At 44.0% G+C, this 72,089-nt stretch overlaps 3 protein-coding genes across 4 annotated transcripts; all 3 read left to right on the top strand.

Moving 5' to 3' along the window:
• The first annotated feature begins 27,542 nt into the window (after window positions 1–27,542).
• LOC125515218 (bifunctional nuclease-like) lies at window positions 27,543–30,573 on the top strand. 2 transcript variants are annotated; one of them, XM_048680657.1, is made up of 11 exons: window positions 27,543–27,703; window positions 27,818–28,133; window positions 28,241–28,411; window positions 28,518–28,567; window positions 28,687–28,743; window positions 29,053–29,118; window positions 29,196–29,270; window positions 29,782–29,897; window positions 30,007–30,098; window positions 30,248–30,306; window positions 30,405–30,573. In XM_048680657.1, exons 2-10 carry the CDS (start codon window positions 27,821–27,823, stop codon window positions 30,301–30,303), a joined length of 996 nt encoding a protein of 331 aa, XP_048536614.1. In that variant the 5' UTR covers window positions 27,543–27,703; window positions 27,818–27,820; the 3' UTR covers window positions 30,304–30,306; window positions 30,405–30,573. The 2 variants fall into 2 exon arrangements, with proteins under 2 accessions (XP_048536614.1, XP_048536613.1); XM_048680656.1 differs by having other exon boundaries at window positions 27,547–27,703; window positions 27,797–28,133.
• Window positions 30,574–52,520: 21,947 nt separating this feature from the next.
• Window positions 52,521–57,396, top strand: LOC125515219 (P-loop guanosine triphosphatase YjiA-like). The gene is made up of 10 exons (XM_048680659.1): window positions 52,521–52,925; window positions 53,392–53,457; window positions 53,680–53,860; window positions 54,325–54,521; window positions 54,644–54,694; window positions 54,768–54,859; window positions 55,634–55,773; window positions 55,868–55,950; window positions 56,088–56,192; window positions 56,953–57,396. The coding sequence occupies exons 1-10, from the start codon at window positions 52,536–52,538 to the stop codon at window positions 57,091–57,093; spliced, it is 1,446 nt and encodes a 481-aa protein (XP_048536616.1). The 5' UTR covers window positions 52,521–52,535; the 3' UTR covers window positions 57,094–57,396.
• A 5,849-nt stretch (window positions 57,397–63,245) lies between these two features.
• Window positions 63,246–66,443, top strand: LOC125515221 (cyclin-B1-2-like). The gene is made up of 4 exons (XM_048680661.1): window positions 63,246–63,451; window positions 63,531–63,631; window positions 65,417–65,514; window positions 66,201–66,443. Exons 1-4 carry the CDS (start codon window positions 63,320–63,322, stop codon window positions 66,299–66,301), a joined length of 432 nt encoding a protein of 143 aa, XP_048536618.1. The 5' UTR covers window positions 63,246–63,319; the 3' UTR covers window positions 66,302–66,443.
• The last annotated feature ends 5,646 nt before the right edge of the window (window positions 66,444–72,089 follow it).

Raw genomic sequence — 72,089 nt, forward strand, 5'->3', positions numbered from 1 at the left:
TAACAGGATTTATGTGGTTACTGCATGCGGAGCTAGCGAGGTAACCGTAAAAACACCTCAGATTACTTAATGTAGATGCACCAATGTAAATATTACAAAAATCAATATATGTGCGGCTTGTCTACCCCTCCAAGGGCCACTCTCTAGAACGTACTACTTCTACTGTCTCATGGGTCATGACCCAAGCTGTAATTTAAATCCTTGGACAGACTAGACTTCTTTGTACTTCTCGTCAGTCGCTGGTCGATCAGCGTTTACACCCCGTAAAACTCCAGTAAGTAATCGCATGCAGTACGGCCGGTGTCTCTGAGCGATCCAGAACCTTCCACGGATTAAGCAAAATCCAAAGAATGGAGAGATAAACAATCAGATCGAGCGAGTTGGTGCCGGCCGGAGAATTTGAACGTAGGTTTCACTCCGTCGCAGTCCATTTTATTGGGTAGATAGATTCATTACCCTAGATGTCCAGCCCAGATGTTATTGATGATCCAGCTGCTCTGGAAAATCTCGCCAATGTCGACCTATATTAATTTTTGCAGGAATTAAGTGCATTTCTAATGATCCCTTATCCGACGTTAGTGGAGGATAAATTGGATTTTACTCCCTTATGCCACACCTAACCGATCCTCTAAAACGTATAAGAGAGAATAAATTTTACTCCGACCCACACGGAAGGAGTAAATATACTCCATCGAAACGGGCTTGAGTATATTTTCTGCTGCTCCGTCGCCCACGCCCACCTCTGGCCCCATCTTCCCCGTCCGTCCCCCCCCCCCACCCCACTGCCCCACCTATCCACCCACCCCCTCTGGGAATGTATCCGGTGCACCCGCACTTGTGGTGCTACCGATGCACCGGATGCCATAGAATGTTTTTAAATTCCTGAAAAAAAAATCTAGCACGTTGACACAAAATCAATGTATGATTTCACAAAATTTCGTATAAAACTTTGAAATATTTTTTGAGATACAAAAATGACAAATTAGACTTCAATGTGATAATGGGCCAAATCTAAAGCCCAAGTTATGTTATGTACTATTCTGTTTTGAATTTGTCATTTTTGTTTCTCGAGTTATGTCTTCAATTTTGACTTGAAATTTTGTGACAAGTTACATTGATGTTGTGTGAGTGTGCTAAATTTTTTTGAGAATTTTTTGAACATTTTAAAAGCATAATATAAACTCGGTGCACCGGTAGCACCAGAAGCTCAGGTGCACCAGATATCCCCCCCCCCCCCCCCCCCCCCCCCCCCCCCCCCCCCCCCCCCGCCCCCTCCCCAGACCCCCCGCCCACGCCCCATTTTGTTATTGGGCCCAATAACTTTCCACCACTTGTCCTTTATATTAGTTCGTTGGCCTGTTGATATTATATTAATTATAAAAGCTTACCAATCAATATTAGAACCTTTTATTATTAATTTAACATCTACGGAAACATTTTCCACCTATATATCAATTCTTGGTATTATCCGGTAAACCCCGAAACTCTTCCGTTAACTCAGAAACGCTTCCGGTTTCTCTCGAAATATTTCATAAATATTTTCCCATAACTGTCACTCCACTAACACTCAACTGATCATGATTCCCTTAAGCATGTGACCATGTAAATTCGGTAAAACATAGACATGAAGAAAACCCACTTCGTTCAATGACCAATAGCGGAACATTGATCCCTATGAATGCACGAATGACATTCGAGTGAACCTTTGGTTATCATGTGCTATTCCCTCTGTTTTGGGATACTTTACAAAATCCGAGGTGAGATTTATTGGTATCCTCTTGAGTCATTCTCATGCTCACTATCCCGATCTCCTTGTTATCAGTATTGTTCTTCTTTCTCGTTGACATGTTCCGCCATCCCTGTGACCTAGTCACCTGTGTCTGGCCAGACGATGATGGATGTTGTCACACTGAGAGGACCCTAAGAATAACTCTCCATCATCGAAGGAGCAAATCCCACTCTTGAGCTATCTAGTTCCTTGTCAAACTTTCTGATGAACATGTAAGTTGTCGTTATGATCCCCGTGTTAGAGATGACATTTAAGCAACCCCAAAGTCCATCGTATGGTAACAAGTGACTACGATACTCCCATGATCTAAGGAACTAAATCAAACATTAACTCTTTGCGTTATAATGATATACTACGGTAGTATCTCAAAATATAACAAACAAGTTGGGTCAATTCAATCTGATCGTTCTTCTAAATCATATTCTCTAAGTTGTTTTGGGACTACCGTTACACTTAATTATATTCCAAGATCTAGAAAATATGATCACAAACAACACTTGAGCTAGTCCTATAGGCAAGACTAGAAATCAGGTTTTACCGTTTATCGTTCCACTGAATTGCATATTCCAGGATCATAGCATTTATAGCATAGAATATAAACTCTTAATTATAAGCATGGAAATAAATAATACAATATTATTGCCCATAGGCCATATTTCCAACACCCCTTGGGAGGAGGAATACAGTGACGGGTCGGACAGCTCCGGCAATGAGCAGATCTTTCTCGATCCAATTTGCATCGGCAACCCAACTAGCCACTTCAGCCCGTGGCCACGATCCCTATTTGGCGCAGGGGCACAAATTTACTTTTCTTGGAGGCATGGATTTGCTTCCACGAGGGGCATAGCCGAGACTCTCGGAAATAGAAAAAACATGTTTTCTTTTTTTCCTTACGCGAGTTTACTTCTCGTAAAGACACGGATTTGCTTCCGCGAAAGTCACAGTCTTGCCTCTTGGAAAGGGGCAAAAGTGATTTTTTTTTGTTTCATGTGAGACATAGATTGACTTCTCATGGAGGCACGAATTTGCTTCCCCGAGAGGCACAATCGTGCCTCTCGAAAAGGGAAAGAACATGCATTTCTTTTTTTTTCTTCCAGGAAAGGCACTGATTTACCTCTTGTGGAGGCACAGCTTTGCTTCTGCGAGTCTTGCCTCTTCGAAAAAGAGAAAAAAACGTGCTTTCGATTCGAGTTTTTTTCTTTTGACTTTTTTTGTTAAAAAATAGCTCGTCAAAACCTATCAACATGAGATCTAATTTTGAAGATCTCAAAGCATGAATCCAACGGTGAAAATGATTTGAGATATGAACGCATGATTTAAGAGATAAAACATTTTAAAGAAACAAATCTACAAAAAAAAGGAAAACTCACGGGTTGCGACAGGTGGCACACATGCAGTGTGCCACTTGTCGCGATCTAGGGATGTTGGAGTGACTTTTGCAAACAATGCTTCTTAGTTACTGATTTCAAAAATAATGTGTGCGGGGTTAAAACATTCGACCTGCTAGTTTCTTAGTGTTGCTTGTAGCCACTAAGACACGGCGAAATATTTGAAGGAATTACGCCGGGTTTCACCGGCTTTCCAGTTTAAAAAGAGCGTGGAATATTAAAAAAATGCTTGATTAACATGTTTTTCTTCCTCTTTTCCTATGTTTCTTTTCTTATTTCTTCTCCGGTTTTTTATTTTCATTTTCATTGTTTTTTGCTTTTTTTTTCTTTGGTTTCATTTTCCGGTTTCTTTTTTCTTCTTTTTTTTGGTCTCCATTGATTCTTTGGGTTTTCATTCTACATTTTGTGCATATACGAACAACATTTCTCTTATACACGTTTAACATTTTTCCAATATAAATATTTTTTTAATATATGTTCAACATTTTTACCATTTTGAAATGCTTGATTAACATTATTCATTTACAAAAAAACATTCTTTTAATTCACGGTCAACATATTTTCTATACATTTCTAAAAATGATTGATTAGCAATTTTCAAATCAAAATATTAGCATTATTCAAACACTTGATAAGCATAATTCAAACACTTGTTCAAATAAAAAGATTAGAATTATTGAAATACTTGATTAACATTTTTTATTATATTGCGAACATTTTTTCTATACACGTTTAAAACTTTCCAAATCCTTGATTAGCATTATTCAAATACTGATTCAGCATTTCTTGAAGGCGTAACATTTTTATGTACATGATTAAATTTTTTTCATCATTTTCTAATACACGGTCAACATTTTTTTATACACATTTGACATTTTCCAAATGCTTGATTAAGATTTTTTAAATACTTGTTCAACATGTTTTTCAAATGCTTGATTAAATTTTTTATGTATATGATAAAAAATGCAATATTTTTAATACATGATCAATAATTTTCTATACATGTTCAATATTTTCCGAATGCTTGATTAATATTTTTGAAATATTTTTCAACATTTTTCAAATATTTTTGTAGAGTTGTTTTTCCAATATATATATTTATAATATTTTAAAGTATAAATAAAAGTATAAAAGGAGAGCAAAAAACGAAAACAAAAACGTACAAAAAAAGTGGAAAAGAAAGAGACTATGGCCTCCTGCGCCCGAAGTTGGACTCGCTGATGGCGAGATATATTAGCGCCCACGGCAGTGTCCGCCTACTGTGGACCCTACCACGGCTCTCCTAGAGGCTAGGGATTGGGTTGCTCAGTAACCACTGCTCGCCTGCTAGTGTCATTTTTTTTTCTTGTTATTGATATTTTAGTTTTTGGATTTTTTTTTGCTTTTCTTATATTTCGAAATATTCGACATATGTATATAATGAAAACAAATTACATTAAATTTTAAAAAAATGTATTCTTGCATTTGAAAGTGTTAAATGCATGTAAAAATGCTTTTAATGCACACGAAATCTGTATAATTTGAAACAAAAAAGTAAAGATTTTATTCATATGTACGAAAAATATTAGTCATGTGTACGAAAAAAATGTTTATACAGTGTAAAAATAATGTTTGTTTAATTCAAAAAATGATTCATGTCTGTGAAAAACGTAAATCATGTGTATGATAAATGTTTTTTATGCACACAAAAATGTAAAAAATTAAAACAAAGAAAAGTAGAACATGCTTATCATTTTTACGAACATATTAATCGTGTGTATGCAATTTTTTATACATTGTAAAAAAATCTTCAAGTAATTAAAAAAATTTTTATGTCTGCAAAATAATGTTAATCATGTGTACGGAAAAAAATGTTTCATGCCTGTAAGAAAAGTGTTCTTCATGCACACAAAAAATGTAAAAAAAAGTCAAACAAAGAAAAGTAGACAATGTTAATCATTTGTACGGAAAATGTTAATCATGTGTACAAAAAAATGTTTATACATTGTAAACAAAATGTTTCTCTAAATAAGAAAAATGCTAATCATGTTCAAAAATATTTGTATGGAAAATTATTCATGTGCGCGAAAAATGTTAATCATGCGTACCAAAAGTGTTTTTCAGGCGCACAAAAAATGTGGAAAAGTAAAACAAAGAAAAGTAGAACATGTTAATCATTTGTACGGAAAAATGTTAATCATGTTAAAGACTATAAAAATATATTTGGACAAATGTTACTACGTATTTGTAAAACACTTTTTTGATTGAAAATTTTCTAATGTGTATCAGAAAAAAGGTTTCATATGTGCTTTATAAATGCACATTGTATACCGAGGAAAAGTACACACGAGTTCCAAAAAAACTGAATTCAACCACAAAGAAAACCTAAAAAAATCGAAGAAAACCATGGAAACTAGGAAAAAAAGCAAAAACAGAAACCCGAAAAGAAACAAGAAAAAGGGCGAAGAAACATATTCCTGATTGACAAGTGTTGAAAAAAAAAGTAACAAAGAAACAAAAATAAAACCAAGTCTCTCTACAAAGAAACAAAAAAGAAGCAAAAGGTAAAGCAAAGAGAACCAAGAAGAAACAAAGAAACCAAAAGTATAACCAAAAAAGGGAAAAGTCGACGAAAACCAGTGAAAAACAAATAAAAGCAAAATTACAATGAAGAAAAAAAGGAAAAATCAAAGAAAAACGGTGAAAAATCGGAAGAAAGACAAAAGGATCCAACAATAAGTTGATAAGAAAACAAAGAAAGCAAATTAGACATGTGTTCAAAAGAAAGAAAACTGATAGGAAGCCAACAAAGATATAAAAGGAAAACAAAAAAATGAACAAGGAAAACCAAAAGTAAAAAAACGAAGTAAGAAAACGAAAAAAACTGATGAGAAAAACAAAGTAAACCAAAGTAAAAACAAAGAAAAAGCAAAAATAGAAGAAAACCAAAGGAAAAATATAAGAAAACAACAAGAATTTTGTTGAAGAAAATTGTCGGCCGAACCGGTCGAGCCATAGATCATCATCGTGCTCAACTACTCAACTATTCAGAGCATCTCTAGCAGACCCTGTATAAAGCCGCGACCCGCAAAATAACCGCTAAAATACAGGTCGGCGTGCAAAATGCTGCCCGACCAGACCCCGCAAACACGTCCGACCCGTAAATATGTGAAACGCCCTCGATGCGGCTATATCTCCCACGTGTCGAAGCAGGACTTAGAGGCATAACCGCATTGAAAGCAATGTCGCAAGTGAGGTAATCTTCACAAACAACCCATGTAATACAATAAGGGAAAAGATACATAGTTGGCTTACAATCGCCACTTCACACAATTACATGAATAAAGCATTACATCATCCAAATACACTCAAGGTCCGACTACGGAACCAAAATAAAAGAAGACTACCCCAAAAGCTACACAGATCCCCGATCGACCCGACTGGGCTCCACTACTGATCAACTAGATCGAAACAAAACAAAGGACAAGATCTTCATCGAGCTCCTCCTTGAGCTTGGTTGCGTCATCTGCACGGACTCATCGGCACCTGCAAGCTGGTTGTGGAAGTATCTGTGAGTCACGGGGACTCAGCAATCTCACACCCTCGCAATCAAGACTATTTAAGCTTATGGGTAAGGTAAAGGTATGAGGTGGAGCTGCAGCAAGCGACTAGCATATATGGTGGCTAACATACGCAAAAGAGAGCGAGAAGAGAAGGCAAAGCACGATCGAGAAACTATGATCAAGAAGTGATCCTAGAACAACCTACGTCAAGCATAATTCCAACACCGTGTTCACTTCCCGGACTCCGCCGGAAAGAGACCATCACGGTTACACACGCGGTTGATTCATTTTAATTAAGGTCAACTTCAGGTTTTCTACAACCGGACATTAACAAATTCCCATCTGCCCATAACCGCGGGCACGGCTTTCGAAAGTTCAAATCCCTGCAAGGGTGTCCCAACTTAGCCCATCACAAGCTCTCACGGTCAACGAAGGAATAGACCTCCTCCCGAGACGTTCCGACCAGACTCGGTATCCCGGTTCTATAAGACACTTCGATAAGTTAAAACAAATCCGGAAACACCGCCCGAATGTGCCGACAAATCCCGATAGGAGCTGCACATATCTCTTTCTCAGGGCACACTCAGATGAGACTAGCTACGAGCAAAACCAACCCTCAAGTTTCCCCGAGGTGGCCCCGCAGGCAGCTCAGTTTGGACCAACACTCAGAGAAGCACTGGCCCGGGGGGGTTAGAATAAAGATGACCCTTGAGTCTGCAGAACCCAAGGGAAGGTGGTAGGTTGTTAGTGCAAATGGTAAAACCAATGTTGGGCATTGCTGGAGGAGTTTTATTCAAGGCGAACTGTCAAGGGGTTCCCATTATTACCCAACCGCGTAAGGAACACAAAATCCAGGAACATAACACCGATATGACGGAAACTAGGGCGACAAGAGTGGAACAAAACACCAGGCATAAGGCCGAGCCTTCCACCCTTTACCAAGTATATAGATGCATTAATTAAACAAGATATATTGTGATATCCCAACAAGTAAACATGTTCCAAACAAGGAACAACATCTCCATGTTCCAATAAGGAACAAACTTCAAACTTCACCTGCAACTAACAACGCTATAAGAGGGGCTGAGCAAAGCGGTAACATAGCCAAACAACGGTTTGCTAGGACAAGGTGGGTTAGAGGCTTGGTTCACAATATGGGAGGCATGATAAGCAAGTGGTAGGCATCGTTGTTGGGGAATGTAGTAATTTCAAAAAAAATCCTACGCACACGCAAGATCATGGTGATGCATAGCAACGAGAGGGGAGAGTGTGATCTACATACCCTTGTAGACCGACAGCAGAAGCGTTGTGACAATGCGGTTGATGTAGTGTACGTCTTCACGATCCGACCGATCCAAGCACCGTTACTCCGGCACCTCCGAGTTCTTGGCACACGTTCAGCTCGATGACGATCCCCGGACTCCGATCCAGCAAAGCGTCGGGGAGGAGTTCCATCAGCACGACGGCGTGGTGACGATCTTGATGTTCTACCGTCGCAGGGCTTCGCCTAAGCACCGCTACAATATGACCGAGGTGGAATATGGTGGAGGGGGGCACCGCACACGGCTAAGGAACGATCACGAAGATCAACTTGTGTCTATGGGGTGCCCCTTGCCTCAGTATATAAAGGATGGAGGAGGAGGAGGCCGGCCAAGGCAATTGGTGCGGCCAGGATGTGGAGTCCTACTAGGACTCCAAGTCCTAGTAGGAGTCCACCAAGAGGGAAGGAAGGGAGAAGGAAGTGGAGGAGAAGGAAAGGTGGCCGGCCCCCTTTTCCCTAGTCCAATTCGGACCAGAGGGGAGGGGGGCGCAGCAGCCCCTTGGACCTTTCTCCTCTTCCCACTAAAGCCCATCAAGGCCCATTGCTTCTCCCGTAACTACCCGGTACTCCGAAAAATACCCGAATCACTCGGAACCTTTCCGATGTCCGAATATAGTCGTCCAATATATCGATCTTTACGTCTCGACCATTTTGAGACTCCTCGTCATGTCCCTGATCTCATCCAGGACTCCGAACTCCTTCGGTACATCAAAACTCATAAACTCATAATATAACTGTCATCGAAACCTTAAGCGTGCGGACCCTACGGTTCGAGAACAATGTAGACATGACCGAGACATGTCTCCGGTCAATAACCAATAGCGGGACATGGATGCCCATATTGGCTCCTACATATTATACGAAGATCTTTATCGGTCAGACCGCATAAGAACATACGTTTGTTCCCTTTGTCATCGGTATGTTACTTGCCCGAGATTCGATCGTCGGTATCTCAATACCTAGTTCAATCTCGTTACCGGCAAGTCTCTTTACTTGTTCCGTAATACATCATCTCACAACTAACTCATTAGTTGCAATGCTTGCAAGGCTTATGTGATGTGCATTACCGAGAGGGCCCAGAGATACCTCTCCGACAATCGGAGTGACAAATCCTAATCTCGAAATACGCCAACCCAATATGTACCTTTGGAGACACCTGTAGAGCTCCTTTATAATCACCCAGTGACGTTGTGACGTTTGGTAGAACACAAAGTGTTCCTCCGGCAAACGGGAGTTGCATAATCTCATAGTCATAGGAACATGTATAAGTCATGAAGAAAGCAATAGCAACATACTAAACGATCGGGTGCTAAGCTAATGGAATGGGTCATGTCAATCAGATCATTCAACTAATGATGTGATCCCGTTCATCAAATAACAACTCTTTGTCCATGGTTAGGAAACATAACCATCTTTGATTAACGAGCTAGTCAAGTAGAGGCATACTAGTGACACTCTGTTTGTCTATGTATTCACACATGTGTTATGTTTTCGGTTAATACAATTCTAGCATGAATAATAAACATTTATCATGAAATAAGGAAATAAATAATAACTTTATTATTGCCTCTAGGGCATATTTCCTTCAGTCTCCCACTTGCACTAGATTCAATAATCTAGTTCACATCGCCATGTGATTTAATAGCAATAGTTCACATCACCATGTGATTAACACCCGTAGTCCACATCGATATGTGACCAACACCCAAAGGGTTTACTAGAGTCAGTAATCTAGTTCACATCGCTATGTGATTAACACCCAAAGAGTACTAAGGTGTGATCATGTTTTGCTTGTGAGATAATTTTAGTCACCGGGTCTGTTATATTCAGATCCGTAAGTATTTTGCAAATATTTATGTCAACAATGCTCTGCACGGAGCTACTCTAGCTAATTGCTCCCACTTTCAATATGTATCTAGATTGATACTTAGATTCATCTAGATTAGTGTCAAAACTTGCATCGGGGTAACCCTTTACGACGAACCTTTTTTCACTTCCATAATCGAGAAACACATCCACTAAGGATAATTTTGACCCCTGTCCAGTGATCTACTCCTAGATCACTATTGTACTCCCTTGCCAAACTCAGTGGTAGGGTATACAATAGATCTGGTACACAGCATGGCATACTTTATAGAACCTATGACCAAGGCATAGGGAATGACATTCATTCTCTTTCTATCTTCTGCCGTGGTCGGGCTTTGAGTCTTACTCAATTTCACACCTTGTAACACAGACAAGAACTCTTTCTTTGACTGTTCTATTTTGAACTACTTCAAAATCTTGTCAAGGTATGTACTCATTGAAAAAAAACTTATCAAGCGTCTTGATCTATCTCTATAGATCTTGATGTTCAATATGTCAGCAGCTTCATCGAGGTCTTTCTTTGGAAAATTCCTTTCAAACACTCCTTTATGCTTTGCAGAATAATTCTACATTATTTCCGATCAACAATATGTCATTCACATATACTTATCAGAAATGTTGTAGTGCTCCCACTCACTTTCTTGTAAATACAGGCTTCATCGCAAGTCTGTATAAAACTATATGCTTTGATCAACTTATCAAAGCGTATGTTCCAACTCCGAGATGCTTGTACCAGTCCATAGATGGATCGCTGGAGCTTGCATATTTTGTTAGCACCTTTAGGATTGACAAAACCTTCTGGTTGTATCATATACAACTCTTCTTTAATAAATCTATTAAGGAATGTAGTTTTGTTTATCCATTTGCCAGATTTCATAAAATGCGGCAATTGCTAACATGATTCGGACAGACTTAAGCATAGATACGACTGAGAAACTCTCATCGTAGTCAACACCTTGAACTTGTCGAAAACCTTTTGCGACAATTCTAGCTTTGTAGATAGTAACACTACTATCAGCGTCTGTCTTCCTCTTGAAGATCCATTTATTCTCAATTGCTTGCTGATCATCGGGCAAGTCAACCAAAGTCCATACTTTGTTCTCATACATGGATCCCATCTCAGATTTCATGGCCTCAAGCCATTTTGCGGAATCTGGGCTCACCATCGCTTCTTCATAGTCCGTAGGTTCATCATGGTCAAGTAGCATGACCTCCAGAACAGGATTACCGTACCACTCTGGTGCGGATCTCACTCTGGTTTACCTACGACATTCGGTAGTAACTTGATCTGAAGTTACATGATCATCATCATTAGCTTCCTCACTAATTGGTGTAGTAGTCACAGGAACAGATTTCTGTGATGAACTACTTTCCAATAAGGGAGAAGGTATAATTACCTTATCAAGTTCTACTTTCCTCCCACTCACTTCTTTCAAGAGAACCTCCTTCTCTAGAAAGGATCCATTCTTAGCAACGAATGTCTTGTCTTTGGATCTGTGATAGAAGGTGTACCCAACAGTAACTTTTTGGGTATCCTATGAAGACACACTTTTCCGATTTGGGTTTGAGCTTATCAGGATGAAACTTTTTCACATAAGCATTGCAACCTCAAACTTTAAGAAACGACAACTTTGGTTTCTTGCCAAACCACAGTTCATACGGTGTCGTCTCAACAGATTTAGATGGTGCCCTTTTAACGTGAATGCAGCTGTCTCTAATGCATAACCCCAAAACGATAGTGGTAGATTGGTAAGAGACATCATAGATTGCACTATATCCAATAAAGTACGGTTATGACGTTCGGACACACCATTATGCTGAGGTGTTCCATGTGGCATGAGTTTGTGAAACTATTCCACATTGTTTTAATTGAAGACCAAACTCGTAACTCAAATATTTGTCTCCGCGATCAGATCGTAGAAACTTTATTTTCTTGTCACGATGATTTTCCACTTCACTCTGAAATTCTTTGAACTTTTCAAATGTTTCAGACTTATGTCTCATCAAGTAGATATACCCATATCTGCTCAAATCATCTGTGAAGTTCAGAAAATAATGATACTTGCCGTGAGCTTTAACACTCATCGGACCGCATACATCAGTATGTATTATTTCCAATGAGTCAGTTGCTCGCTCCGGAGAACAGAGTCTCAGTCATCTTGCCCATGAGGCATGGTTCGCAAGCATCAGGTGATTCATAATCAAGTGATTCCAAAACCCCAAAAGCTACACAGATCCCTGATCGACCCGACTGGGCTCCACTACTGATCAACTAGATCGAAACAAAACAAAGGACAAGAAATTCATCGAGCTCCTCCTTGAGCTTGGTTGCGTCATCTGCACGGACTCATTGGCACCTGCAAGCTGGTTGTGGAAGTATCTGTGAGTCACGGGGACTCAGCAATCTCACACCCTCGCAATCAACACTATTTAAGCTTATGGGTAAGGTAAAGGTATGAGGTGGAGCTGCAGCAAGCAACTAGCATATATGGTGGCTAACATACGCAAAAGAGAGCGAGAATAGAAGGCAAAGCACGATCGAGAAACTATGATCAAGAAGTGATCCTAGAACAACCTACGTCAAGCATAATTCCAACACCGTGTTCACTTCCCGGACTCCGCCGGAAAGAGACCATCACGGTTACACACGCGGTTGATTCATTTTAATTAAGGTCAACTTCAAGTTTTCTACAACCGGACATTAACAAATTCCCATCTGCCCATAACCGCGGGCACGGCTTTCGAAAGTTCAAATCCCTGCAGGGGTGTCCCAACTTAGCCCATCACAAGCTCTCACGGTCAACGAAGGAATAGACCTCCTCCCGAGACGTTCCGATCAGACTCGGTATCCCGGTTCTACAAGACACTTCGACAAGTTAAAACAAATCCAGCAACATCGCCCGAATGTGCCGACAAATCCCGATAGGAGCTGCACATATCTCTTTCTCAGGGCACACTCAGATGAGACTAGCTACGAGTAAAACCAACCCTCAAGTTTCCCCGAGGTGGCCCCGCAGGCAGCTCAGTTCGGACCAACACTCAGAGAAGCACTGGCCCGGGGGGGTTAGAATAAAGATGACCCTTGAGTCTGCAGAACCCAAGGGAAGGTGGTAGGTTGTTAGTGCAAATGGTAAAACCAATGTTGGGCATTGCTGGAGGAGTTTTATTCAAGGCGAACTGTCAAGGGGTTCCCATTATTACCCAACCGCGTAAGGAACACAAAATCCAGGAACATAACACCGATATGACGGAAACTAGGGCGACAAGAGTGGAACAAAACACCAGGCATAAGGCCGAGCCTTCCACCCTTTACCAAGTATATAGATGCATTAATTAAACAAGATATATTGTGATATCCCAACAAGTAAACATGTTCCAAACAAGGAACAACATCTCCATGTTCCAATAAGGAACAAACTTCAAACTTCACCTGCAACTAACAACGCTATAAGAGGGGCTGAGCAAAGCGGTAACATAGCCAAACAACGGTTTGCTAGGACAAGGTGGGTTAGAGGCTTGGTTCACAATATGGGAGGCATGATAAGCAAGTGGTAGGCATCCATAGCATAGGCATAGCAAAAGAGCGAGCATCTAGCAAAGCAAAGATAGTAGTGATTTCGAGGGTATGATCATCTTGCCTGAAATCCCGCAAGGAAGAAGAACGAGTCCATGAAGAAGACAAACGAACGTGGTCGAACGGATCCTCACAAACGCAATGTTATCGGAACCAACCCGAAGAAGCAACACAGAAAGAAAGCAAACAATATAGTAAAACAACCATCACATAATCATGGCACGATGCGCAATCAAGTATGATGCATGTCGGTTTAAAGAGGCATGGCATGGCAAAGTGCACAAGCAATCCTACAAATTAAGTGGAGCACAATATGCAACGGGTTGCATATTGACGGAACACCACATCAATTATTTAGTTCCCTCTCGGTTATGTACTCACAATTTAAATGTTGATTAACATGGCAAGAGGTGAAACATAATGAAACTATCTAACTAGGCAAGTTTAAATGAGGCCGGAACCACAAAACAACAAGTCCGGAAACTCCTCATGTGCATATATTAGGTTTGGTCCTGTTCTGCCCTAAACCATATTTTATAGTTATTAAACATGCAAGATGATGCCACCATGTTAAACTAGGCAAAATTCTACCCCATTTACATATAAAGTTTGTTAAAAACGGGGCTACAGTTATTTAGTTATGAATTAAACCATTTTAGCATGGCATAGGAGAAAATTTAACCAAACATCATTTAAAACATTTTAAACATGGATGAAAGTTGCATATTATTAAACTAGATGAAAATCTAATCAGGTTACATATATAAATTGTTTAGATCCGATGCACGGTTGTGAAGTTATTAAATGAATGATCATGAAGGGGTTTTCTGCAAAACAACCGTTTCAGGAATATTAGCTAAATTTGTCTCGAGGGGAAAAAAATGCTACATGGGCCGAATCTTGTTGGCCCAACAGGGAGAGGGGATTTGGAGGGCGGCTCACATCGGCCTTGAGGCCGAATCCGGCTGGCGCTGTGGAACTGGGCCGGGGCGAACTGGCCTTGGTGGTGGAGGCCCATGGCGAAGACGAGACAGGGGAGCGTTGGCGCGGTCGTCGTCCTCCCAACGATGCACGACGAGTCGGCGGTGTGGTTCTCCGACGAGGCAGCATGGGATGAAGCGGAGGTCGGGGATCGGAGCGGGAGGCGGATCCGGGGCGGGGGACGCCAGATCCGGCGAATCCGGACGACGCCGGAAGCTGGGCGGCAGCGAGGAACTCCGAGCGGCGGCGCTGTGTATGACCATAGAGAGAGAGCAAGCTATAAGGGAAGGAGGAATAGAAACGGAGGAAGGGAGGAGCTGGCGGCCGGGAACGCGACCTGGGCGACGTCGCGGAGTAAGGGTCGCCAGCGATGCGGTGGGCTCCGGTGGCCGGCGGGCCTTGCGGGAGCATCGAGCGGCGGCCTCCCTCCTGATCCAGATCGGATCGAGGAGGTGCAGCGGGAGCGAGTAGGCGCTGACTCGGGATCGGGCGCAGATGAGCTTCCAGGGCCCCGATCTGGGTCCTGGTGGGCCCGCGGTCTTCGCGGCGGCGCAGAGAGACCAGGGCGACGTGGAGGCGCGGGAGCGGTCCTGAGCGGCGGCGCAGGTGGCGGCCGGCCCTGTTGGGCGGCGCCAAGTGGCGAGGAGGGGCTTCTTAAATAGGCAGGGGTCTAGGGTTAGGGGTTTTCATCCGTTTTCGGACCCTCGGATCGCGATCGGACGGCTCCAGTCACGAGGAGGAGTAGGCTGGGCCTAGGTGGCTGTGGAGAGCGGGTTGGGCTGAGACGAGAGGAGAGGAGTGCAGTCCGGCAACTATTTCCGGAGACCAAAAACGTCCAACGTTAGACCGGCTATATTGCCGCTATAGTTATCCGTTGGGGCGTCAAACGGACTCCGAACGCGATGAAACTTGGCAGGCGGTCTACTAACAACAAAACAACACCGCACACCGACTTTCATCCCATTCCGAGAACATTTTCCAGCCACTTATAAAATAATATTTCGGACGTGCCTCGGGCGCGTGCAAGTGTGTCTGGACTCGGAACGGACAAAGGACGGAACTGGGAGACCCGGACTAATGCAAGTTTTGAAAAACATGATGATGCAATGCACATGATGACATGACAAGATGCGACACGCAAGCAAATGACAAAGCAACAACAACGAAAAAGTGGAGGACAACTGGCACATCGGTCTCAGGGTGTCACAACACTCCACCACTACGAGAGGATCTCGTCCCGAGATCTAGAATGGCACCGGAGGAAAAAACGAAAGAGAAAGAGAAGAGGTAAAACTAAGTTGCTTCTTTGACAAACGAGTGAGACCAAAGAACCTTGCAAAGGTTAAGCCATCTCGAGAAAAAAAATACAACAGAGATGACGAAGTTGAAAACACTCCGTTATCAAAGAGGAACAAGGAAGAACAACTTTGAGCAGCACTCCGAATGAAAAGAGAAGGAATTGATTAAGAACTTGGCAAGATGAGAAGATACTTGATGAAATCACAACACACTGCCTCCGGAACTATTGAATGAATGGAACGAGGGGTAAGAAGGATCTCAGACAGCACCTCGATTTAAAAGAGATGAAAAACTTGATAAAATGAAAGAGCTTGAGAAAAGGGACACAATACTCCGGTTAAAAGGATAAGCACGATCAAAACATGGTGCTGACAATCCGAGAAGATGGGTTGAGGAGAGCAACATCACAATGCCTTCGGAACGGAGGAATAGAAGATAGATAATTGCCATAGGAGAATGGAGAAGAAAATGCCAACTTCTGCCACAAAAAAGCTTGAAAAGGCATCCTTAGGGGAAGGGTCAAACGGGATTGTTGGAAAACCAACAACGAAAAGAATAAGCTTGAAATGGTCTTATGGAATACATCTCAAATTATGAGGTGACAACCTGCCACTCACGGGAAAAAGAATTGGATTGATATGAACAAGGAGACGAGAAAATATTTCACCGGGAGGGTAAAAGAAGAACTTGGGTCACTTATGAGCACCATAGATAGAAACAAACCTTAGGGAAGGCTTTAGGTGAAATATAATCCAAGGTAACCCCAATGACGAGATTGGTGGATTTAAATACCTCATCTTGATAACTTGTGAAACACGAAGCACGAAGGGAAATTATCAAGAATGACATAACACCACCTCAAAAGATATGCGTGAAAGAATTGCACTCCAGATTACAAGATGAAGAACACTTAAGCTTCTGTGAAAAGAATCTTGATGAACGCTTCGCGAAGGGAAAAAAATCCTTGATGAACCATCATGTAGAGTCTCCATGAAGAACTCCGGTAAACAAAAGGATAAAAAGAAAGAGAAATTGAAAACACAAGGTGAATCCTTGCAATGATTTAGATGGATATCCGTGATAATTAGAGCTTGGAACTCCGGGAAAGAAAAGACAAGGCATCTCGAACTGAGAATATGATATGATGAACCACTCCGGAAAAAAAAAGGAATTATCACTTGGATGGAACAGGAATAAGAATTATGTTATGTGTATCCTTCAACAATTTAATTGTTGACAAGCAACGGATTTGGCATACTACTTATCCTGGTAGAAAGATTAAGAGAGATATAGCGCAAACTTGAGAAGTTCTTCATCGAACCACCGGTAGAATTTGAAAAGCACGAATGCATAGATATGATACACGAAGGAAGAAAACTCTTGAACGAACCACCGTAAGAATTGAGAAAGAACGAATAAAACATAAAGAAACACCGGGAAGAATTAGCAAATACACGAAGATGCTTGAGAGGATTTAGATACATGAGAACGAAAAGATCACGAGTCGATTAAAGATCGCTTGAACGAAGCACCGGTAAAATTTTGAGAATGATAGCTGAAAGCTGAGAATGAATAAATCTTAGATGATGGGCTCCGGATGAACAAACTGAAAAGACTCTTGAATTGCTCCGGATAGGTGAAAAGAATTCTCACAAACGAAAATAATTATGAGAGAATGGCATAAAGCTAGAAACACGAATCTTGAAGAGAAAAGAGCAAGATTGAGAGAAAAATTCTTCTTTGGTCTTCAGAATCCGAGAATGACGACGAGAACACCACCATGTATTGTTGAGATACTCCGGAAGAATCAAAAGCGAAGAGGTTGAGCCAACGATGAAAAGAATTTGACAGATCTTGAAGAAGACATTTGACTGATGATAAATCATACTTATGTCAAACTTCGAAAGGAATTTGAGAATACCTCCGGGAAAATAAGAAGAGTCAGGTAAGATCCTGGGAAAAGACCTGTGGGTTAGGGCCCACTCAAAAGAAACACCGTTGAATGATTTGAAAGAGAGGTTGCACCGGTTGAATTAAATGACTTGAATGAGATAACAACCTCGAAAGATCTTGAATGAATGCAGAGTGGAAAACACGAATCTTCGAGATATCTTGAGCACTCCGGAACAATTAAATAGCGAGAAGTGAACGAATATGAGGTGCACCGGCATGAGAAGGTATTTGAAACGAGGAAAAAAAGGATATGATCAAAAACAAAGCTTGATTTGCATCCACTGCAGAAGAAAAGAATGAAAAATGATGAACTAGAAGCTCCGTTAGAATCTTCATGAGAATCACTGGATAAGAATATTGAAAGAAAAGAAAGAAGAGACTTCACACGTATAAAATGGATATTTGATTAAGAAAAAAAATCTTAGTCCTCGAAGAAAAAGGGTGGGAGGGTGGGAAAACAAAGGCAACTTGGGATGGATGAAACAAACACCGTTGAGAGAGCTTGAGTTGATCTTGCGGATGTTGAAATGATCGGATCCACTTGAAGAGAAACACACCAGTTGAACAAGATTGGCATAACAATCTCGATTATCAAGGAGGATTAGTATTCGCATAGGAGTATGAAAACACCATTTGGGGAAAGGTATGAAATCAACACTTGACTTTGAAGCAACTCGAATACCACAACTCAAAACAAAAAGAAAGGATTGGCTTGCGGAATAAGCCGAAACAAACATATGATAGAGATTTCGTCCGAAGTTTTCGTGGTGGGGCCTACACGGGCTCGATCGTACAGCACCATCATGTACAAGGCAGTGCACATGACATACGAAGCATCCCCGAGTCGGCATAGCCAAGGACTCTTTAAGACACAACGAGACCACTGTAAAACCAACCATGAATAGGTGGACCACTAGACGTCGAACCCCAATTTCATATCATACATCCGTCGGAAAGAAATCCTAAGAGCTACTTGAATTCCCACTTATAAACTCCCAAAATTTCCAAGTTATGCAATCAGGTGTTGGGGATACAGGGGAAGCATAATATCTCACCCAAACTAGCAAATCCTACATCCAGCTGTATCCATCCTTCAACACATAACCAAGAAACCTTCGGAAATCGTCTACCTCAACCTTCGAAAAGCATCCGTTATACAAGTTATGGCAATACTCCCGAACTCCCGCCCCAGTACTGGGTGGCGTCGAGGTTATCTCACCAACAACTGCATAAAAGAGATTTTCGATGTCGGCGAACTAAACTCAGGTATTCCAGAACTGCAACGATAAAATTGTGACGACAACACCTCGGAGCTCAACTCCCCGGGACACTGCTACAAAACCCCTGACAGGAGGCACCAAGACAATGTTCTCGTCACAAAACCATCGGAACGATTCAAAGATACCCGCATGATCCTAAAAAAAATTTGTGAAAATTTGAGAAGAGAAGAGTCAAAACTCTACGTCAGGATGCCTTACCAGAATGATGAAGGGACTGGGGAGTAAAAAGAATTCCTAAACTCTCCGATATATAATTCCTAAATGACTCAAAATATTTTTCTAGACTCAACTCGTTCGCTAATTCGATCAAGCAGTGGGGGCTCCTAAGGTCGGGGAAGGCTCTGATACCAACTTGAAACGCCCTCGATGTGGCTATATCTCCCACGTGTCGAAGCACGACTTAGAGGCATAACCGCATTGAAAGCAATGTCGCAAGTGAGGTAATCTTCGCAAACAACCCATGTAATACAATAAGGGAAAAGATACATAGTTGGCTTACAATCGCCACTTCACACAATTACATGAATAAAGCATTACATCATCCAAATACACTCAAGGTCCGACTACGGAACCAAAATAAAAGAAGACTACCCCAAAAGCTACACAGATCCCCGATCGACCCCCCGACTGGGCTCCACTACTGATCAACTAGAATGAACAAAACAAAGGACAAGATCTTCATCGAGCTCCTCCTTGAGCTTGGTTGCGTCATCTGCATGTACTCATCGGCACCTGCAAGCTGGTTTTGGAAGTATCTGTGAGTCACGGGGACTCAGCAATCTCGCACCCTCGCGATCAAGACTATTTAAGCTTATGGGTAAGGTAAAGGTATGAGGTGGAGCTGCAGCAAGCGACTAGCATATATGGTGGCTAACATACGCAAATGAGAGCGAGAAGAGAAGGCAAAGCACGATCGAGAAACTATGATCAAGAAGTGATCCTAGAACAACCTACGTCAAGCATAACTCCAACACCGTGTTCACTTCCCGGACTCCGCCGGAAAGAGACCATCACGGTTACACACGCGGTTGATGCATTTTAATTAAGGTCAACTTCAGGTTTTCTACAACCGGACATTAACAAATTCCCATCTGCCCATAACCGCGGGCACGGCTTTCGAAAGTTCAAATCCCTGCAGGGGTGTCCCAACTTAGCCCATGACAAGCTCTCACGGTCAACGAAGGAATAGACCTCCTCCCAAGACATTCTGATCAGACTCGGTATCCCGGTTCTTCAAGACATTTCGACAGGTTAAAACAAATCCAGCAACACCGCCCGAATGTGCCGACAAATCCCGATAGGAGCTGCACATATCTCTTTCTCAGGGCACACTCAGATGAGACTAGCTACGAGTAAAACCAACCCTCAAGTTTCCCTGAGGTGGCCCCGCAGGCAGCTCAGTTCGGACCAACACTCAGAGGAGCACTGGCCCGGGGTTAGAATAAAGATGACCCTTGAGTCTGCAGAACCCAAGGGAAGGTGGTAGGTTGTTAGCAAATGGTAAAACCAAGTGGGCATTGCTGGAGGAGTTTTATTTTTTATTCAAGGCGAACTGTCAAGGGGTTCCCATTATTACCCAACCGCGTAAGGAATGCAAAATCCAGGAACATAACACCGATATGACGGAAACTAGGGCGGGAAGAGTGGAACAAAACACCAGGCATAAGGCCGAGCCTTCCAACCTTTACCAAGTATATAGATGCATTAATTAAACAAGATATATTGTGATATCCCAACAAGTAAACATGTTCCAAACAAGGAACAACATCTCCATGTTCCAACAAGGAACAAACTTCAAACTTCACCTGCAACTAACAACGCTATAAGAGGGGCTGAGCAAAGCGGTAACATAGCCAAACAATGGTTTGCTAGGACAAGGTGGGTTAGAGGCTTGGTTCACAATATGGGAGGCATGATAAGCAAGTGGTAGGCATCGTTGTTGGGGAACGTAGTAATTTCAATAAAAATTCCTACGCACACGCAAGATCATGGTGATGCATAGCAACGAGAGGGGAGAGTGTGATCTACGTACCCTTGTAGACCGACAGCGGAAGCGTTGTGACAACGCGGTTGATGTAGTCGTACGTCTTCATGATCCGACCGATCCAAGCACCGTTACTCCGGCACCTCCGAGTTCTTGGCACACGTTCAGCTCGATGACGATCCCCGGGCTCCGATCCAGCAAAGCGTCGGGGAGGAGTTCCGTCAGCACAACGGCGTGGTGACGATCTTGATGTTCTACCATCGCAGGGCTTCGCCTAAGCACCGCTACAATATGACCGAGGTGGAATATGGTGGAGGGGGGCACCGCACACGGCTAAGGAACGATCACGAAGATCAACTTGTGTCTATGGGGTGCCCCTTGCCTCAGTATATAAAGGATGGAGGAGGAGGAGGCCGGCCAAGGCAATTGGTGCGGCCAGGATGTGGAGTCCTACTAGGACTCCAAGTCCTAGTAGGAGTCCACCAAGAGGGGAGGAAGGGATAAGGAAGTGGAGGAGAAGGAAAGGTGGCCGGCCCCCTTTTCCCTAGTCCAATTCGGACCAGAGGGGAGGGGGGCGCAGCAGCCCCTTGGCCCTTTCTCCTCTTCCCACTAAAGCCCATCAAGGCCCATTGCTTCTCCCGTAACTACCCGGTACTCCGAAAAATACCCGAATCACTCGGAACCTTTCCGATGTCCGAATATAGTCATCCAATATATCGATATTTACGTCTCGACCATTTTGAGACTCCTCGTCATGTCCCCGAACTCATCCGGGACTCCAAACTCCTTCGGTACGTCAAAACTCATAAACTCATAATATAACTGTCATCGAAACCTTAAGCGTGCGGACCCTACGATTCGAGAACAATGTAGACATGACCGAGACATGTCTCCGGTCAATAACCAATAGCGGGACCTGGATGCCCATATTGGCTCCAACATATTCTACGAAGATCTTTATCGGTCAGACCGCATAACAACATACGTTTGTTCCCTTTGTCATCGGTATGTTACTTGCCCGAGATTCGATCGTCGGTATCTCAATACCTAGTTCAATCTCGTTATCGGCAAGTCTCTTTACTCGCTCCGTAATACATCATCTCACAACTAACTCATTAGTTGCAATGCTTGCAAGGCTTATGTGATGTGCATTACCGAGAGGGCCCAGAGATACCTCTCCGACAATCGGAGTGACAAATCCTAATCTCGAAATACACCAACCCAACATGTACCTTTGGAGACACCTATAGAGCTCCTTTATAATCATCCAGTTACGTTGTGACGTTTGGTAGCACACAAAGTGTTCCTTCGGCAAACGGGAGTTGCATAATCTCATAGTCATAGGAACATGTATAAGTCATGAAGAAAGCAATAGCAACATACTAAACGATCGGGTGCTAAGCTAATGGAATGGGTCATGTCAATCAGATCATTCAACTAATGATGTGATCCCATTAATCAAATAACAACTCTTTGTCCATGGTTAGGAAACATAACCATCTTTGATTAACGAGCTAGTCAAGTAGAGGCATACTAGTGACACTCTGTTTGTCTATGTATTCACACATGTGTTATGTTTCCGGTTAATACAATTCTAGCATGAATAATAAACACTTATCATGAAATAAGGAAATAAATAATAACTTTATTATTGCCTCTAGGGCATATTTCCTTCAATCGTAGCATAGAGCATAGCAAAAGAGCGAGCAACTAGCAAGCAAAGATAGAATTGATTTCGAGGGTATGATCATCTTGCCTGAAATCCCGCAAGGAAGAAGAACGAGTCCATGAAGAAGACAAACGAACGTGGTCGAACGGATCCTCACAAACGCAATGTTATCGGAACCAACCCGAAGAAGCAACACTAGAAAGAAAGCAAACAATATAGTAAAACAACCATCACATAATCATGGCACGATGCGCAATCAAGTATGATGCATGTCTGGTTTAAAAGGCATGGCATGGCAAAGTGCACAAGCAATCCTACAAATTAAGTGGAGCACAATATGCAACGGGTTGCATATTGACGGAACACCACATCAATTATTTAGTTCCCTCTCGGTTATGTACTCACTAATTTTAAATGTTGATTAACATGGCAAGAGGTGAAACATAATGAAACTATCTAACTAGGCAAGTTTAAATGAGGTCGGAACCACAAAACAACAAGTCCGGAAACTCCTCATGTGCATATATTAGGTTTGGTCCTATTCTGCCCTAAACCATATTTTATAGTTATTAAACATGCAAGATGATGCCACCATGTTAAACTAGGCAAAATTCTACCCCATTTACATATAAAGTTTGTTAAAAACGGGGCTACAGTTATTTAGTTATGAATTAAACCATTTTAGCATGGCATAGGAGAAAATTTAACCAAACATCATTTAAAACATTTTAAACATGGATGAAAGTTGCATATTATTAAACTAGATGAAAATCTAATCAGGTTACATATATAAATTGTTTAGATCCGATGCACGGTTGTGAAGTTATTAAATGAATGATCATGAAGGGGTTTTCTGCAAAACAACCGTTTCAGGAATATTAGCTAAATTTGTCTCGAGGGGAAAAAAATGCTACATGGGCCGAATCTTGTTGGCCCAACAGGGAGAGGGGATTTGGAGGGCGGCTCACATCGGCCTTGAGGCCGAATCCGGCTGGCGCTGTGGAACTGGGCCGGGGCGAACTGGCCTTGGTGGTGGAGGCCCATGGCGAAGACGAGACAGGGGAGCGTTGGCGCGGTCGTCGTCCTCCCAACGATGCACGACGAGTCGGCGGTGTGGTTCTCTGACGAGGCAGCATGGGATGAAGCGGAGGCCGGGGATCGGAGCGGGAGGCGGATCCGGGGCGGGGGACGCCAGATCCGGCGAATCCGGACGACGCCGGAAGCTGGGCGACAGCGAGGAACTCCGAGTGGCGGCGCTGTGTATGACCAGAGAGAGAGAGCAAGCTATAAGGGAAGGAGGAATAGAAACGGAGGAAGGGAGGAGCTGGCGGCCGGGAACACGACCTGGGCGACGTCGCGGAGTAAGGATCGCCGGCGATGCGGTGGGCTCCGGTGGCCGGCGGGCCTTGCGGGAGCATCGAGCGGCGGCCTCCCTCCCGATCCAGATCGGATCGAGGAGGTGTAGCGGGAGCGAGTAGGCGCTGACTCAGGATCGGGCGCAGATGGGCTTCCAGGGCCCCGATCTGGGTCCTGGTGGGCCCGCGGGCTTCGCGGCGGCGCAGAGAGACCAGGGCGACGTGGAGGCGCGGGAGCGGTCCTGAGCGGCGGCGCAGTGGCAGCCGGCCCTGTTGGGCGGCGCCAAATGGCGAGGAGGGGCTGGAGCGGCGCGGAAATTGATGGGGGAGGGGGCTAGAGGTAGGTGGAAGGCTAGGGATGCCCAAAAATGGCAAGGGGGCTTCTTAAATAGGCAGGGGTCTAGGGTTAGGGGTTTTCATCCGTTTTCGGACCCTCGAATCGCGATCGGACGGCTCCAGTCACGAGGAGGAGTAGGCTGGGCCTAGGTGGCTGTGGAGAGCGGGTTGGGCTGAGACGAGAGGAGAGGAGTGCAGTCTGGCAACTGTTTCCGGAGACCGAAAACGTCCGACGTTAGACCGGCTATATTGCCGCTATAGTTATCCGTTGGGGCGTCAAACGGACTCCGAACGCGATGAAACTTGGCAGGCGGTCTACTAACAACAAAACAACACCGCACGTCGACTTTCATCCCATTCCGAGAACATTTTCCGGCCGCTTATAAAATAATATTTCGGACGTGCCTCGGGCGCGTGCAAGTGTGTCTGGACTCGGAACGGACAAAGGACGGAACTGGGAGACCCGGACTAATGCAAGTTTTGAAAAACATGATGATGCAATGCACATGATGACATGACAAGATGCGACACGCAAGCAAATGACAAAGCAACAACAACGAAAAATTGGAGGACAACTGGCACATCGGTCTCGGGGCGTCACAATATGTTTGAGAGGCGCGGCAAAATCTCATCCCCAACCCGCAAATACGCAGGTTTCCGCCTCGCCCCTGCGGTGCCTCGTAACCCAGGAAATCGGTTGGCGGGAGGGACATTTCAGCCCGCGCCCTTTTCCCACCTCCTCCCCCCCATTGGTTCCGCCCGTCCGCTGCCTTCAATTCCGGCCAAATCTGCGGGCGGAATCGTGCTGTGGGGGCGCCCCTACCCTCTTCCACCGAGCCGTTGCACCCCCTCGGATTCGCCGATCCGAGCCGTCCCTAGTCGCCGTCCGAGATCGACCGCCCCCGAGCCGCCCCTAGTCACCATCGTCGTCTGGGATCGACCGCCCCTAGTCGCCATCACCGCTCGGGATCGACCGCCCCCGAGCCGCGGGAGAGCCACCACCCCCGAGCCCCCGGAGAGTTTTTACTTTTGCTTGTGCCGAGCGGTATGCACAGTTGGTTTAACGCAGCGTGCGTTTTTGTGAATTTAGATGGAATTGAGCCCGGGCGAGAAGTTTTTGCTCCACGATTCGTCTGGTTCAGACGACTCGGATGTTGAGACGCTACTTGTCAACTATTGCCAACACATGTTGGTGATGGCCCTTTCCGTGAAGGAGCATGAAGATGAGAACCGAAAGAGGCGGCGAGGATCAATCGTCGGCCGTCTTTGCATTTCTCGGAATCGCCATCTCGGGAACGAGATGTTGATGCAAGACTATTTCGCAAATAATCCAACTTATCCAACACACCTCTTCCGGAGAAGGTACCAAATGCGCCGATCTCTTTTTGTGAAAATTGTTCAAACTTGCGAGGCCAATTGTCGGAATTTTTACTCAAAGAAGAAATGTCGCAGGCTTGAAGGGATTTAGTGCATATAAAAAAAACTCAGCAGCTATGCGTGTAATTGCATACGACATTCCGGCTGACTATGGCGATGAGTACCTTCGCATTGGTGAAGATACCACAATTGAGTCAGTGCGTAGGTTTGCCAAAGTGATCATCCGTATCTTTGGTCCTGAATATCTTCGGGACCCAACGAAGAAGACAAAAAAAATTGATGGCATCTAATGAGACAAGAGGTTGGCCTGGCATGCTAGGTAGCATTGACTGTATGCATTGGACTTGGAAAATTGCCCGAAGGCATGGCAGGGAATGTATTGTGGCAAGTCTCATGATGCAACAATTATACTAGAGGCCGTAGCATCCGAGGATTTATGGATTTGGCATTGCTTTTTTGGTATGCCGGGTACTCTCAATGATATCAATGTGTTGCAACGGTCTCATTTGTTTGCTAGGCTTGCTAATGGTGATGCTCCTTCTTGCAACTACACTATCAATGGGCATGAATACTCAAAGAGATACTATCTTGCAGATGGTATATACCCTCCTTGGTGCACATTTGTCGAGAGCATCAAGGAACCCACAACTAGGAAACAATGTGAATTTGCAAGGGTGCGAGAGGCGGCCCGAAAAGATATTGAAAGAGCATTCGGGGTTTTGCAATGTAGGTTTGCCATTGTTAGTGGTCCTGCTCATTTTTGGGACAAGCGGACCATGAAAAATATCATGACATGTTGTGTTATTCTTCACAATATGATTCTTGAAGATGAGAGAGGCATGAACTTGGAGTTATTCTACGACAATGTAGGTAGCCGTGTCAAACCAGTTAGAGACCCTAACCACATTAGAGCTTTTCTTCAGACCTACAAAGAGATTGAAAATGCAAACACCCATTTTCAATTTCAGGAGGATCTCATTAAGTACCATTGACAAAGGGCTGGGCAGTAACAAAATTCATTGTTCTATTTATTTTCATTTAATTCATGTGTGATTTGTATTCGGGACAAGTTTTATATTGAATTATTTAGTTTGCTTCGGTGATTTGAATAATTATTTTTAATGTGAATGATTGTTGTATTGTGGTATTGATATTTTTCTGAATATGTGCGAATGTGTCAAATTCAGCTCAAACCGCATCTGATTTGCGGGCCGACGCGAGCGACGGCCGAGCAGACCCTGCATAACGGAACTGAATTGCACCGGCCCGCAAAACCGTTTTTCCGCGAACAGTAAACGAGTTTTGCGGGTCGGCAATATACGGGGTCTGCTAGAGATGCTCTCATGGCCCCGCTCCGCTCAAGCATTCCTGGTCAGCTGTCGCCTACCCGTGACCCGCGCGGCCGCATCTTTGGCCTGCTGCCACAATGCGTGCGCGCGGTGTTGCCCGCCTCTCATCCCCTCACCCCCTATCTTGGCTATCGTCTTCCGCCACATCGCTGGCACGGAGTCGCTGCCTGCCTTCGCAGACGATCACTTTTTTCGGGTACCCGGAAGAACTGAATGATTTTTTCGGTCTATATAGCTTCTGTCATCTATCTAGGCAAAGGCATATTCGGTTCTCATTTTTGTAAACCCGACCCATAGACCGAATTAACCGAAACGAAAAATCCCAAAACCCGAATGCCCAGGCTGTTCTGAGGATTTGCCTGCCTCGGTTTTCAATAAAATGGGACGGGGGAAAGTCCCTTTCAGTCAAAAAAAAAATATCTGACGAACAGGTCATACGGGCGATAGTGTCAACTTCACGGCGACGGCATCCAACCGCTTCTCGGCCATAAAACCGGAGAGCTTAGGCTTAGCGATAAGGATCTCACTAACAACTGGCTGAAAAAATTCGAGCCGGTTCTCCCAGCAAATCCGCCAAAAAAGATCACCATTTCTTCGGCGCGGATCACCCCATCCATTCTCCATCCGGCAGCTAGCGCCGGTAAGCTCCGCTGATCGACCCCTCTTCTTCCGTTCATCATTTCGCGGTGATCGGATATTCTGATCTCGGTGGTGAATCCTAACGTTGTTTCAGCGTCACTCTTGAAAATCCAAGGGGATGGAGGTCATCCGCGGGCCGATTCTGCCGCGCTGCGCTGCGCCTGCTCTCACCTCCGGCTCTCGGATCGGCGGCCAGCTGCTGAGGCGCGTGCGCATGCGGAGGAGGGCTTGCGGTGGTGTCTCGCCAGGTGACGGCTACGACGGCGTGTCGCGCAGGTTCTTCGGTGCCCCGACCCAGCAGCACATGCACAGCACAAGCGCCTGGCCTGTTCGCTGCAGCTACGGCTCGTCATCTGACGGGGACGGCGCCCCGCCGGCGAATTTCGACGCCAGCGGCGAGGAGTTCGTCGACTCCAGCGTCATGGAGGCTGGTAGGTTGCTTGTGCTATTACAACGATGATTAACTATCTGAGTAATTTGGCTTCTGGTTAGTTCGCTTCTTCGGCGATTCAGTGATTGCTTGCATCTGTTTTCACAGTTGAGCTCAGATGCGTGTCAGATGGTTTTGTGATAAGAATGCGCGACGGAAGAAACCTTAGATGTGTCCAGAATAATCCCCGCGTGCTAAGACTGCGCGATTCTACGCCTCACCATGCTATCGTGCTCAAGATGGAAGATGGAAGCGATCTTCTGCTCCCCATTATTGTCAGTATGTACCCTGTTCTTGCCTTGCCTGGACACATTTTGCAATTCTACAGATGCTTTTCTGAATGCGCAGTTAGTATTACTGATATGTGCCCACACTAATCTTCCAGTGGAGACACCAAGTATTATGCTACTGGCCGCCCTTCGGAACATTCGAATTGTAAGGGTTTGGTTTAGCTAAAATATTCTCCAGATACTAATTAGCGCCCACATATTTACAGTTCTAACCGGCCTTTTTTTCCTGTTTTTGAACTGCGTTGCATTGCGGGGACTTTCTAGCCAAGGCCAACAATTTATAATGTGGTAAAGGAGATGACCGAAATGATGGGATATACGGTGAGTTTAATACGAAATAGTCGGAACTACCTTTCCAAACTTATCTTTGACTGCATTGCACCAAGTATCTTTGTACTTTATTGATGTGCACTGATGCTGTTGTGTAATTACATTAAAGGGTGCATGATCTTTTTTATTGTGGGGGAATGGATGCCTGATCTGGTAATCATACAATGAATAACATGCACCTATTTGTCTAAATAATAACCTATTGAGAAATTGCATATTTTCTGGTATATATGTATTCGTTTGATAATAATAATATCTACTTCCATCTATCACTTTGATTATATAATACTTGTGTTCCAGGTACGTTTGGTGCGGATTACAGAAATGGTGCATGATGCTTACTATTCTAGATTGTATCTTGCAAAGGTAACACCACTTGAAAATACACTGTCATTTTAATAAGAATTATGATTATCTCTCAAGTACAACATCATGGTATCCAGATTGGAAATGAAGAAGAGACTATTAGTTTTGATCTCAAGCCATCAGATGCCATCAACATTGCTTTCCGGTGCAAGGTATGCATTTATCTATGTTACTGAGTAACTGCTGATAATATTTTGGTTTTCACCTATAGGTATTGCTTGCATCTGAAGGTGTTGTCTTAACCTCTTTGGCCTGGTGGGATTTGTTATGCTATCTATTTTGTATTTTTGGTGATCTCGTTTTGCAACCTTGCCGGTTGTGCACCACAGATGATCTGAATAGTATGATTTGTGAGTAGAGAAAGCCATTCGCCAGTCGTGTAAGTCAAGGGCGGTAAATGGTGTTGCTGCCAGTTTACTTGCTGCGTGCTGTTGTTCATGCAAGCTTATTTTCTCCTCCATGTTGTTATATTTTTTGGCTGTGTGCATCCTCAAAGTCTCTGACTATGTCTTGATATTGTGGGCGTAACTGATATCATTTTGATATTAATAAATTACCCTTTGTTGAAAGAAAAGAAATTCCTGAAGTACGAAATTGGTGCTCTGTTTCTTCATGGAACCTTATTATACTTATTAATTCAAGTTCCTCTATCTTTGCCCTCAGGTTCCTATACAAGTCAATAAGCGCATTGCATACAACAACGGTCTGAAAGTTATACAACCAAAGCCAACTGGGAGTTACGTGAACTCTGACCAAATCCAGTACACAAGACTGGACAAGTAAGATGGCAAAAATAACTTTCATAGGTTCCTGTCAGAATAAGTGTTTCATAGGTTATGTGAACTCTGACCAAATCCAGTACACATACACATCATTATCATTTTGTAGGCCTGGTGACCAGCCTTGCTTTGAAGCCCAGGAATTTGATTTGGTCCGCGGCATGCTTATTGCTGCTGTCGAGGAGCGCTATAAAGATGCTGGTAAGTTACTGATGTCTTGTACAAATAAAATTCACGCATTCCCTATGTTGCAAATTTTTTTTTCAGGCTTGACCAACAAAGATTAACAGTTATCTTTTGTGTAATCCTTGTAATAATGGATAATATCCTTTCTCATGTTACAATTTCAGCTCAATACAGAGATCGCCTTCTCATGTTCCGGGCAAACAAAAAGAACACAATATAACAGGTTAGAACTGAGAAGTCCTCTGCTTTTTTCCTGAAGCAAGGGGAGGTGCTCTGCCAAATCACTCACTACTAACTACAATTTTCATTTGTCATATTCAGAGCCTGATGGGGGTGTACATAGTGACCTTTGCCAAGGAAATAGAAGCTCTAGCAAACATAAAGAAGTACGATGTGAATATGTACATAGCTAATGACTGTAACTTTTAATATTTTCCTTTTTTGAAGACGGGTTGTACAGAAAGCTCAAACATCGATCGAATTACTTACATTTTTTTGGGTCGGGGGGGGGGGGGGGGGGGGGGGGGGGGGGAGCGAGGGGGTCAGACGACTCCCTTAGTTCCGGTGTAGAGATATCAATAGAGGCTACTCCCTCCGTCCCATAATATTATGGGATGGAAAGAGTAGCATTTACGTCCTTATCGAAAAAGAAGAAGAAAAACTGCACTAGATCCGCTACTCCTAGGAAATATGCAACTTGTATTTTCAGGTGACCATAGTCCAGTATATATACACATATAGGTGTGCTACAATATGCGGAAAGCCCCTCAAACTCACGGTGAATCAACAACAATGTGTTTTGAGGGATATAAGAAATGTGGTGATCTAGTCTGAGCATAAGTAAAGTAACCCGAACGCACAGAAGAGAAATAATTTGATATTGCACACCAGCGGGCACGAAAAAAGCATCGACACCAATATGCTTGGTGAGCTAGCTCATGCTTCACAGCGTCGCGCGCAATACTGATAGCAGATGTAATGTATGACAATAGTGTAGTAACAGACATACCAAACTCTCGAATTAACCATCGTAACCAAGTCACCTCTACTATAAAAAAGAGTCATAGCTCGCAACTAACCCTCTATACCCGAATGGGAAACTTCATTTTGTTTATTCGTCTTTCAAGCATTGAGAGAACCGTCAAGAAAAACACAGTAAGCAAAAGGTGATTTCGATCCAAGGGATCACTAGCCCACGTAGCATCCGAATATGCATGAACCTGTAATGAACTGGAGCGGGGAAAGAAAAAAGACGGTGAGAGATCGTACCACGAAATATTGTAGAACACAAAAAGGTGACTATAGGGAATCAAAGTGGGGGCAGAGACAAACTAACTCAAAATATGGACATGATATGAGATATGCGGATGAGAGGCAGCTAGATATACAAGGCTCCCAACAACATGACGGTAAAACATCTGAGGGATCACCATCAGAAGCATGGTTGTGAACACTGAACTCCATGGGAGTCTCAGCAGTGCGCTATTCAGTAGGAGCATCACGAGCATGAAGATGTATATACTTTTTTGGGGGGAAATAAAGAAGCCATTAGGGGTAGAGAAAATCTCAAAGCCAAGAAAGTAGTGAAGCGGGCCAAGATCAAACATGAGAAACTGCTAAAATGGTCCTTAACAAAGGCAATGTACTCAAGTTCGTCGTCAGTGATGATCATGTCATCAACGTATAGAAGAAGAGTTCGCCCGTGAGGTGAAAGTGAACAAATATTCATTGAAAAACCAGCAACATTCACGATAAAGCCAAAATGCCCCCAAAATGCCCAAACAAGGGACTGCTTAAGGCCATATAGAGAGCGAAGAAAATGACAGACCATGACATCAGAAATAGAATTCCCAGTTGGTGGCTGCATATAAACCTCCTCACACAACTCACCATTAAGGAATGCACTTTTAACATCATCATGAGATACAGACCAATGGCTAATAGAGGCCACAACAAGAAGTGCGCGAACTGTAGTCACATGGCCCACAAGAGCACTCATCATAATCACGACCACACCCCACCGTAGCTCGCCATCCCAGCAGCCGTCGGTGAGTTCCCGGGAAGCCACGCCCACCGCACCTCCTCTCTTTCGTCCCTCCATTCCACGTGCAGCTGAGAACAAAGGCCAGAGCGACGACGCGACGCAGGGAGACAACGGTGGCTGCACAGCACTCTACGCGTGCGCGAGACTTGCATATCAGGGTGGGAACAGATGGATCCGGAGGATGGCTTGCTGGAGGCGACGTTCCCGGCGATGGACGGCGGCAGCGGTGTCATTCAACACAACAAGGAACAAGACAAATGAGAAGGAGGCGACGTGCTTGTCGGCAGTCGCTGGTCTCCGAAGGCGCGGGAGAGGCGATGGGGTCGCTCGGGATCGAGCTCCTGCTTGGGGGAGTGGAGGGAATGGGTGACAGGGTGAAGCGAATAGTGGGTGAAGGAGAGAATGTGGTGCACGAGTGAAAAAAAACGGTCGGGCGACTTCGCCCTTGACACGAATGAGTCGCTGGGATGACATGGCGAGTCACATGCGCCAAGATGTGTGCGTTCAATCCAGCAACAATAAGGGTGTTCGAGCTGAGATCCTTAAGAACTAAGGTCATTTTTTATCAATTTCGTTTTATTTCTACAATAAAACCAAATCATAAACTTTTTTTGAGTTGAACCAAATCACAAACTGAAGAATTATGAGCATGATTGGTTTGATGCCAAAAATTGGCATTGCCAACATTTGATAAATGACAAATATTGACTAGTGTTTAGTTGGTTACCATGTTTACTTGATATTGCCAATTTTTGACTTGCAAGTATCGGCAATGCCAAATGTTGGCATCAAATCAATTATCCTTGTAACTCAATTTTTTTTTGAGTTGATCCTCCTAACTCAATCAATATCCAGATTTTTTTTGAGGGATGGAAAGACAATTATTCAATCAGCACCTGCAGTGGCATACACAAGATGTCGGGGGTATCTAAGAACCACAAATGGCGCCCCAAATCAAGATTAACAGCGGCCTTTGCGAGTTCATGTGCCTCCCAGTTTTTCTCTCTTCTTTCATGACTGAACTTTACTGCAGCAAACTCCCCCGCCTTCTTCTTTATATCTGATATAATAGCTGCACTTTGTCCAAGGTAAAGGCCCCTCAGATGGTTGATAGTAGATAAGCAATCAGTAACAACCTGCACCTTGTTGATATAGAGATCTGATGCTAGCGCAAAAGCTTCCCTAAAAGCCATAGCCTCCAGCGTCTCGGCCTGAACCAAATCCTGAAGCACAACCGCAGATGAGCCCTGATAGTGACCCAGTTCATCGCGGCAGACGACAGCAATGCATCCTCTGTCATTATTTCTTGAGATAGCAGCATCATAAAGGAAATATGCCCTAGAGGCAATAATAAAGTTATTATTTATTTTCTTATTTCATGATAAATGTTTATTATTCATGCTAGAATTGTATTAACCGGAAACATAATACATGTGTGAATACATAGACAAACAGAGTGTCACTAGTATGCCTCTACTTGACTAGCTCGTTAATCAAAGATGGTTATGTTTCCTAACCATGGACAAAGAGTTTTTATTTGATTAACGGGATCACATCATTAGGTGAATGATCTGATTGACATGACCCATTCCGTTAGCTTAGCACTTGATCGTTTAGTATGTTGCTATTGCTTTCTTCATGACTTATACATGTTCCTATGACTATGAGATTATGCAACTCCCGTTTACCGGAGGAACACTTTGTGTGCTACCAAACGTCACAACGTAACTGGGTGATTATAAAGGTGCTCTACAGGTGTCTCTGAAGGTACTTGTTGGGTTGGCGTATTTCGAGATTAGGATTTGTCATTCCGATTGTCGGAGAGGTATCTCTGGGCCCTCTCGGTAATGCACATCACATAAGCCTTGTAAGCATTGCAACTAATGAGTTAGTTACGAGATGATGTATTGCGGAACGAGTAAAGAGACTTGCCGGTAACGAGATTGAACTAGGTATTGAGATACCGACGAGCGAATCTCGGGCAAGTAACATACCGATGACAAAGGGAACAACGTATGTTGTTATGCGGTCTGACCGATAAAGATCTTCGTAGAATATGTAGGAGCCAATATGAGCATCCAGGTTCCGCTATTGGTTATTGACCGAGACGTGTCTCGGTCATGTCTACATTGTTCTCGAACCCGTAGGGTCCGCACGCTTAACGTTACGATGACAGTTTCAATATGAGTTTATATATTTTGATGTACCGAAGTTTGTTCGGAGTCCCGGATATGATCACGGACATGACGAGGAGTCTCGAAATGGTCGAGACATAAAGATTGATATATTGGAAGCCTGTATTTGGATATCGAAATTGTTCCGGGTGAAATCGGGATTTTACCGGAGTACCGGGAGGTTACCGGAACCCCCCGGGAGGTAAATGGGCCTTAGTGGGCTTTAGTGGAAGAGAGGAGAGGTGGCCAGGGCTGGGCCGCACGCCCCTCCCCCCTAGTCCGAATAGGACAAGGAGAGGGGGGCGGCGCCCCCCCCCCCTTCCTTCTCTCTCTCCTCTTTCCCCCTCCCGAATCCTATTCCAACTAGGAAAGGGGGGGATCCTACTCCCGGTGGGAGTAGGACTCCTCCTGGCGCGCCCTCCTCCTGGTCGGCCGCACCCCCCTTGCTCCTTTATATACGGGGGCAGGGGGGCACCTCTAGACACAAGTTGATCTTCGTGATCGTTCCTTAGCCGTGTGCGGTGCCCCCCTCCACCATATTCCACCTCGGTCATATTGTAGCGGTGCTTAGGCGAAGCCCTGCGACAGTAGAACATCAAGATCGTCACCACGCTGTCGTGCTGACGGAACTCCTCCCCGACGCTTTGCTGGATCGGAGTCCGGGGATCATCGTCAAGCTGAACGTGTGCTAGAACTCGGAGGTGCCGTAGTTTCGGTGCTTGGATCGGTCGGATCGGGAAGACGTACGACTACTTCCTCTACGTTGCGTCAACGCTTCCACTTCGGTCTACGAGGGTACGTAGACAACACTCTCCCCTCTCGTTGCTATGCATCACCATGATCTTGCGTGTGCGTAGGAATTTTTTTGAAATTACTACGTTCCCCAACAGTGGCATCCGAGCCTAGGTTTTATGTGTTGATGTTATATGCACGAGTAGAACACAAGTGAGTTGTGGGCGATATAAGTCATACTGCTTACCAGCATGTCATACTTTGGTTCGGCGGTATTGTTGGATGAAGCGGTCCGGACCGACATTATGCGTACGCTTACGCGAGACTGGTTCTACCGCCGTGCTTTGCACACAGGTGGCTGGCGGGTGTCAGTTTCTCCAACTTTAGTTGAACCGAGTGTGGCTACGCCCGGTCCTTGCAAAGGTTAAAACAGCACCAACTTGACAAACTATCGTTGTGGTTTTGATGCGTAGGTAAGATTGGTTCTTGCTAAGCCCGTAGCAGCCAAGTAAAATTTGCAACAACAAAGTAGAGGACGTCTAACTTGTTTTTGCAGGGCATGTTGTGATGTGATATGGTCAAGACATGATGCTAAATTTTATTGTATGAGATGATCATGTTTTGTAACCGAGTTATCGGCAACTGACAGGAGCCATATGGTTGTCGCTTTATCGTATGCAATGCAATCGCCCTGTAATGCTTTACTTTATCACTAAGCGGTAGCGATAGTCGTAGAAGCATAAGATTGGCGAGACGACAACGATGCTACGATGGTGATCAAGGTGTCGCGCCGGTGACGATGGTGATCATGACGGTGCTTCGAAGATGGAGATCACAAGCATAAGATGATGATGGCCATATCATATCACTTATATTGATTGCATGTGATGTTTATCTTTTATGCATCTTATCTTGCTTTGATTGACGGTAGCATTATAAGATGATCCCTCACTAAATTATCATAGTAAAAGTGTTCTCCCTGAGTATGCACCGTTGCGAAAGTTCTTCGTGCTGAGACACCACGTGATGATCGGGTGTGATAGGCTCTACGTTCGAATACAACGGGTGCAAAACAGTTGCACACGTGGAATACTCAGGTTTAACTTGACGAGCCTAGCATATAACAGATATGGCCTCGGAACACGGAGACCGAAAGGTCGAGCGTGAATCATATAGTAGATATGATCAACATAATGATGTTCACCATTGAAACTACTCCATCTCATGTGATGATCGGACATGGTTTAGTTGATATGGATCACGTGATCACTTAGAGGATTAGAGGGATGTCTATCTAAGTGGGAGTTCTTTAGTAATATGATTAATTGAACTTAAATTTATCATGAACTTAGTCCCTGATAGTATCTTGCTTGTTTATGTTTGATTGCAGATAGATGGCCTGTGCTGTTGTTCCGTTGAATTTTAATGTGTTCCTTGAGAAAGCAAAGTTGAAAGATGATGGTAGCAATTACACGGACTGGGTCCGTAACTTGAGGATTATCCTCATTGCTGCACAGAAGAATTACGTCCTGGAAGCACCGCTGGGTGCCAGGCCTGCTGCTGATGCAACTGACGACGTTAAGAACGTCTGGCAGAGCAAAGCTGATGACTACTCGATAGTTCAATGTGCCATGCTTTACGGCTTAGAATCGGGTCTTCAACGATGTTTTGAACGTCATGGAGCATATGAGATGTTCAAGGAGTTGGAGTTAATATTCCAAGCAAATGCCCGAATTGAGAGATATGAAGTCTCCAATAAGTTCTATAGCTGCAAGATGGAGGAGAACAGTTCTGTCAGTGAGCATATACTCAAAATGTCTGGGTATAATAATCACTTGATTTAATTGGGAGTTAATCTTCCGGATGATTGCGTCATTGACAGAATTCTCCAATCACTTCCACCTAGCTACAAGAGCTTCGTGATGAACTATAACATGCAAGGGATGGATAAGACAATTCCCGAGCTCTTCGCAATGCTAAAAGCTGCGGAGGTAGAAATCAAGAAGGAGCATCAAGTATTGATGGTCAATAAGACCACTAGTTTCAAGAAAAAGGGCAAAGGGAAGAAGAAGGGGAACTTCAAGAAGAACAGCAAGCAAGTTGCTGCTCAGGAGAAGAAACCCAAATCTGGACCTAAGCCTGAAACTGAGTGCTTCTACTGCAAGCAGACTGGTCACTGGAAGCGGAACTGCCGCAAGTATTTGGCGGATAAGAAGGATGGCAAGGTGAACAAAGGTATATGTGATATACATGTTATTGATGTGTACCTTACTAATGCTCGCAGTAGCACCTGGGTATTTGATACTGGTTCTGTTGCTAATATTTGCAACTCGAAACAGGGACTACGGATTAAGCGAAGATTGGCTAAGGACGAGGTGACGATGCGCGTGAGAAATGGTTCCAAAGTCGATGTGATCGCGGTCGGCACGCTACCTCTACATCTACCTTCGGGATTAGTATTAGACCTAAATAATTGTTATTTGGTGCCAGCGTTGAGCATGAACATTATATCTGGATCTTGTTTGATGCGAGACGGTTATTCATTTAAATCAGAGAATAATGGTTGTTCTATTTATATGAGTAATATCTTTTATGGTCATGCATCCTTGAAGAGTGGTCTATTCTTATTAAATCTCGATAGTAGTGACACACATATTCATAATGTTGAAGCCAAAAGATGCAGAGTTGATAATGATAGTGCAACTTATTTGTGGCACTGCCGTTTGGGCATATCGGTGTAAAACGCATGAAGAAACTCCATACTGATGGGCTTTTGGAACCACTTGATTATGAATCACTTGATACTTGCGAACCGTGCCTTATGGGCAAGATGACCAAAACACCGTTCTCCGGTACTATGGAGAGAGCAACAGATTTGTTGGAAATCATACATACAGATGTATATGGTCCGATGAATGTTGAGGCTCGTGGCGGATATCGTTATTTTCTCACCTTCACAGATGACTTAAGCAGATATGGGTATATCTACTTAATGAAACATAAGTCTGAAACATTTGAAAAGTTCAAAGAATTTCAGAGTGAAGTTGAAAATCATCGTAACAAGAAAATAAAGTTTCTGCGATCTGATCGTGGAGGAGAATATTTGAGTTACGAGTTTGGTGTACATTTGAAACAATGCGGAATAGTTTCGCAACTCACGCCACCCGGAACACCACAACGTAATGGTGTGTCCGAACGTCGTAATCGTACTTTACTTGATATGGTGCGATCTATGATGTCTCTTACAGATTTACCGCTATCGTTTTGGGGTTATGCTTTAGAGACGGCCGCATTCACATTAAATAGGGCACCATCGAAATCCATTGAGACGACGCCTTATGAACTATGGTTTGGCAAGAAACCAAAGTTGTCGTTTCTTAAAGTTTGGGGCTGCAATGCTTATGTGAAAAAACTTCAACCTGATAAGCTCGAACCCAAATCAGAGAAATGTGTCTTCATAGGATATCCAAAGGAGACTGTTGGATACACCTTCTATCACAGATCCGAAGGCAAGACTTTTGTTGCTAAATTCGGAAACTTTCTAGAGAAGGAGTTTCTCTCGAAAGAAGTGAGTGGGAGGAAAGTAGAACTTGATGAGGTAACTGTACCTGCTCCCTTATTGGAAAGTAGTACATCATAAAAACCGGTTTCTGTGACACCTACACCAATTGGTGAGGAAGTTAATGATGAAGATCATGGGACTTCAGATCAAGTTGCTACTGAACCTCGTAGATCAAACAGAGTAAGATCCGCACCAAAGTGGTACGGTAATCCTATTCTGGAAGTCATGCTACTAGATCATGATGAACCTACGAACTATGAAGAAGCAATGGTGAGCCCAGATTCCGCAAAATGGCTTGAAGCCATGAAATCTGAGATGGGATCCATGTATGAGAACAAAGTGTGGACTTTGGTTGACTTGCCCGATGATCGGCAAGCAATTGAGAATAAATGGATCTTCAAGAAGAAGACTGACGCTGACGGTAATGTTACTGTCTACAAAGCTCGACTTGTTGCAAAAGGTTTTCGACAAGTTCAAGGGATTGACTACGATGAGACCTTCTCACCCGTAGCGATGCTTAAGTCTGTCCGAATCATGTTAGCGATTGCCGCATTTTATGATTATGAAATTTGGCAGATGGATGTCAAAACTGCATTCCTGAATGGATTTCTGGAAGAAGAGTTGTATATGATGCAGCCGGAAGGTTTTGTCGATCCAAAAGGAGCTAACAAAGTGTGCAAGCTCCAGCGATCCATTTATGGACTGGTGCAAGCCTCTCGGAGTTGGAATAAACGCTTTGATAGTGTGATCAAAGCATTTGGGTTTGTACAGACTTTTGGAGAAGCCTGTATTTACAAGAAAGTGAGTGGGAGCTCTGTAGCATTTCTGATATTATATGTGGATGACATATTACTAATCGGAAATGATATAGAATTTCTGGATAGCATAAAGGGATACTTGAATAAGAGTTTTTCAATGAAAGACCTCGGTGAAGCTGCTTACATATTGGGCATTAAGATCTATAGAGATAGATCAAGATGCTTAATTGGACTTCCACAAAGCACATACCTTGACAAAGTTTTGAAGAAGTTCAAAATGGATCAGGCTAAGAAAGGATTCTTACCTGTGTTACAAGGTGTAAAGTTGAGTAAGACTCAATGTCCGACCACTGCAGAAGATAGAGAGAAAATGAAAGATGTTCCCTATGCTTCAGCCATAGGCTCTATCATGTATGCAATGCTGTGTACCAGACCTGATGTGTGTCTTGCTATAAGTCTAGCAGGGAGGTACCAAAGTAATCCAGGAGTGGATCACTGGACAGCAGTCAAGAACATCCTGAAATACCTGAAAAGGACTAAGGATATGTTTCTCGTATATGGAGGTGACAAAGAGCTCATCGTAAATGGTTACGTTGATGCAAGCTTTGACACTGATCCGGACGATTCTAAATCGCAAACCGGATACGTGTTTAATTTAAACGATGGAGCTGTCAGTTGGTGCAGTTCTAAACAAAGCGTCGTGGCGGGATCTACATGTGAAGCGGAGTACATAGCTGCTTCGGAAGCAGCAAACGAAGGAGTCTGGATGAAGGAGTTCATATCCGATCTAGGTGTCATACCTAGTGCATTGGGTCCAATGAAAATCTTTTGTGACAATACTGGTGCAATTGCCTTGGCAAAGGAATCCAGATTTCACAAAAGAACCAAGCACATCAAGAGACGCTTCAATTCCATCCGGGATCTAGTCCAGGTGGGAGACATAGAGATTTGCAAGATACATACGGATCTGAATTTAGCGGACCCGTTGACTAAGCCTCTTCCACGAGCAAAACATGATCAGCACCAAGGCTCCATGGGTGTTAGAATCATTACTGTGTAATCTAGATTATTGACTCTAGTGCAAGTGGGAGACTGAACGAAATATGCCCTAGAGGCAATAATAAAGTTATTATTTATTTCCTTAATTCATGATAAATGTTTATTATTCATGCTAGAATTGTATTAACCGGAAACATAATACATGTGTGAATACATAGACAAACAGAGTGTCACTAGTATGCCTCTACTTGACTAGCTCGTTAATCAAAGATGGTTATGTTTCCTAACCATGGACAAAGAGTTGTTATTTGATTAACGGGGTCACATCATTAGGTGAATGATCTGATTGACATGACCCATTCCGTTAGCTTAGCACTTGATCGTTTAGTATGTTGCTATTGCTTTCTTCATGACTTATACATGTTCCTATGACTATGAGATTATGCAACTCCCGTTTACCGAAGGAACACTTTGTGTGCTACCAAACGTCACAACGTAACTGGGTGATTATAAAGGTGCTCTACAGGTGTCTCCGAAGGTACTTGTTGGGTTTGCGTATTTCGAGATTAGGATTTGTCACTCCGATTGTCGGAGAGGTATCTCTGGGCCCTCTCGGTAATGCACATCACATAAGCCTTGCAAGCATTGCAACTAATGAGTTAGTTGCGAGATGATGTATTACGGAACGAGTAAAGAGACTTGCCGGTAACGAGATTGAACTAGGTATTGAGATACCGACGGTCGAATCTCGGGCAAGTAACATACCGATGACAAAGGGAACAACGTATGTTGTTATGCGGTCTGACTGATAAAGATCTTCGTAGAATATGTAGGAGCCAATATGAGCATCCAGGTTCCGCTATTGGTTATTGACCAGAGACGTGTCTCGGTCATGTCTACATTGTTCTCGAACCCGTAGGGTCCGCACGCTTAACGTTACGATGACAGTTTCAATATGAGTTTATATATTTTGATGTACCGAAGTTTGTTCGGAGTCCCGGATATGATCACGGATGTGACGAGGAGTCTCGAAATGGTCGAGACATAAAGATTGATATATTGGAAGCCTGTATTTGGATATCGGAATTGTTCCGGATGAATGGATATCGGAATTGTTCCGGATGAAATCGGGATTTTACCGGAGTACCGGGAGGTTACCGGAACCCCCCGGGAGGTAAATGGGCCTTACTGGGCTTTAGTGGAAGAGAGGAGAGGTGGCCAGGGCTGGGCCGCACGCCCCTCCCCCCCTAGTCCGAATAGGACAAGGAGAGGGGGGCGCCCCCCCCCCCTTCTCTCTCTCCTCTTTCCCCCTCCCGAATCCTATTCCAACTAGGAAAGGGGGGGTCCTACTCCCGGTGGGAGTAGGACTCCTCCTGGCGCGCCCTCCTCCTGGCCGGGCGCACCCCCCCTCCCCTTGCTCCTTTATATACGGGGGCAGGGGGCACCTCTAGACACAAGTTGATCTTCGTGATCGTTCCTTAGCCGTGTGCGGTGCCCCCCTCCACCATATTCCACCTCGGTCATATTGTAGCGGTGCTTAGGCGAAGCCCTGCAACAGTAGAACATCAAGATCGTCACCACGCCGTCGTGCTGACGGAACTCCTCCCCGACGCTTTGCTGGATCGGAGCCCGGGGATCGTCATCGAGCTGAACGTGTGCTAGAACTCGGAGGTGCCATAGTTTCGGTGCTTGGATCGGTCGGATCGGGAAGACGTACGACTACTTCCTCTATGTTGCGTCAACGCTTCGGCTTCGGTCTACGAGGGTACGTAGACAACACTCTCCCCTCTCGTTGCTATGCATCACCATGATCTTGCGTGTGCGTAGGAATTTTTTTGAAATTACTACGTTCCCCAACACATCAACCATCAGCTTAAAATGTCCCTCTAGAGGCGGAGTCCAGGTTTTCCTTCTGTCCCCTGTAGGTTGATGTACTACAGTGGAGGTCGCCGTCCCAGCAGGCCGGCAAGGAATTAAGGCAAGGTCTGCTAGGAATTTCTGAATGAAACTGAAAGTCGACAGTGGCGAATGAAATTCTTGCTCATGTATGGCCTTCCTCCTAGCCCACCATATTGACCATAAAGTCACGAGCAGCAAAACGAAGTCATCTTCCTTCAAAGAGTCCATCATCACCATGAGCCAGAGCCTAGCGTCAGGGATGTTGCAAGCAATTAAATGTTCGACAAGGTCCTCATCCATCAAACCCCACACACACTTGGCCATATTACAGTCTATCAGAGCATGTCGCCATGTGTCTTCTGCTGAGTTGCAAATTTGGCAAACATTAGAATCCGCCATCTTCCTATGGTGCCTGACCCCTTCAGTGGGAATTGAATTGCGAGCAAGCCTCCATGCAAAGTTCCTGATCCGACCCAACACTTTAACCTTCCAGAGTTTCTTCCAGTGGCTCTGACTGTCGCTGGAATTAGAGGGCGCCGCCCTGCCTTCAAGCCAGTCCTCCCTCCTTTTCTTCGTGTCGGCTAATAATCTGTAAGCTGATCGAACACTGAAAACTCCGTTGCGTTCATAGTGACATGCCCATAGATCGTCAACATTTCGAGCACTGATTCGTATGTTCAGGATCACAAACGCATCAGGAGCCTGCATATGATGCAAAACTTGCTGCCGATCCCATGTTTTAGTCACCTGATCAATGAGGTCACTCACTAATTCCGGCGGACCCGTCGATCTTGGATGCAGAGTTCTGAGCATAAAGTCCCGAGGCAACCAATTGTGTTCCCAAATTTTGATAGACTGCCCATTACCAACTCTCTTTATAAGCCCTTGTTTTAGAACAGATAGCCAGCACAAACAGCTCTCCAAACCTGTGAAGGGTGAGACCCAAGCTCAGCATTCAGCACGTCACCCTCTGGGTAGTAAACAACGCGCAAAATCCTGGCACTAAGTGAGTTCGGGTCCTTTGTAAGTCTCCAAGCTTGCTTAGCTAGCATAGCTAAATTAAATAATTTAGTATCCCGGAACCCCAAACCTCCCTGGTACTTTGGCATTGTGAGTTTATCCCAAGACACCCACGCAACTCTTCTTTCGCCATTCTTGTTTCCCCAAAAAAAATTCCTTGACATCGTGTCAATCTGCTGGCACAAACCCTGTGGTAACAAGAAACACGACATAGCAAATGTGGGCACTGCTTGGGCCACTGATTTTATCAAGACTTCCCTCCCCGCCGAGGCCATGCACCTCTCAATCCAACCTCTTGCTTTTGACCATAGTCTGTCTTTGATGTACTTAAAGGACCCATTTTTAGATCGTCTGACATCCGAAGGCAACCCCAGGTATCTCTCTGAGAGAGATTCATTGGGCACATCAAGGATCCCCTTAATAATAGTTCTGCGATCATTAGGACAACCCTTACCAAAGAATATACTTGACTTTGCAAGGTTAACTCGCTGTCCAGAGGCCTCACAGTATTTCTGAATAATACCTTTAGCCAGAAGGGCAACATTCTCATTGGCCTTGAACATCAATAAACAATCATTAGCGAACAATAGGTGGTTTACCGGGGGAGCATTTGGTGCAACCACCACCCCCTTTACATCTTCATTCGAGCTTGCACTTTGCAACAGACAAGAGAGGCCCTCAGCTGCCAAAAGAAATAGTAAGGGGAGATAGGGTCACCTTGGCGAATGCCCCGAGTTGGTCTAAATTCATCCAACTTACACCCATTGAGGAGAACATTGGAAATAACTGTCGTGACACATTGCATGACTTTTGCTACCCAGTTTGGGCTAAAACCCAACTTTAACATGAATGCTCTCAGGTAGTTCCATTCCACCCTATCGTAAGCCTTCATCATATCCACCTTCAAAGCACAAAAAGAATTGTTCTTGCTCCTAGACCGCTTCATAAAATGCAAGCACTCATAGGCGGCAATGATATTGTCAGAGATGAGCCTTCCGGGGACAAACGCGGACTGTTCAGGCGACACAATCTCAGGGAGAATCCTCTTCAACCGATTAGCATAAACCTTTGAAATAATCTTAAAGATTACATTACAAAGGCTTATAGGATGGTATTGAATGAGGGAGGTTGGGTTGGGTACCTTCGGGATCAAAACTATGAAAGTCCTATTTATAATCTTCGGAGAATCTTCGCCGTTCAGAACACGTAAAACCACCTTAGTTACCTCATCACCACAAATCCCCAAATTTTTCTGAAAAAACTGTGCCGGGAAACCATCAGGTCCCGGTGCCTTAGTGGGGTACATCTGGAAGAGTGCTTCTTTAATCTCAGTAGTAGAGTAGGGAGCATCGAGCATGGCATTCATGCTAGCATCAACCCTACAAGGGATATGGGACAGAACCTCCTCTATCCCCACCGTACTCTCAGATTTGTACAGATTCTCATAGAACTCGGTGGTCAATGAACCAATTTCTCCCTGGTCGCTGCACATAGTACCATCCTCCATCAATATCCAGATGAAAGAAGTTCATATTTCACCCTTAAATGTGGGCTCATGGACACATAACCCCCTAAAGTCAATTTTGGTACAAATTTGACCCTGAAATCTACAAAACCGGGCAAATCATACCCTTGAGCGGTTTTGAGGCTGACGTGTCACAGTTTAGGTGGTTTTGACTGCTGATTAGGATGTTGACCACATTAGTTTTACTAGGACATATGCCTGTGCGTTGCAACGGGAAGGATAAATTGGCGTGCATCTGCAAGCAAAATACCTCGTGTTTTGGTACAAAGGAAACGCCAATCGGCCCATCCTTCAAAATGCCCACCGATGCAGTACGACATCTGCACGGTGCCACCGCCAGTAGGGAGGCACACGAATCGAGGTTTAGAAAAATTGTGGGGGTCATGTTATACTCTCTTTGCAAGGTATTATTAGACTGATGGACCACTTGGTCTCAGCCGCACAATGATCACAAAATGAGTCTTAGTGCTGATTGTAAGGATATCTCCAATGCGAGGTAATACATATTTTGCCCTTATATAGTTTTGGACCGTAACGCACACGTTCGAACCAAAATGCCTCAGACATTTTTAGGACTCTCATGCTATCCCTTATTTATTCGCTCGGCCTATGGTTAGACCATGTTTTCTCGTCTTGGTATTCCACTGTCAGCGCACATTACCCAAAAAATAAGGATTATGTGTTAGATAGGAAAAATAGTTTTTGGCACACGTCCCCGAAATCCTGTAGCCTTTTCATAAGTGTCTTGCAACATGCACACGTCCTTCTATCTTTTTTCATGCACAATTCCTTCCATCCTAGCATCCCATAATAATCCTCATATCGATCCTCCCATTAATAGCCCGTAATTCCTTTTTACAATGCATGTAGACGTCATGCATCTCATTCCTTTTAATCATCCAATTCCTTCCATCCTTTTATGTATGTCAATATCCTTGCATCCCATAATAATCTTCAAATCCATCCTTCTCCTTTCACTACAAGAAAATTGACATACTGTGACGAAAATCCTTGTGACAGCGGTTCGCAACGTCACCCAAGTACCTAATATGTGACCTCTTGGAGGTCATGTCATTGATTACCGCAAATCGGTGACGATTAATGTCAATGAATGAATTGGGGCATTGAGCGCCACCTGTATGCCAATTTCTATGACGTTTTGCTAATTTCTGTGATGAACCTACTAGTGTCACATATTATTACGAATGTGTGATGCTCTTTTTTTTGTCATATAAGGACAACAACTAGGACCCATCATAACCGCTTCATCAGTTGTTGAGTGGTAAGAACCACGCATCAATGTTTTTGTTTTTTATGTGACCCACGATGTAGTTATTTTGTTCAATGTAATATAAATAAGTTGTAGCTTATTGACGGTGTTTTTGAGCTCACGATATTTTTTTTGAACACAGCACAGACGCAAGCGCTCATATACACGTGCATACACTTACCCCCATGAACGCACGCACGCACCTCTATCCCTATGAGCACCTCCGAAAGACTGAGCCGGCATATCATCTTGAAATTTATGAAGTCAACGTAGGCACCTCGTCGTCGATGGGAACGTCTCCTCCCACTGAATGCACATCGCCGGAAATCCGCGTGAGCTCACGATATGGTAGTACTGATGCAGTACTTGTTTTGTTCTTCTGTCGATGGGAACTTCACTTTACTTACTGTTACTCCTTGTGAAGTCATTGTATGTTTGCACTATCATTTGTCTTCACTGCATGTTCTATTTGGCTTCACCATATCTTCCTACCTGATCCTTACTACCTAGCTGCTATTAGTCTTTGTACTTTCACTTCATTGAATACTTGACTATGGTTTACCTAGTGTAGTCTACCTTCCGCTGCATGGTAATAGGTTTAATTTTATCGTTTATCTTCAAAACTTCTATGTTCTGAAGACTTTCATAAAAATCGCCTATTCACCCCCCTCTAGTCGATATAACGCATTTTCACATATCATCTTGAAATTTATGAAGTCAACGTAGGCACCTCGTCGTCGATGGGAACGTCTCCTCCCACTGAATGCACATCGGCGGAAATGCGCGTGAGCTCACGATATGGTAGTACTGATGCAGTACTTGTTTTGTTCTTTTGTCTAAAAAAAGAGAAAAGGAAAATAAGCAATTCAATGAGTTTGAACCCACAACCTCCATGGTCTTTCCTAACTTGCTTGCCATTAGGCTAGGGCTCACGTGTTGATACATTTTTGTGCTAACATGTTTTTAATGGTATGACATCTATACGACCTACAGTAGCAAGTTATTAATTTGTTTATTAAGAGTCGTGCATGACCCAATATGTTCCACGGGCTATATGGCGATTTGAAAATATTCAAAAACATCACAATTTTTTACTAGTAAACCATCTTAAAATAGAAATATATGGATGCCGTGTATGCACCATACGATCATATCTAACCCATGTTATCTTCACTATATGTGAAAAAACTAAACATGAACTAGAATATATTTTAGTGTTCTCCTACCGGTTTGCACTATTTTTTATGTAACAATGTAAGCGTTTCAAAACAGCCTGACAATCACATTCTTGAATCGCTCGGTTGATGTTTTGGAAGTGATTTGTGCACTCAATGCTGATCGTGGTTGGTGAGGTGGTCGATTTGCAAGGCCGGCGCCTAACGTCGCCCTAATGTTTTTCTACATATTATTATTTTTTGATAAACTGCTATTTCTATCAAAGTTTGCTAATCATAAGAATTGCATTTATATTTGACTGGAAACAGAACCTTCTCTCCACTAAAAATACTTTGACCTCCGTGTTTCTAAAATTTTGCCCATTCCCTCAGTGTCCCGACGTGTCAGTCAACCACGCAATTATTTTTCGCTTTTTTTTCGGCCGAGTGAAACTACCTTGCCCGATTTCTACCTTATCTCCCGACCCCCTCTCCCCCACAACCGCATCCAGAGGCGAGACGAGGCGAGATTGGAAGATCCCGGCGGCGCACCCTGCCTGTAGCCGCCGCCGCGCTCTCGAGCGCCAGCGCCCCGTGCCTTCTCGCACACGGCTGCTCTACCGCGCTCCCTCAAGTCTCGGCCGCCTCGTTCGCTCCCCTCAAGGACCAGTCGTCATGTCTGGCCGGCCGACATCGAAGCCGCCAGCCTGTACAGGCGACATTAATATCTCGCCTCATCCTCGTCGGCCGTGGTCAGAGGCTCCTGCGTCGACCATTCCGTAGCGCCGGCACCGCAACAATTTCCTCCATGTCTGGCTCCCACGAGGCCACGACCAAGCGAGCTTCTTCTGGTTGCCAATGGCGTTGGGAGGCTATGACTGTTGACCCTAATGACGGCGGCATGGAGTCGTATGCACGCGACTTGTTGTTCGGGCAGGCCGCCGTCGCCATGGAGGTGGAGCGCCAGGCTCTCGCTAAGGACGGTGGTGGTCACAGATTCTTTCCTTTCTGCTCCGTATAACCTTCCCTTTTTCTACCAAGTATTTTCTGAAAATTCCATCTGTTGTGCCCAAAATTGATTTCTGGGTAGCGTTTAACTCTTCCCATGTTAACAATGGAGGTCCTCTTTCCAGGTTGCGAGGCATATACTCAGATTTAAACTAGAAGATCTAGGTAAGCTAGATCAAAGATGAAGATGTGATTCACTGCGAGTGGGGAAACAAGTTACATTGCCTTTTTTTGCCCCTTTTCAATGTATTAGTTGCACAGTTGCGCTGAGTTTATTTTCAGCTACTTTCTTAGCCCATGCCAATTATATGTGACTCGACACCCTGTACTAATAACACTGTAATGAATGTAGATGTTATTCCTTCACTCTTCCAAACATTTAGTAACTGTACTCTGCCAAGCAGATGGTATTGGTCGTGAAGAACTCATGCTAAAGAATTTTTAGAAGACCTTCGCTTTTTTGGTAGTCTCCTGTTATAACCTGAAATTGGATTTTGGCTGACAATGTTTACTACTCAGTATTCACATTATGGACCTATTTCTATTTTGCCAATCTAACATGATCACAATTACCGCATTCAGTTGGACAGATTATGCTAAGTGCATGCTAATGCACAAGACTATAAATTATCTATGTGAGATTAAGTGCACAAGGTCTTTCGTAAAAGTCAATGTTAGTCTTTGTTTTTTTGTTGATATGTTTTGAGATAGCTTACCGCTCACGCCAAGTGCTATAGTGAAGGTTAGTCTGAACATTAAAGATTTGTTAGGCATCAAATCATACAAATTGGTGAACATTTGTGGAGATATAGAGAGTGGCCTTGTTATATAGGTTTCTACAAACTATGCATGGATTTTACATTTCCTTCCAATGATGTTTACCTCTGACTTGTGAACAAATAAACTCAAATTTGATCCTTTTGTCATCCATATTGTTTGTTATTTATTGAGCCATTATCTATCATTACGGTAAAAATGCCATATAGGTTTGACAGTACTATTCTCTTGCAAGAACTCCAAGCAATCACTTCATACAAACTAAAATTCTTATTACCCGATTAAATATATATTTGAGAGATAAAGAGGAGGTTGCTTTCTCTGTTCGGTACCTTCCTATTTGAACTAGTGCTGACTTTCGTAAGTCAAATGTTGATTTACTGCTTTTTCTCTGACTTGTTTTACCCAGGCACATAAGGGTTCTACCATGCCAAATACACAAGTACTGGAGGTCTAGGAGGTCTGCTTCACGTATTCGAGCTAAAAGAAAGAATTGAGCAGAAGGGTACGGAGGCAAGAAATGCAAATGGCATGTACTTCTATGTTTTTCACTTTATGTTCTTGTTGTTTATTATTTTCTGGTTTTGTGTGCACAGTGCACTCCTGACAGTTAAATTGAAAACACAATTGAGTTACTGACTCGTTGTCTTATTGATGAAGCTTGCCGCTTTTCAAGATTGATAGATGAAATCTTGCTCTTCCTTATGCATGTTCTTTAACCACTATAACTTGATATTGCATTTGTTGTTTCATTAGCCCATCTGCATGTTTGTCTATACATTTAATAAGGTACTTCTCATTTCAATTTCATAATTTAATCCTCTTGTACCATGTTACTTGTCGATTTTCATGTAATAAGCATGCAACGTTGTTGTGTTCCGTCAATTTTATAGGCACCGGGAGGAGTTAGCTGCAAGACTTGAATCACAAGAAAGAGAGAAAGAATCAAGAAAGTTTGAAGTTCTGAAGAAGAGTCGGCAAGGCAGGAGTGAAATTGAGAACCTAGTTACCTTTCTCTCAATCAAGGGATTGAGCAACTTAGTAGTCCTTGTCCAATCCTGATGGTGCATGAAGGTCATCCTTTTGTGATGGAAGATAGTTGTCGAATGATAACGATCACGAGGACAACACTTTCGTGGTCTTTAGTTATAGTTATCTAAATATTTGTTTCCAACTTGTATATTGTCGTGATTGTCAAACTTGTGAATCAATGTTGTTGGCTTTACTGTTATTTAGAGGATGATTTGACTGAGATGATTGAATTTATATTATGATTAGGCTGTCACGTTTTGACACTGAAGGTCCCATTTTCAGTGACATTCTTTTGCGCACGCCGTCACTAGGAGTAATCTGTGACGGGGATTCCGTGACGATGCTTGTGACGCCCATAGAACGTCACTTAGGGGTAGGTAATGTGTGACGTTATTGACATTTCTTGGCTCGTCATAGTAGGCATGATCTCTTGTAGTGTTTCATAGCCCACAATTCCTTTTTTTAGGACAATGCACGTATGCAACGTCATGCGCCTCATTTCCTTTTAATCATCCCTTCTGACCGTCTAATCCCACACTTCATCCTTGGCTTGTTAATTGTCTACATATTGACGTATATAAATTGGTGTGTTCTGATATACTATAGCGAGGTGGGACTATTGATCCAGGAAAGAACATTATGTAACACAAGGAAAAGATAGCTAGCTGGTTACGTTCTTAGAAAGGAAGAAGAGGTCGTGAGTTCGATACCCTGCTAGGCGCAATAATTTTTGCCGGCTTCTCAAAGCCCACTCTCCTGTTGCCGGGCTGCCACTTCAGCTCGGCCCGAGGCCCACGGCACGAGACTTTAGAAACAGAACAATCTAAAAGGTGGGCTTTAGCTAAAAACAACCTAAAACGTGGGCCTCGCAACAAAATTTCTACCTCATATGGAAATATTCTGATCGTTTTGTAAACGTGGACTCTTGTCGTGGTGGTAAGGCATGTGTTTTCTCCTGTTCTGGTCGTGGGTTCGATTGCCTGACCTTTTCTTTTTCTGCCGGAACGAAACGTGTTATCTGTTCGCCACATATAAAAAAAGTACTGCGGGTTCAATTGTCAAAAATCACACGGACTTTTTCGCAAAAACACCGCGACGGTGAGGTGACTCAATCCGTGCTTTATTATTAGGGAGAGATTCTTACCGACGGCTGTGAGGAGCTGTGGCATGGCATCAGCGATTTTGTCCTCCGCAGGGGCAGCGGCTCTAGTCTGTTGTCGGCATGCAGCCTAATGTTGAATCTTAGTTTGTACGTACATAAGAACATGTTAACGTTGACAGCATGGTAAGGAAAATAACCAAACTAATCAAGAAGCTAGCTGCAAAATGCAAGTTTGATATGAAGAAGTAGAAAATCTAGCAAGAAGGAAGGCACTAGATGAAAGTAGGGAGAGCAGATTGAATCAAAGCTGTCGAATAGGTCGTGGGACGGTCGGCAGCTGGGCCTCACGCTCACTAGTCACTACAAAGGAGCCTTCGCCACCACGGCCAAGCCTCGGTAGCAACCAGCTGGACTCCATGGTGGCCATGTTCGATTGGGAGCACAACGATGGCGGTGGAGCGGCCAGGGTAACGGATTGGTGTCATCATGGCCTTGAACCAACGTGCGGGGAGTGTCCCCGGTTGTCCAAGAACAAGATCAAGCCGTCTACCTTCGTCGTGCGGCACAGCTCCAACGCGGCCGATGTCACCATGGGCGTCGACATCATCAACTTCACTCCACGGGCCCTTTGGCGCCCGGCGCCATCCATGGAGGAAGGAGCTCGGGGTCGATGGGCTTGTCATAGAGGCGCTAGCGGGGCCAGCAACACCAGAGGGAGCTCAGGGAAGGCGGCAGAGGCGTCGGGGCTCCTTAGAGCTAGTGAATCATGCACAACGGCGGCAGGCCAAGAATGAGGAAGATGGCGTCCACGCTGTAATTAGGCGGGAGACTCTCTCCAATCACTTTGCGAGAGTAGACGAGGGAGGCGCGACGGAGCTGCTTGACGCGGTGGTGTGGCTCAAGATGGCCGCTGGTCGCGTGGGCCACGGCGGCGGCGGCGGTGACCGCAGGACAAGCGCGTGCGGAGCACACGATTCCCGCGACGAGAAAGTGAGAGAAGGGGGAGTCGGGAGTGAAGGGAAAGGAGGGGGTTGGGGCATCCGGGGCGACGTTGTAGCATCTCTGCGGAGGCATCCATGGCAGTCGGATGAATGACACACATGAGAGGAGGAGAGGAGGAAGACAACGTCATCTCCAAAACCACCAAAATCGTAACAAAACCGCTCCAGGGGCAGATTTATCCGGGTTTGAAGATTTCAGGGTCAAAATTCTACTACTAAAATAGACTCCAGGGGAGTATATGTCCATTGAGGCACATTTGGGGGTGAAAAATGAACTTCTTTCTGTCCAGATTAGATCTTACTGCCAGCCCGTTCGCTCGACCCACTTTCAAGTAATGGCCCATTCCCAAATCCGGCCTCGGAGGAAAGCCCAAATTCGGCACGCCTGAAGCTGAATGGGGGAGCTCCTCCTCGCACTCGCACCATTGGTCCGTCCCACAATATCCACTGCGCTACCCCGCTCCACCCTCGCCCGCTCCCCGCAGTCCGCCATGGCGGCGCTCTGCTCCGCCGCCTCGCCGGCCGTCGCCAGGGCCGCGGCGCTCGGCCTGTCCGCGCGCGGCCCCGCCTCCCTCCTCCCCCTGCGCCTCCGCCTCCGCGCCGCCACGCGCTCCTGCTACGCCGCACCACGGGCGGCGCCGGTCGCGGCGTCGTGGCGCGCGCGGCGACGCTTCGCCGCGTCGGCCGCCTCCACCACGGAGGAGGGCGCGGACGTCGACACGGTGATCCCGCCTGACAACCGCATCCCCGCCACCATCATCACCGGCTTCCTCGGCTCCGGCAAGGTCGGTCACTGTCAGGGCGCCCCAACACAAAATCCCGTAGCTCCTACCATGCGCCCGAGCCGTGTAGTATGCACGCTCTCTCCCGCAGCGATGCTGGACACTTTTTGCTGGATTACAATTTTTTTCATCTGATCTGTGAGATTTAGAGCATTGATTGACAAATAGCACTAGGACTAATCGTGTAGCTAATCAGTAAATTGCAAAGGGAGAACTTAATCCATATAGAACATTCGTTTTGGCATAGCACCTAGCGGCTTTACATATGCAGAATGTTTAGAGGATGGCTAAAATCAAAATAATCCTCCTATCTCTTAGGACGTAAGTGGAGCACCGTAAAGCGTAAAAGAGTTCTGCTTATATGTATATATATCCATTGTATACATATTGTTAACGTTTTTTGTAGTTTTGGTACCATGTGTCCTTGTCTCTGTTGCATTTTCAGTTTGCCTCTTGTTTCTGTTCACAGACAACTTTACTAAATCACATACTGACATCTCACCATGGAAAACGGATCGCTGTCATTGAGAATGAGGTATGTCTGTATGAGTAACTCTTTTTTGTTGGATGTTTATTCTTCAAGTCCCTGAGCAGGGTTAGCTTTTTATTCTTGGACACATGCTATGCTAGTCTTCTCAATCTGAAAAGCCATTCTTAGTTTACCTACTTCATCAGTGATCGATCACTTTAAAACGGCCATGACGCCAGCTAAAGTAGGCAAGAAGAAGCTGATTTGATGCCACTATCTATCTTGCAGTATGGTGAAGTTGACATTGATGGTTCGTTAGTTGCCGCACAAACTGCTGGAGCTGAGGACATAATGATGCTGAACAATGGTTGTCTTTGCTGCACTGTGCGTGGTGATTTAGTCCGAATGATCAGTGAATTGGTTGACAAGAAGAAGGGAAAGTTTGACCATCTTGTCATTGAAACTACAGGTAAGGAAACTTTGTAGGAACAGGATCTCCACCATAATGAAGAAAACCCGTGAGATGTAATTCTCTCGAGGTTAAACATCACCCCAACTTTGAGTCCTTTGATTCAAAGGAATTCCGTGGGACTTTTGGAGGGTCAGAATTCCTAGGATTTTTTCCTACGTTTGTCGTTTGATTCATAGGATTGAATCCTATAGGATTTTTTCCTATGGAATCAAGAGTACTACCATTTCATTGGAAATCTAGCATCCACTCCAACCTCTTTTTTCAATCCTTTGTTTTTCCTATAGCATCAAACACTCTATGCTAATCCTATAGGATTCAAGTGGACATGCCACTCAAATCCTGTATTTTCCCTATTCCCGTGTTTTGAAAATCCTGCAAATCAAAGAGGGCCTAATATTATTAGTTACTTTTTATTGCATTACCAGTCGAGTTCTCTGACCTGCCATCTATCTGTTTTTCAGGTTTAGCAAACCCAGCACCCATAATACAGACATTCTACGCAGAAGATACAGTTTTTAATGATGTCAAGCTAGATGGTGTTGTTACTCTAGTGGATTCAAAGCATGCAAGGTTGCATTTGGATGAAGTGAAGCCCAAGGGTATAGTCAATGAGGCAGTTCAGCAAATTGCTTATGCTGACAGAATTATAATTAACAAGGTAATGTTTTTGTAACCAATACATGCTGGCTAATCTGTAGTCATGTGTGTCTAATTACGAGGCCCTTTGTATTATTTCTATCCTTGATGGTTGAGGAGCTAATTTCTTGTTACTTCTTGCAGACTGACCTTGTTAGCGAGCCTGAAGTTTCTTCCTTGGTTGAGCGTATAAGGGTCAGTACAGTACATTCATTTTACTCTTTTTTTGCCATGTGGTTATTCCTTACATCATGTTTTGTGCATGCAGAGTATCAATCGCATGGCTAATTTGAAACGAGCTCAGTATGGTAAAGTTGATTTGGATTATGTGCTTGGAATTGGAGGCTTTGATTTGGAGAGGTTCCTTTCTTTCATCGCCTTCTTTGGACCTTCCGTTTTTACAAGCAGAACACTATCTTTCATATGGTTATATGCCCTCCTAGTCAAGGGAAAAGAAACTCGTGTATTGAAATTATCTAAATTATTCAAGCACACTGGAACGATACATCTACAAGCGTAACTATGGTAGATGTTACTCGGACGGAGTCGCCCGCTAGCGCTGAGATCCATACTTCTACTGCTGTGTGGATAGAATGATCTGATTTGTTCAACCATAATGAAATGACATGTTATGCTTAATGCACGAGTATAGTACTAAGTATATATCAGGCATATTGTATTTACTAGCATTAAGAGATGCAAGATCTACAGCCACTGTGACTTGATGTGTTACAGTGTGACCTAAGGTATTGCTATTAAATGATTAAATGGACCATGTCTAGAGTTGATTTAAAATGATGCCATCAATTAATTATACACACATTATATGGCTCAATCCAATATAGATTAGCTATTTGTTAAATGTGGACATGTACTCTTTGGGATATCATCAGTGACTTCTTCTGCTTGCTGATATACTTGTAATTTACTCATTTACCAAACATGTCATCATCTGGTTTAGTTTTTCTTGGGTAGAATCATCTGGTTTAGTTGGGTATTTACAATCACTAAGCAGTGCACGCCACGTATACTACACATAGAGATCGTTCCTTATTTCCCCTCAAAATTTAGCTGTAGTTGCTCAAATTGGGAACCATTGACCATAAAGGAAATTTGATTTCATTTATGTTTCAGGATTGAGAGTGCTGTCACTGAAGAACCACATGATGAGCACGAACATGAACATGAACACAAGCATGAACATGAACATCACCATGACCATGCCCACGACCACGACCATGATCACCATCATCATGATCATGACCATAAACATGGTGAGCATAGTATTATTTGTGTGGTCATCTACAAATCTTAAATATCATATAGCTCTGCAATATGAAGTGAATTAACATTGTTTGCTTCTTGTAGACCATCATGCGCATGATCACACCCATGATCCCGGTGTTTCTTCTGTAAGCATCGTTTGCGAAGGGGAGATGGATCTTGAAAAGGTCAGATTTAAAATTACATGTCATACATTTTATATCTTCTCAAGATAGCTAAGATGAATTTCTGGACATTTTATTTATGACCCGCACATTATCTGGTTGTGTATATTGGGACAAACATTTTACATGTCCTCATGCAGGCTGACATGTGGTTGGGGAACCTACTGCTGGAACGCAGTGATGACATATACCGGATGAAGGGGCTGCTCTCAGTCAGTGGAATGCCTCAACGCTTCGTCTTTCAGGTATTTGTTACTCACTTACTCTAGCCTTTAGTTTATCTAGTTCAATTTGTTCTCCTGTTCTTGTGAATGGAAACTAATCATGTCTTCTCTAGTGACTTGTTAAAGGACACACTGGGTCCAAACAGTCTTAGAAAATTATTTGTTGGTAGTAAAGACATGTCTGTTTAGAAAACAAGCACCTTGTCTTTCCTTTCATGTTCTTATTTGCTCTGCTAGTTAGTGAATCCATTTGACAGCTGCCTCTCTTTGATGGTAGTGTCATTTCTTCACGCTCACAATCTCTGCAGAATTTAACAAGATAATCCATGCCAACAACCACTCATTTTCTATAGAGGAATAGCTAAACCAACCCAGCTGGCTGGTCAATCTCAGTCGTGTTCGTCTGTGTTTACTGAGCTTTCTCCACTTTCAATGCCATGTGCTTTGCTTCGCTTTATAGCATAGAGAGACCCATCATTGGTGTACCTACGATTCCACGCCCAAGCACCAGCTGCTTGATCTTAATGGTTCTTTAACTTCTACTCCTGATCTAAGAACCTTTCTTTTGTCCAACTCCTGATCTAGATCAAGGCCCATGTTGTCGATGCTAGAGTGTCACTGGACATTTTTTTTTCCACCTGTCTGAAGATTGCTTGTATAAGCCTATGACAATTTTTCTTTCAAATTTGCCCAAATGGACGACGAACGGTTAGCTAGGTGTTGTGTTGTCCACTCTCTTGTTAAGCGACCTAACCGCCACATCCATGTTCTCCATCTGTAGGGAGTGCACGACATTTTCCAGGGATCTCCCGACAGGATGTGGGAGCCCAACGAGCCGCGCATCAACAAGATTGTGTTCATTGGCAGGAACCTCAACCGGGAAGAGCTGGAGACGGGCTTCAAGGACTGCCTGCTGAAGTAGGCCAGAGCTTCTCCTTTTGGATGGATCTCCAGCTTCATGATTTTGAGCTTTGCGGCTGCAGACCTTATCCTTCATTGAAATGTCGAAACTGTAACCGTTATTGAACTGACACGGAACGCGAGATGTATATATAGATTGGGGAACAGTAGCATATACTTGGAACCTGGCCGCCGTGTTGTTCGCAGATGTCTACTGTTATGCATGATGTTGCACTGTGACTTGCAGAGATTTATAGACTGTACGGTGACTTGAGGAATTGCTTTGTAAGTCTGAAAAGTCTCCATATCATGTGTTTCGTTCAAATTTTGCATTTTTTATAAATACGGCTGAAGTTGGTATGTGTTTATGTGACAGCTATAACATGTCATTAGAACCTGGCCGCTGTGTTGTTGGCAGATGTCTACTCTTATGACTTGCTGGCAGATGTCTACTCTTATGACTTGCGGAGATTTATAGACTACTGTGACTTGAGGAATTGCTTTGTAAGCCTGAAAAGTCTCCATAGCACGCATTTTGTTCAAATTTTGCAATTTTCATAATATGATTGAAGTTGGTATTTATTTTATCTGGTCTGAAACAACAGTGGCCGAGTGCACAGGATATGGAGGCTACTAGGGTTTGGGGCGCGCACCGGCACGCCTCTTGGGTGGTTAGATGCGTGCTGCAATGAGTGGCGGACAGAGAACTACATCTGCCCACATGAATATGTTCATAATCTTGGAGAAGTACATCGAGAAATAGCGCCTTGAGAAATGGTTTGAAATCACATGAATGTATGCCCATCTGTACACATGAATATGATTGTCACAAGACATGGGAGAAAGACAACATGACTGGAGAGGTCCTCCTACAACATTCATATCGGAACCGTGTGACGTCTGCTCACCACGGTGAGATGTCTGACCATGGCATGACTGGTTTCCTCACAAGCCAAGTCAGATTGAGTCCCGTATAGCAGATCAATACAGCTCAGTTAGATGTTCCTGGTCTCCAACATAGTTTTGTTTTGCACTACCACAGGTAAAAATATTGCAATAAGAACTCAAGAAAAGCCGAACAATTAGTAACTTCAACTATGTGCAAAGACTCGCGCTAGCTATGACAGATCCTTGAGCAGGCTGGAATTGACGCTGGCCATTTGAAGTCAACAATAATGTGGCAAAGAAGTACTCCCTCCGTCCCAAAATTCTTATCTTAGATTTGTCTAGATACGGATGTACCTAATAGTAAAACGTGACTTGATACATCCGTATTTAGACAAATTTAAGACAAGAATTTTGGGACGGAGGGAGTATTGACTATTTGACTGGTTGTGTTTTGATTCATGAAGAGCATAAGAATTTTAAGCAAATGTGCATGCTCACCTCATGGTGGTATCTACAAACAAACATTTCAATATGTAGCATAACAATAATCAATCATGTTAAACCCTAAGCCCCTAACTCTGTCAAATTGTATTTCGTACTTCCACCGGGTCACAGGATACTTGTTTAACCGATGCAATTGTACTTAGAACCTGCTAGCAAACCACCATAAAAATAGCAAATGACCTCATATTTGAAATTAACACTTCTTATCCAGTATAGGAACTGCCTGGGAAAATAATATTTACCAAGTACGTACACCTACAATACACCATCATAGCAGCATGAGCATCAGAGGGATAATCCCAGTTATGAGAACCTATAGTCAATCAGAAGGAATGATTTAGGGTCACTAAGCATACAGATTAATTTTAATGAACATCATTATTTTTTTAAATAACTTAACATTCAGATGCAGGTGCAGTCATCACGGCCTTCCACGTAATTCAGGACAGAAGCATCCATCTAAGTAGATGACAAGAAACAAAAGGGATTCGAAAGGCAATCTGCAATATATAATTAATTAGTTATTGTCACGCGCGCGGAGTAGAAAAAGAAAGAGATCGCCCCGCGTCGCTCTCGCGAGCGGCGTCGGGTGAACCCTAGCCTCAACTCCGCGGCCGCCTCCTCCAACCTCCCTTCCCCTGCCGCCGCCGGAGGGCGCCGCCGGGCGAAGCCCGTGGGCGTCGGCGTCGGCGGGTTCTCTTCCCCTCCCGGTGTGTGGCGGCAGCGCGAGATGCGGCGGCGCGGCGGGGGCGTGACGCTGGTGCGGGGCGTGGCGGCGGCGGGGCTCTCGGCCGCGCGGTGCGGGCGGGCGTCCAGGCCGTGGTGGCTGCACGGTGCAAGACCATGGCGTGACGGCGGATCGGGGCTGACGCGGGGACGGCGGCGCAGGCGCGGAACCGGCTCGGATCTGGCCCTGCGGCCGCAACCTCGGCTTCAACGTGGGGAGAGGCCGGATCCTGGCCGGGCTTGGCCGGATCTAGCTTCTCTGCCACCGTTGGCCGCCCTTGATGGGGCTCGGTGGCTTCGTTCCGGCGGCCAGCGAGGGCTGGATCCCGGGGCGGCGGCCCCGGATGGCGGAGGATGTGTCGGCCGCTGTGGACTCGCGACGGGCGACGCAGCGGCCGCGGTGGTGGACGATCCTTGCACAAGACGCTTGATGGAGGCCATTGGAACAGATCTGGGTGAAGACCTGCTCGCGGCTGCTGCCGAGGCCGGCGATGGCGGCACTATTCGGTGTCGTTCCCTTGTTGAAGGCATCACTGTTGAGAAGTTCCATGCCACTATCGGCTACCTCCGGGGGAAACCCTAGATCAGTAGATCGGATGACGGCGGCATTATTGTGTCGTTTTCCTCTTGTGGCGTCATTCTTGGAGGTGTACACGGGCTCGAGGGACCAGTGGACGAAATAATTGGTGGAGCGGTGATTCATCCTGCACATTAATGGTGGCGTTTCTCGGCGGCGTGGCGCAGTGGAGACTCGGCGCCCGATGTGTGGCGAGGGACTCGCGCAGGAGGGTGACGTTATCAGGCGTCGTGGTGCGCGTCGATGGCAGAGAGGCGGGGCAAGGTGGTGCAGCAGTACAGCTCTGAAGATGGATTGGTGGCAGGTGGCTGCGGCGGCCTCATACCCGGCAGGCGGCCTGGTTGAGGACACTAGTAGAAAAAGGGCCTTTAGTCCCGGTTCATAAGGGCCTTTAGTCCCGGTTATGGAACCGGGACTAAAGGGTCGATACTAATGCCTATCCCTTTAGTCCCGGTTCAATCCAGAACCGGGACTAAAGGCCGCAGCCACGTGGAGCTCCACCTTCAGTCCCGGTTGGTAACACCAACCGGGACTAAAGGAAATTTTATGATTTTTTTTTGAATTTTTTTTTATTTTCAAATTTCTGAATTATTTTAACCTCTAGTCTATAATCACCACCCCTCATCACTTCTCAATTTATCCTCTAATCACCCCTCATCATTCCAAATCATCTAACTTCTCGAACGGTCACCCATCCTCCCACTCCCCCAGCCTGAGCATGCTTAACTTCCGGGTTCTATTCTCCCTCGCTCCAAGTCTGCACTTGTTGTTTTCCTGACAATACTAAGATGTCAATCCTATTAATCTTCAGGAATTTTGCTTGAGCATGAAGTGACACATTTCATAGTTTTATTTTGAAACTATTGTTTTAAAAAACAATAATTATTTAGTAACACTAATATTTCTTGAATAATTAGTTTGATCATTCTTTGACCACAGTTTGACCATAGTTTGACCAGATTTGACCAAAATTGAAATAACAGAAATAATTATTTAGTAACACTAATATTCTAGAATAATTAGTTTGACCATTGTTTGACCACAGTTTGCCCACTGTTTGAATTTTTTTCGATTTTTTTTCACTCTAGATCTTAAAAGCCCCGTAACTTTTTTTCTATTAGGTTTTCGAGGAGTTTGACCATTGTTTGACCACAGTTTGCCCCCTGTTAAATTCGGATGTAACTTTTCGAGTAGATGATTTTTCATATAAAAAACTTTTTCATCCGAATTAGTATGCAAAAGTTATGCCCATTTTTACAAATTTCAGAGAGATTTTGCAAATAAAGTCAAAATTCACATTTGCAAATTTTCCCAACAACTAGACCACATATCACATGGGAAACTTATTCTCTTTTATTTTTTTGACATTTCCATCATTTTCTTTTCTTTTTAAAACTGAAAAGGCGATCCACGGAGGGGGAGGGGGGGTAGAGTTTGAAAATGGGACCTTTAGTACCGGTTCGTGCCTCAAACCGGGACTAAAGGGCCCAGGTGAACCGGGACTAATGCCTTAGCCGTACGAACCGGGATAAATGCTCACATTAGTCCCGGTTCGTGACTGAACCGGGACTAATGTGAAAAGTGCCCCGCGACCATAGCCCTGTTTTCTACTAGTGGGAGTGCGCCGAACTGATAGGTGCCCCATATCCGGCAGGCGTCCTGGTTGGGACCTCAGGTCTTAGATGTTTAGGTTTGGCTGCGATGTCTGTTTGATATTAGGCCCAGACTATCAGCGCCCCTTCATCAATTGAATAGGAGTAGCGACAGTTGTTGCTTAGACGGTGGCTTTAGTCTTACTGTTGTATGACTTTGTAAGGTCTTGTGAGAATAATTAATAAAGTGGCCATATGCATCACCCAGATGCAGAGGCCGGGGGTCCTCCTCCTTTTCTAAAAAAAAAACTACTCCCAATTTATAAAAGTTTTATTTTATGGATTACTCTCACATTTGTAAGTATTTCTGAAGATAAATCCGATTATACTATCTTTTCATGGAGGTTCCCATAATAATAATAAGAAGGAAAACAGCCAGAATTAGTATTTGCACTAATGGAGGTTCTGTCGACACGCACTTTGAAATTGGGGTTAGACAAATGTTGTAAATGTAGTGTCGAGAACGTGCGTCTAGCACGGTGGTAAAGACCTCCTGGAGTGGGGCTACCAACCGGAGTTTGAACAAAGAAGGTCCCCCGCTGCGTATACTTGTGTTGTCGGGATTTCTCTCCCCTTGGGTCGAGTTTTTCTTTTTTTCGTAAATGTAGTGTCAATGGCAAATAAATTTTGGACCCCGATAAAAATCCGGAATGTTTGGGATTTGACCATGGCAAATCAAACGTTTTCTATGGCAATTTCAGTGACGCGAGGATGACAAGTTTAGTTGGTAACCATGGCAACTTTGTGCTCGGTGTATTTTTGCCAGAAAACTGCCGTCCGTTTGACTAAAGAAACCAAGATGTTTTTTTGTGTGCGAGCGTAGCGGTAGCTGGGCCGGCCCAAGCGAGTTGGACGCGCAGCCGGACACGGCGATTTCTCTCCCCTTGGGTCGAGTTTTTCTTTTTTTCGTAAATGTAGTGTCAATGGCAAATAAATTTTGGACCCCGATAAAAATCCCGAATGTTTGGGATTTGACCATGGCAAATCAAACGTTTTCTATGGCAATTTCAGTGACGCGAGGATGACAAGTTTAGTTGGTAACCATGGCAACTTTGTGCTCGGTGTATTTTTGCCAGAAAACTGCCGTCCGTTTGACTAAAGAAACCAAGATGTTTTTTTTGTGCGAGCGTAGCGGTAGGTGGGCCGGCCCAAGCGAGTTGGACGCCCAGCCGGACACGGCGATTTCTCTCCCCTTGGGTCGAGTTTTTCTTTTTTTCGTAAATGTAGTGTCAATGGCAAATAAATTTTGGACCCCGATAAAAATCCGGAATGTTTGGGATTTGACCATGGCAAATCAAACGTTTTCTATGGCAATTTCAGTGACGCGAGGATGACAAGTTTAGTTGGTAACCATGGCAACTTTGTGCTCGGTGTATTTTTGCCAGAAAACTGCCGTCCGTTTGACTAAAGAAACCAAGATGTTTTTTTTGTGCGAGCGTAGCGGTAGCTGGGCCGGCCCAAGCGAGCTGGACGCCCAGCCGGACACGGCGATTTCTCTCCCCTTGGGTTGAGTTTTTTTTTTTTTCGTAAATGTAGTGTCATGGCAAATAAATTTTGGACCCCGATAAAAATCCCGAATGTTTGGGATTTGACCATGGCAAATCAAACGTTTTCTATGGCAATTTCAGTGACGCGAGGATGAGAAGTTTAGTTGGTAACCATGGCAACTTTGTGCTCGGTGTATTTTTGCCAGAAAATTGCCGTCCGTTTGACTAAAGAAACCAAGGTGTTTTTTTTTGTGCGAGCGTAGCGGTAGCTGGGCCGGCCCAAGCGAGTTGGACGCCCAGCCGGACACGGCCGCAAACAATATATCACCCAGCCCCAGGCTCCCCTTCCCTTTCTTCGACCCCAAGACAACAGAGAGAGAAAGAGGGAAAAAAAAAAGCGGCTCAGCAGCGGCGATGGCGAGCGGCGGCGGCCTGATGACGAAGAAGGAGCTGGGCGAGACCCACGACGTCCTCCGCTTCGGCGTCAACGACAGCGTCCGCGGCGACCTCGCGCCGGCGCATCCCGTCCAGGCCACCATCCACAAGGTAAACCCTCCCTCCCTCCCTCCCCGATCTGCCCCCGTGAGCCGGAAACCCTAGCTCTGAATCCGATTGTTTTGCGCAGGAGAACAAGTTCTGGGAGGAGAAGAAGAAGTTCGGGACCGAGGCCATCTACGGATCCGCCTTCAACATCCGCAGGGATCTCGACGCCCAGATCCTCTCCAGGTACCAGCTCGTTCGCTCCCCCGCCGCCCCTCCTTTCCCCTCCCGAGAAATTAGAATCCCGCTCTAGGTTTTGGCCAGCTTCAGCGGCATCCATCATCTGGCCGCTGGAATTCGAGGGCCTCTAGAGGAATTTTGGGTCAGATTGCGATGAACTGGTAGATTTGATAAATGCGTAAGTAGGATTCTCTTTGCCAAACTCTGCTGTTTTCTTGATGGCATCAACAACAAAAGAAAGGTTTGAAACACGGGTTTGCTCTTGTAGCTAGCAGCAGGCCTTGCTGTTTTCGGTACAGGCTCACATCAAGGGGCATATTGCTTTATCAGTTGTACCTGGAATGCATGCCAATGTAAGCTCTAGTTCTAGTGGAGTGCACAACTGCAGTCAGAAACAAATAAAAGACTCTGGCCCAACAAAGGAACAAGAAGATTCAGTGAAAATTATACTAAATGGACAGCAGCATGAAGATTATGCATAATAAAACTGTGATGAAAAAACCCTGAACGCATACAAGGACACATCAGTTTGGGTGGTTATGCAAACCATTGAGCCAAATGCATACAAATAAAGATAACATGAACATAAATCAGGCTTCCAGCAAAACCCATGGCCAGTTTGACAGGTTCCAACAGGGCTGCAACTGCAAGTGTTACAGTTGGACAACTGAAGTAATGTTAGCCTCAATAATAGGCATATGCATTATTTCCTCTGTTAGCTTTGCAAACTTGGTTAAACAAAATGCCAACTAAATTTCCATACATAATTATCTATTTAGGTATGCCATCTGCCATCCTAGTATGGTAATACCTAAAGACTGCCTGCATGACTGGATTCAGTGTCCTCCCAATCCTGATATTGTATTTCCTTTTACCAGTTCTTGAATTTCTGAAGAAAATATAGGCTTCCATGGGGGAAACAAATTCCCCGATTTATCATGTTTAATTGCCTTGTTCTTCTATGGATATCAAAGTGGAAACAGTCAAAGGTTCAGTAATACATCAAGAAATGGGTCGGTCCATGCATGTTCAGAGGTCATGAGTATGCATATATCCTGGTTGACTTTTCACTCTGTCAAGTAGAATGCGACATAACGGATTACTGCGTTCCAAATAGGAGATACAAACGAATCATGCAGCTTCAGGAATATAGGTTATATATGGTAGAATGAAGTAATAAAGCAATCACATCTCCACATATGCAGGAATCTCACAGTATTCATTATCCCATCAACACTCTAAACTGGCAGAGATCTAATTGGGTTTGTCTTAGGAAATAAAACTTGAACAAGCTCACGTTGACCATGAGCTGCTGCTAGCTCAATTGCAATTGACCATCCTATATCATAGTACAGAACATAATATGTTATATGATTCAGGATGAAAAAGATAAAGTGGTCAACATCATCAAATCATAAAAAAAAGACCGAAAATGCTGTAAGAAAACAAGATATTCTCGAATTCATCCCAGTGGCAGTAAGAGTCCTAGATACTGCTAAATGAACTTCATTTCAGAGCATAAACATTAGTAAACAGAGACATGACATACCTACAATTACCTGGTTAGGGATGTAAGGGCCGGCTTGAGCCTCTAGCAAAGCCTGGACAAAGTCAATTAAAGCTTTTGTTAAAGCAGTTGATCCAGAGTGATTTCCATTTTGTTTATACACTTTTGAACGTCGCTTGTTCTTGTCTTCATTTTTTTCTTAAAAATATATAGGCGATAAGCTCTTTTGACTTCGCAGCTGCCTTGCATTAAAAACGTTCGATTGATGATTTCTGTGTTTCCAGGTTCCAAAGGCCCCCAGGTGCATTGCCATCATCTATGCTAGGATATGAGGCGATGACAGGTTCCTTGGATGATTTTGGATTTGAAGATTACCTTAACTGTAAGGATTGCCATCCTTTTCTGTCCATCAATCTTTTGCTTGCTGCTTCATAACTCTGCAGGCTTTTGTGCAAACTTGCCAGTTATGACTTATGAATTGATTGGTTGGAGTTAGGAAGCTGTTATGGGCATTAGCTTCTTTGCTCACAGTGGAACGCACTCGAGTAAAATTTATATTGATCAGATGGGGTTTGATCCTGGAACACAAAGTTCTTGGGAAATCATGATACGTTTTATTAAAATGGTTCTTTGCTAATTTTCTGTACTTCTCGCTAGTTACATCTAGCATAGAGTTTGTGCTTTATTTAGAATATATAATACCTGCAGAGATCGTTATTATAGCTATATTTACAAGGTAGGCAGCTAATGGGTCTTGATCTATTTTTGAGGAATCTCATCAATAACCAACAAAAAAGTGTTCCACAATTTTGTCAACCAAGCTTGTGCCCCTTAGTTTTAACTGCCTTAGCCAGGCATATGGTTTCCATGGCAAAGAGTGCAGTCTGTACATCAATTATCATCTGTGCTTCCACTTATGAGTTATGCTGCGATACTTGAGAAAATAGCTTTCAGTGCAAAGTTTACCCGTGCAAGTTCCCAACCCTTTCCTTGTGTCGTTTACATTGCTAAGAAATGTTCTGTGGTGCTTGCGTTAATTAGTTCTTGTTTCCTTGGCCACTTCTGCAGTGCCCCAAGACTCTGACAGCCTCCGCATACCGGACATGCACCACGGAATGGAGGTTCGCCTTGGCCTGTCGAAGGGGCCCATCTGCCCCAGTTTCAATTGATTCCACCCATGTATTAGTCTTGTGATACGTCGTGCTCCCCGTCCAGCATCTATAACCAGTCACTAGACTGTATCATGGATTTGTGAAACGTGAGAACTAAATTGGCATTGCATCAGTTTGAAATTCCTTAACTTCGATTGTACTGACTCTGTGTTTTCAGTTTTGGACCTCTATTTATTTGCTTGCTGTTCTCTGTTGTTTCTGGGCAACTCTATTCATGTTGACAGACTTAAAATGCTGATATGGCCCAGCTCAGCTTCAGGTTTTCAGATTCCTGCTCTGTAGACAGTCTATTGTAGGCAAGGCCAGTGGATCTTCATGTTGGTTCATATCCTTTTTCTAGTCTAGCTATAAGAAGCATCAGGCTTCTTTGCTCTGCTTTGTGAGCAATTTCCTTTTTTGACCTTGAACCTTTTATTTTTGTGGAACCTCAAAAATTATTTTTGAAATCGACCTCAAAACTTTATTCATTTATAAACAGCATAAACAGGGTTACATCATTGATAAGCAGAGGTACAATAGAGGAAGGTGGGTCATGTAAACATGTAGTCCCAGGATCATGATTTTTGCTAAGAACGGCAACTCGTGAGCTACAGTGTTTGCTTCTGTGTATTCATGAACATACTCCACCGTGGCAAAGTCTCTGGAGAGGAAGGAAGATTGCCGTTGCAACCCCCTGCAGAATGGATCTCATCTTGCATGGCTGTAATGACATTTAGGATATCTGAACTGACGGTTATCCTGTTGCAGCCTAGGGATTCAGCAAACAACAACAGCCCGTGCTAATGCTTCCGCTGATAAAACATCAAGTGCAGTATCTAATCTGACATTCCTTTTGCTGCCATGAACCTTCGTTTGTTATCTTGGATCCACATTGATTTTGACAAAATCTTCCTTGGGCGGCGCCCATACAATCTTCCTCGTCTTTGGACGGTTACCTGAAGCCAGCATGTAGCTTTTCGCGAGGATCTTAATCCACATTGCTCATCTTTCCTGCCAGCGATTAGAGGTGAACTCTGATCCCGGGAGGAGTCGGTGGAGCAAGGGGCTGGAGAGCTCCCGAATGGGCCCTTAACCAAAGCTCCCGGCACTTTCAAGCTCTCAAAAAGGGAAAATCCACAAAGAAAAGACTCGTTTGGTTGGTTAGTTGTTTCTCTACTCTGTGGTGAAGGTTTTTCCTAGTTTATTTTGGCAACAAGACTGGTGGAATCTGTCGAGAACAATTCATCGGCTAACCAGAAATTGCCAGCTTGTTGGTCCGTCGCTTCTGTTGCTGGTGCCCCCGAATACCTTTCGTTAGCCGCCACACTCTGCTGCACTAATCAAGCAAAGCGAGTATACAACTAGCATACGCCAATCTGCAGGTACGATCAGTTGAGTGCGTCTCATTGTCCTCTTGCCACAAGCAAACACAAAACAGGGCAAACACGCTGCACAAAGTTACAAAACCCAAAGCTTTCGAGATAGTTATCGGCATAAGCAATCGCGACAGTGGTACAATACGACCGGAGCGCATGCATGGCGGCGAAGCTAGAGTTTAGCCGGTAACCATGAAGACAAAGTACAATCATTAATGTTCAGTTAGTCGTACTTTTGAAATGGATTTCAGTAATCAGTATTAGCACTGACTAACAGTTGTGCAGGCCTAGATTTGACCTGTAGCGAGAAGCCTTGCTTGCATGAGACGCCCCAGCAGATAACACTAATTGAGCCCATCATTGCCACTTGGAAAAAGAAAGCCTCTACTAGTCATCTACGCTCCATCCCATTAGCTTTACACTAGCAAACACAGGCTAAGCTCCTCACCTAGCCTGAAATTGCAGAATAATTGCCTCTTTTCCAGCACATTTCGACGATAAAATACGATAAGGAAGGCCACAATGGAGATGATTTGCATGTTGCTACTGAAAAGGCCAACACGGATATAACAAGACAGGGGCCCCGGGGTTCCTGCCTCTTGTGGATTGGTCTAACCCAAGAGGTTGGTATTAGATTAGGAGGATTGCTAGTGTTACTTTTCAATTATGGTGCCTTCTTTTGGAGGAGGGACTCGAGGTCAGGTGTGGCAGTTGCATGAGAGGATTGGAGACAGTGGTCAACTTCTCACCAACTAATTATTTAACGTCTGCTCCATTCTTGTGTTGATCCTAAACAAGCAAGGCCAGGTGGGTGCTACTAATTGTATTTAACACTAGTCTTTGGCAGAATTAGTTAAATAGTGAAGTAGTAGTCGCACCAACTAGATTTGGGCTAACTGTCATGATTGCTCATGTTTTATTCAGACAGAGGTCTTTCCATTCTCATGGTAGATTATATGGCTACGTACTAGTAGTAGTAGTTGATGTATTTTTATTTGGTTTTGACTTTTGACTCAAAATTAGTACGCTTGTGATACTCATTGCCATAGCAATCAAGTAAAAGGTCAGAGCCAGCAGCCACTACCGGTTGGGTTGGATAGTGGAACTTGGATGCATGCCATGAACTTGTGCCCTCTTTTCAAAAAAGAAAATAAAAATGCATGGACTTGCGGTAGTGCTTTTCTTGTTTTTGTTTTTGGAAGAGTGGACAGCAACGTATAGTCACTGTACTAGTAAGCAGAGTGCTTGTGGGCCAAACAAATGTTAGCATCTCCAAAAATCGACGCGTGCATTGTACCACGCATGCTGCTCCAACCGTAAGTTCGATTTTCATTTATACATGTCAAATAACCTTTTGATCTGTGATGGACATGTACACCATAATGTTACATCCCCATCTTGGTGTTGCCAGGATAGCTACTGCTCATGCATATAACGCGCAGTTGCACCACAAACTTTAGCAGAAGGAACCGAGGAGAGAAACCCCCACTAATAATAACGTCCCATCAACGCTAATTGAATACCGTGTCTTGTATGCATGGGTAACATTGGATGTACGTAACAACTCTTAAATCTTTTGTCTAGCCGATGGAACAACCTGCCGGCATGATGCGAGACATTGAGCTTTGTTAGTTAGGTGCGGCGTCATTTCGCCATGGCGTCCGTCTGGCGAGCCAGCGAACGCACCAACCAAACCCTATCTATCTATCTATCTGTCTAGAGGAGCTATCTTGCCCATCACTTGGTTCGGTTATGGCCATGGGGCTACTACCATCGTCCATAGGGCGGAATGTTGCTCGAGCTTGTCCCGCCCACAAGCCAAGCAACCAAAGGCAATGGGAGAGGATTGCAGCAAAGGCAGGCAGAGCCATCGATATCTTCTGGATGGTGAGCAAAAGGAGGGACACACACTGGTACATGCCTACACGTCGTCTCCCTGTTGATGATCTCTTGTACGTGCGCACTGATCGACCTTGTTTGCAGATGGTGTGCTATTTCAACTTTGAATAGATGATTTTTTTTCTTTTTAAAATGAGATCCATGGGTACTAGCATTCAGGACATATTTTTATAGAAGGAGCCCACCCAAATGAGATCGTGAAAATTTGCTCACGATGGGCACGCCACGGTAATTAAGACTGTGGATGCACATGGCAATGGTGCCATGTCTCCTCCTCGGATCTGATCTAATCTAATCCTGTGCCACACACTAAAACATCACTTGCCATTATTCCCGACACATGCACACACTACTTGCTGACATTTACGCCCATTGCTTTCAAAAGAAAAGAAAAGCAGGACGGTCGATGAACAGCGTGTGGTGAGCTGGATTTTTACGGTCCAATGACAAAGTCACAATGACCTGCGGTGAGCTTCATCAGCAACAAGTCGTCAAGTCAGCATGGTCGGCTAATAGTCTTATGAGATATGATGAGACCAGTGGATTATCTTTCTGATGTTTCACTGGCTGGACATTCATTATTGGTCGCAGCAAGATGACAGCAGGTAAAACATGGCCGGCGACGGGCACGCCACGGTAATTAAGACTGTGGATGCACATGGCAATGGTGCCATGTCTCCTCCTCGGATCTGATCTAATCTAATCCTGTGCCACACACTAAAACATCACTTGCCATTATTCCCGACACATGCACACACTACTTGCTGACATTTACGCCCATTGCTTTCAAAAGAAAAGAAAAGCAGGACGGTCGATGAACAGCGTGTGGTGAGCTGGATTTTTACGGTCCAATGACAAAGTCACAATGACCTGCGGTGAGCTTCATCAGCAACAAGTCGTCAAGTCAGCATGGTCGGCTAATAGTCTTATGAGATATGATGAGACCAGTGGATTATCTTTCTGATGTTTCACTCGCTGGACATTCATTATTGGTCGCAGCAAGATGACAGCAGGTAAAACATGGGCCGGCGACGGGCACGCCACGGTAATTAAGACTGTGGATGCACACGGCAGTTTCCGGGCAAAAAAGAACCATGAATTTGCACAGACGGCTCTGTTTATCATCTTCTTGACTTCTTATATTTCGCTCAAGACATGGAAAATATTTGGTCATGGTCTCTTAGTGCAGCCCGTGGCAAACCGTACGTACCAATCAACATGACCGTCACTAGCTTATCTAGTTCTCTTCCTCCCTTGTCACATGCAGTAAAAAAACTGCAGAGGAAATTGACAGTCTGAGATAAGAGGATGTAAATAAAGAGTCCCGCTTCAGTACAGCCCCCCATAAAACGTATAAAGGGGCAGTATAGACTTTTCACATGGTATTCCTACTTTGTATGTATGATGCCCTACATACCCCCGGACTGGGCCGGCCCATGAAGGTTTCGCCAGTAGAGACCGCACGCATACAGTACGTCAGCGATCTAATGTGTAGATTGGAATAAAAAGCGAACTCACAATGACTCGAACTCTGCACCTCTAGCCGACAAAATATTTTTTTTTGAAAGGGCTAGCCAACAAAAGATAGTACCGAGCCAGTCACCCTGAGAAGCTTTGGTGACAAAAACTGAGCGCGCCCGTTAAACAACTGTACTATACAGAATCTGGCCAGTTTTTGAATCTCTTTCTCTTTTCTTGGAAATTGTGAAAATTCTTTAAAACGCAAGTAATGTCTAAAAATCCGACAGTTGTCTGAACCACTCTAATAAACTTTCAAAACTCAATTATTTTTAAAAAAGTGCCTTTTTTGACATATATTTTTTAGATCCTGAACATTTTCTGAAAAAATCAAAAAAAATGGAATTTAGAGAACAAAACCTGTTAAAAGAAACATTTTCGAAATATTGAATTTTTCAAAAGAGCGATCAGTTTTTGAAATTCCCAAAAAGAATTAGTTTTGAGAAAATATGAAAACAGGACATTTTTTCATAGTGTGAACAGTTTTCAGAAAACAAGAACATTTTTTAAATTGTCGTATATTATCGGAACTTATGAAAACACGAGCATTTCTTAAATAAAAAAACTAATAAATAAATATTTTTAGAAGTCGTTATTAAATTTTTAAAGAAGAATTTTTTTTCTGAATTTTCCAATTTTTTGAGAAAACGTGAATGTTTTTAGAGTTTGAGAAAACTCCAACACGGCATCACTTTTTAATAATCAGAAAAAAAATTAGAGAACATGATTTTTCTGGAAAAACATGTACATTTTTTAAATACTAAACAACTTTTTAAAACGTAAAAATATTTTTGAAATTTAGAAAAAAAAAGTCACAAACATTTTTACAAAGAAAAATAAATATAAAAATAACAAATAAACAAAAAACAAAAACAATGAAAAAAACAGAAAGCAAAAGAAAAAAAAGGAAAAAGAGAGAATAAAACTGGAAACACTGTAAAATAAAAATTACAAAACTAGAAGGGTAGTTCCTACGCTATCTGCAGAAATGGCCGGCCTAAACACGTGAGAGC

The sequence above is a fragment of the Triticum urartu genome, chromosome 6 (genome assembly GCF_003073215.2).
Source record: "Triticum urartu cultivar G1812 chromosome 6, Tu2.1, whole genome shotgun sequence".
In the NCBI taxonomy this organism is placed as follows: domain Eukaryota; kingdom Viridiplantae; phylum Streptophyta; class Magnoliopsida; order Poales; family Poaceae; genus Triticum; species Triticum urartu.

Bases quoted from the DNA above. Each gene is read 5' to 3' on its own strand.
- LOC125515218 (XM_048680657.1), top strand. From the start codon at position 27,821: ATGGAGGTCATCCGCGGGCCGATTCTGCCGCGCTGCGCTGCGCCTGCT. The intron at 28,134-28,240 runs GTAGGTTGCTTG...CTGTTTTCACAG, and splicing joins CTCCAGCGTCATGGAGGCTG to TTGAGCTCAGATGCGTGTCA. The intron at 29,271-29,781 runs GTATGCATTTAT...CTTTGCCCTCAG, and splicing joins ACATTGCTTTCCGGTGCAAG to GTTCCTATACAAGTCAATAA.
- LOC125515219 (XM_048680659.1), top strand. From the start codon at position 52,536: ATGGGGGAGCTCCTCCTCGCACTCGCACCATTGGTCCGTCCCACAATA. The intron at 52,926-53,391 runs GTCGGTCACTGT...TTCTGTTCACAG, and splicing joins GCTTCCTCGGCTCCGGCAAG to ACAACTTTACTAAATCACAT. The intron at 56,193-56,952 runs GTATTTGTTACT...CTCCATCTGTAG, and splicing joins CTCAACGCTTCGTCTTTCAG to GGAGTGCACGACATTTTCCA.
- LOC125515221 (XM_048680661.1), top strand. From the start codon at position 63,320: ATGGCGAGCGGCGGCGGCCTGATGACGAAGAAGGAGCTGGGCGAGACC. The intron at 63,632-65,416 runs GTACCAGCTCGT...CTGTGTTTCCAG, and splicing joins GACGCCCAGATCCTCTCCAG to GTTCCAAAGGCCCCCAGGTG. The intron at 65,515-66,200 runs GTAAGGATTGCC...CCACTTCTGCAG, and splicing joins ATTTGAAGATTACCTTAACT to TGCCCCAAGACTCTGACAGC.